This window comes from Xyrauchen texanus, chromosome 28 (assembly GCF_025860055.1).
Source record: "Xyrauchen texanus isolate HMW12.3.18 chromosome 28, RBS_HiC_50CHRs, whole genome shotgun sequence".
Taxonomy (NCBI): Eukaryota; Metazoa; Chordata; class Actinopteri; order Cypriniformes; family Catostomidae; genus Xyrauchen; species Xyrauchen texanus.
The window spans coordinates 18,479,660-18,551,748 of NC_068303.1; the positions used below are offsets into that span (position 1 = coordinate 18,479,660).

A 72,089-nucleotide genomic window follows, 5' to 3' on the forward strand; every position below is an offset into this window, starting at 1 on the left:
TTTTTGCTATTCCCTATTGAGGTTTTCCATGCCCAAGGCTAACCATTTCATCCTGTTACTGGCTATAATATCAGCAGCAGGCTTGTTCACTCTTAGCTCCCGAGTTAGACAAGTGCTTAAAAAGTTTGTCTGAATGTAATGGCTGGCATAACTGCCTTCCTCGTTTCCAAGCAGAATGGACAATGTCAGAAATCTCAATAAGTGACCATGAAAACAGTGGCAGAAGGGAAAAGTGAAATGAGGCTGCCTTGTTCTGTGCAAGCTGGGTGTACTGTGGGAGATATTCTGATTGATGGGGGTTTTAAAGCAAGTTGGAGCAGCTGTTTGCTCTGAGCCTGTTTGTGGAGAAAATGAGCAAAGCTTGGATACATGCTACCACAAAAGGCGGCGGTCTATTGAATGCCATACTTTTAACCTAGGGCAGTTAAACTGGGATCTCATTACTGAATCATAACAGTTTAATTTTTATGCACTCAGCCAAAGACACATCCTCCTTTGCACTTTGGACACCTCATATTCCCCATCTTCTCATTCTCCCCAGAAATTATCCAAAGAGCTTTGACATCAACTAGCTGCTCTGCTGGCTGTCGATTGTTAACCCCTTTTCTCTTTCTCCCCCTTTCTTCTAGGAAATTAAATTGTGATCCGACAGAGCACATGAAAGGGGATTTTGAGGCACATCAATTCTGCACTCAGACACAGATATATTCCTCCTGCGCTATCCCCATCTGACTCATACTTTTTATATAAAAGCCTCCTCTTGTAGTTTTCCATTACATTATGTGCATTGTATAAACAGTTGGAAATAGTCTGGAAATGCTCTTTATTTGGAATTCTCTAAATTAAATGCAGTTTTAAAATATTTCTAAATGGATCCTTATAGTGATATTAGGGGCACTGCACTGGCCATTATTTCTTCAACATTGTATTAAATGATTGTCTCCTTTCTTCGGCTATTCCTTTATGTCACTCCACACTCCTTTCCATGGACACTTCAACAACTGAAAATGAATGAATAAATACTTAGCTGTAATATTGATCATCAACATAGGAGCATCCCTCATAAGAGTACAAATCTATACAGCTACAGATTATAGAACTGATAAAGGGAAAGTTCACACAAAAATGAAAATTCTGTCATAATTTATCTACCCTCACATGTTCTAAACCTGTATGGATTTATTATTTCAGTGTAACACAAAAGTAGATGTTAGGCAGAATTTTAGCGACTGACATTCTCTGTCACTGTCATTGAAAAAATTCAAATGTGTTTTTTTATCGTCTCGCGGAGGAGCGCCGCGTTTTTTAGATGCGATGTCACTTAAAATAAGAACGTCAACTTTTAAAAGCGCGTATCGAGAGACCTGCGTTTATATAGCGCACTTGTTCATATATTTTTTTCTTTTTTTTTTTGCGCAACAACGCGTTTCCACCTAAACCTTTAGTAATATACATTATGGTGTTATATTGTCTAGGAGTGGTAAAATTACATAAGCGCGTACTGTACAAGACACATGGCCATTGGTGTCATGTTTGAGACTTACAACTGAAAGTCTGTCCCGCCCGCCCCTATAACTAAGAGCATCGCAACTTCGTCACGACACTGAGACTGTATTTATTTTTCTCTCAGAGCGAAACACGTTGGTGTGTGACCTGAATGGAATGGGGAGTGCTTCGTTCAGCTTCATACAGTTATCATCTGAGGCGGTTCGACGAATTTACCCAGGTAAAAGACAGATACAAATAATAATAATAATAATAATAATAAAAAACAACTAAATGGTTAGTGCGGAGAAACGGACAAGAAAGTTCTCCAGCATCCTCATGAACGCGGTCCTGCACTTGTGATTCAACGGAAAGTGAAGGGAAATCTGCTCTACCACTCCAAGGAATCTGACTCGCACTGTTAAGGTGCGGTTTACAGCGATTTTAAGATTTTGTGTTACTGGCAGCAATTTCACCTGCTCTTGTTATCAGATAAAGAGTATATTAAGTAAAGTCAGAAATCTATTGCTCAAGATCGACTTCAGAAGCATTGTTTCGATGAACGTGAACACCCCTAGAAATAAAAGGTATTATTTACGGAGTTTACCGGCGCCTCACGGGCTTATGCAATGCAAGACACGGAATCAATTCTCATTTCTGTGGGAAGCCAGTCCATAGCAAATTGTCATTGAATCATATCGAATGAGGACATGATCGTTGATACCGGATACCTGCCGTGTCTCAAGGTAACACACACACACACACACACACACACACACACACACACACACACACACACACACACACACACACACACACACACGTCTGATTATGTGGTTGATATTTTCTCAGAAACGTGTGCCCAACTGAATTCAAACTGCACATTTTAAGACAAATGATCGATGTATGCTACTGTAAATTCTCCGTATCAACGTATTGATAACACCTGTATTAACACTGGCATGAGTGTGTCATAAAGTACAAAACAGTAGCTACAAGGTAGTAAATATTCTTGACTGCATTTTTGTAGTAGGCCTATATATGCACCTTGACAGTTTTACATGGAACTGTTGTTTATAGATAGAAAACATTTATTTATTTATTTTACGTTGCAGAAATGACTGTGTTACTGTACTGCGCACATTATTGGTAGGACAACAGTTCTGCAAGTTCTAAGAATGCAACAATTAAGTGACTGAATCTTCAGTGTGTATAGTCCACTTTACTGTCCAGAACAGTTCACATGGAACATCCAGATGTGCAAGCAAAGCAAGAAACAGTGTCGACAAGATCATATGTAGACTAGATTTATTTACTTAAGTTATATTTTGTAATTGTAGTGGTGCATGTCTGTTTGTGCAATTTATGATTATGGATCAATCATTGAATTTCCTTATAGTCCTATTAGTCTTTCATCTATGTCTGCTCATTTCCTTCTCTCTCTATGTTATGAAGTGTTAGATAAATGATAATGGTGTACTGTAATAGATAATCTATAATTATTCGCTGTTACAAAAGGTGAACTCTAAAAAGTGAATTTTCTCTCATATTCCTGCTCTGATTTTACCCTTCATGGTGCATGAGTGGAGACATTAAAGCCAGGTTTATGACCATTAGTAATACAACACCAACAAACAATATGTAATCTGCAAATTAAATAAATATAAATGTGTACCCCAGAGCACAGCTCTCAAACTTCTGTGTGTTAAAAAAACAATTACTCCATTCTTCTCTGATATATTGCACTCCTCTCTTCAACAAGCTGTGCATGGGGGGAATAAAGTGCATGTACATGTGTAACAAAAGTTTCCATTATACTTTTTATCCAATACATTAACACTGTTAAACTGTTTTCAGCCTCTACCCTTTTAGAATTCAGAAGGGCAGAGCCTCATAAAGCTTAATTGACAAAAACACTGGCAGGGGAATTTGATTGCACATTTGCACAAGGAGCAAGGTGCTGTAATCAATGAGGAATGAAAGCAAGTTGTGCCTCTCTCTTTTTAGAGGGTCTCACAGTCCTTGAGATGGAGAGCACTGTTATTTAAAATTGTTGAGGACGAGAATTCTGATTGACCATTTACTAATTTAAACTCTTCTTTGATTTTTTATTTTATTTATTTATTTAGTTAGTTAGATTCGCTGCAATGAACAGGCTGCATGGTAAGGCAGGATGGTTGAAGAATTTTAGATCTCTATAACACAATAATGTCTACATCCATGAAGTGACTCTTGGATACTTCTACCAAATCACTACTAGTCTGAGCCACTGTATCCATATGCAGTGCTGATATATTTACAATGCAAAAAGATGCATAAGGAATTGTTGTGCATTTATGACTCATTAGGCTACTTGATTACTTTTCTGATCACGTTGAATCATAATAGAGGTGAAAATGGAAGAGATTTGAGAAAACAGTACTTTCTATTGTACTGCACTGTACTGTGTTTCTGTTGGTCAAATATCATTTGTTGACTGACAGCAAACTGATGCAGTGTATCTATGTGGACTGACTGAATAATAGGGTTATTTAACCACAGTCTTTCAGCTTGTAAAGATAAACAGCCTTTCACACTCTTTACATACCAGCGCCTACCTACCTATACAGACCAGACTCTCATTCTCCTCTGACCTTGACAAGGGCTACTGGCACACCTAACAGGTGTTTATAAAGATGTAAATGCACAAATGCACACATCACAGGCATAATGAATGGCTAAATAGTCATGGCCATGATCACCATTTATAAATGAGGTTCTGAGTTTTAATCTCACTCAGAAGGCTTTACTATTTATTTTTTTCAACTTCCTGTGATAAGGTTTTGCACAAAACACTTTCACAGTGCTAAAGAAAGAAGATTAAAAATAAATAAATAAAAAATGAATGTACATGTGTTAAAGCATTTTGTTGATTGTAAATGTATAAAAGGGTCTTTAATTGAATTTGAAGGATGTAGTGTATTATATTGGCTTAAATTCTGTATAAGACAGTAATTTGCCCTTTAGAAAAACTTCTTTATATATTCATAAGCTGAATTGCTTTAGCTGAAATGATTAAATTAATCTTAGACAATATTACTTTTAAAATGTATGAGGCAATTTTGACAAATTACAGCTGCCTACATTCTGTACCTCTCAATTTAAACTAGACATAACTGTGCCATCATCTATAATACTGTCATGTGCAGTCATGTAAATATGCTTTAATTGAAAAAGCTAGCACCCTTTTACAGTACCCTCTAAAACCGAATCTGTGATACAATTTGATCCATTCTGTCCAAAGTGTAATGCAGTTCATTGCTATGTCATCAAAATGTTTTTATTTAATATGACAGGATAATGGTACAAACATTTGTTGGTTATATTGAACAGAGTTCATTAAATACAGTGTAAAATGTAAAAACAAACAAACAAGTGAACACCTTCTTCCCATATCTATTTCTGGAGTAAATCCATCTTTTCTGATTCACAGCAGGATTGCAATCAAAGTGTATGGTACAACCTACACTAAAATCATAGCTATCAAGTCTGTATTATCTATACAGCACAGTAAGCAGCTGACCATTCAGCTTTTAGGGGCAGTCACACTACATTTCCCACTCTATTCAAACATAATCGAACACGGGAGACCGGAAACCCAAGCTCATGTAAAGAAATTTTGTGCGATGCTGTGAACCAAAGTTAAAGCTTGGTGAACTCTGAACCATGAATTCGTATGACGAGAGGATGTGTGACCAAAAGAATATTGAAACATCACACACTGAACTCTTGGCTCAATACAAAGAATACATATTTTAAAGATGCATGTTTTATTGTTGCAGTAAATTGAGTAGACAGTATATATTTTAACAATAATATAATAATATTTGTGTTTTGTGATGTATTATTTACTTACACTAGAAGTCCTGCCGTGTGACATCATAAACTGGTCCGTTGTATGAAAAAAATCGCATGCTTAAAGCCTAGCGTGACAGCCTCTTTAAACAAACAACAACATGCTTGCATGTTTCACAGGCTAAGCCATGTCTCCGTTCTGCAAGCAAAACTTCAAGGCCATATGAAATATCAAATTTCCCAATCTCCCAGTCCTGGGGGATTTTAACTGTCTTCAAACGCATGGGTATATGGTGCAGATTACAAGCATCTAGTAGCAGAAATGGAAATTATGTCTCCTGTGCCATGCAAAATAGCTCACACTTGCACACACTCATAGTCTGGTCAAGTCTAGCATGGCCTCATTTTAATTATGAAAAACGAAAACATTAAATCATTTTATCAGATGTTCCGTAATTAATTTCCGGTAACTACATTTAAATATTAGAAAGCACAGACAAATTTAAATGATGCATAATTCATGCATTTTAAAAAGTTGTCACTTTCAGTCATGTCTTGACGAAACTTAGTTTCTTCAGTTAGGACCATCCTTGCACAACAAGGGACACATTTAGAGTCCATGCACACACTCATCATTTCCTGCCAGAGGTTTCTTTCACTACAAAAATACCTTGTTTAACTTATTGGAGGGTCGAGAAGTGATGACTAAAATGGAAGAGGGAGTCAATCGGAGTGAGGAATGGATCTGAGCAAACACTTAGTAGAAGATGCAGGTCAAAACTGTCAATGCAGCAATGCAGAGAGAGACAGTAAGACATTTAAACAAAGCAAGCTTTGAAGTATGAAAAGAAAATTATCAATTTCCAAAAAGTCAAAATAAAAAAATGTTCTACTGATTTATATGACTGTTCAATCTATTCTTTAGTTCCCTGTCTGTCGCTCACATCGACGTTGTGTCGACGAAGCGACACTAGAAGTCTCTCTTGAGAGCCTTTTGCATCTCTGATCTATAAGAAAAGGCCAATGAGAAATTGGCAGACAGAATTTGCATTTCCCGCCCCTGACATACGGGTATAAAGGGAGGGAAATGCATCTGTTGCATTCAGAAATTTTCTTCGGAGCCGACTGGTTGTGTATGCAGCGAGCTGCAAGTCACACACTGTTCCTCCCATCTCTGAGCGATTGCTGTTGGATCTACGGCACATATCAGCGGCTTTCTCCTTCTCTGCACGGCAGTGCAGCTTTGTCCCTGGGCGCTTCAACAGCGCAGTAAATTAGTTATTTTCTCTAAAAGAGCATATACACAGCTGGCGTTGAACGTATTTTCAGGACGCGTCTTTATAAAGCTGCCCTTCCGCCCCTGTGTAGTTCCTGGATGCGGTAGAGTGCTCTCTGCTCCTGACGGCCACAGGCACTGTCTCGTGTGTCTGGGCAGCGATCACACCGAGGCAGCATTTGTGGATGGCTCATGTTCTCACTGCGAGAACATGACCATGGCAACGTTGCGGTCGCGGCTTTCCTTCCTCAGAAGGAACGCCACTCCAGCCGCCCCCCGCATCGCTCCTTCTTCCCACAGGATTGAGGACGACCCTGCTGGCGATGGAGGCGATTTGGGGTTGGCAGCGGGCGCGGTTTCGCCAGGTACGTCCCCGCGAACCACCCGCCCCCCGAAATGCTCATTGACTTCCATCCGGTCTCGAGGCAACAGCGACTCGCCTCACGGCCAGCCTGCCTATCCTCTTGAGACCCCAGAGCCGGATGAGCTCGCTGCTGCATCAGATGCACCAGTCCGGTGTCTGACGCGGATGACTCGACTGGGCTGCCGCCTTCGGGCCAGCACACCCAGTCTGAGGCTGATGCCCAGATGTCCGAAATGCTTGCCCAGGCTACCGCCAGCGTGGGGCTGGACTGGAACCCTCCATCCTCACCATAGCCTTCACGGCTGGATGATTGGTTCCTCGGGTCTGCACGCCGCTCGCAGCCATGTGCCCCCAGTTCCTTTCTTCCCGGAAGTGAATGATGAGCTGACGAGTTCGTGGAGGACAACCTTGGACGCCCTGTGCTCCCCTCCATGGCCTGTAGGATGACGTCTTCACTGACCCCCAAAGCCTACAGCACCACCGGACAGGCCGCTTCCGTCCTGCAGGCACTCCTGCAAGTCCACCAGGCGAAGGCTCTTAAAGAGCTGCACTTGGATAGTCCAGATCCTGACGTGCTGCAGGAACTGTGCTCAGCAACCGACCTCACCCTCAGGGCCACGAAGGTCACAGCGCGGTCACTCGGGCAGGCGATGGGCACTCTCGTGGTTCAGGAACGTCATCTGTGGCTGAACATAGTTGAGATGTGCGAAGTGGGCAAAACACGCTTCCTCGACGCAACTCTCTCTCAGTTCGGCCTTTTCGACGACACAGTAGAGGACTTTGCCCAGTAGTTCTCAGCAGTGAAAAAACAGATGGAGGCCACGTCTCATATTATGCCCCGCCACACCTCCGGGCGTCCTCCTGCAGCACCTAAGAAACACACAGCTCTGCCTCAACCCGGGCTCAGCTCTCAGCCCCAGCATTGAGCACCCTGCAGGAGGTGCATGCCCCCGTCTCACGAACCCCTTCTAGGACCTGGAAGGCTCCCAAGCGTTCCTGAGTTGGATGACCAAGGGAATAAGATGTTTGCTCCGGAGCTGGTAAGCAGACCACTCCGTCCCCCGGTGGAGGGCCGGGAGGAGAATTTTCAGTTAAGTTTATTTACTTTGCCGCACCCCCTTCGGGCTGCGGTACCCACATTCTCAATAAAAGAGCAACTCCCTTTGTCTCTGGGTCACCTGGCCCGCAAATGCCATTCTCATGGCACTCTGCCGCCACACCTCAACAGTCCCGGCACATTGGACGCAGACCTCTCGCCTCCAGCCCCACGACTGTTGTCCCCCGACCGGCCGGTTCTGACGAGTCTAGAGGACACCTCCGCAGGACCTCCTCCTCAGTCACTAACCCACCCCCCACCGTGTGTGTGGAGCAAGGTAAGTGCTTCGAGTCTTCTCTCAGCACCTGAGCCTCGGGATGCGTTTTTGCCTCCCAACGCTGCATTACCTACTCCGCCCCGCTGCAAGATGTCTCTTACTCAAAAACGCGATAGAGCCTTTCCCTCCAACCGAGATGAAGAAGGGTTTCTACAGCCCTTACTTCATCGCACCCAAGAAAAGGCACCGGCAAACGACCGATATTGGACTTGCGAGTTTTCAACCGGGCTTTGCACAAACTCCTGTTCAAAATGCTCACGCAAAGACAAATTCTAACTTGCGCCCGGCATCTAGATTGGTTTGCAGTGGTAGACCTGAAGGATGCGTACATCCACGTCTCAATATTGCATCGACATTGACCCTTTCTACGGTTCACGTTCGACGGCCAAGCGTACCAGTACAAGGTCCTCCCCTTCGGCATGTCCCTGTCCCCTCGCGTCTTCACGAAGGTCGCAGAGGCAGCCCTTGCCCCACTTCGGGAAGCAGGGTTCCGCATTCTCAACTACCTTGATGACTGGCTCATTCCAGCCCAGTCCTGAGAGTTACTATGCGCTCACAGGGACCAGGTGCTTAGGCGCCTCAGCCATTTAGGGCTTCAAGTCAACTGGAAAAAAGAGCAAGCTCACCCCGGTTCAGAGCATCTCTTTTCTCGGCATGGAGTTAGACTCAGTCTCAATGTTAGCGTGCCTCACCGACGAGCGTAAGTGTTGAAATGCCTCACCGTGGGCACGGCGGTCCCCTTAAAACATTTCCAGAGGCTCCTGGGGCATATGGTGTCCTCCGCGCCAGTCGCGCCGCTGGGTTTGATGCATATGAGACCGATTCAGCACTGGCTCCAGACTGGAGTCCAGAGACAAGCATGGCGCCGCGGCACGCACCGTGTGTTCATCACCCCAGCCTGCCGGCAAATTTTCAAACCTTGGAAAGACCTCTGCTTTCTACGGACAGGAGTCCCCTTGCAGCAGGTGTCCCGACACGCCCTGGTCAACACAGAGGCCTCCAAATTGGGTTGGGGCACCGTGTGCAACGGGCACGCAGCCGCGGGCCGTTGGAAAGAGGCCCCACTGCGCTGACACATCAACTGCCTAGAGTTGTTGACTGTACTTTTTGCCCTGCGGAGGTTTCTCCCACTAATTCAGGGCAAACACGTCTTGATCCGATCAGACAGCACCACCACGGTAGCGTACGCTCCAGTCACATGTCACAACTTGCCCTTCGTCTCCTCCTTTGGAGCCAGCAGCATCTCAAGTCACTGCATGCCACTCACATCCCGGGCAACCTCAACGTGGTAGCGGATGCACTATCACGACAGCGCTTGCCCAGTGGAGAGTGGGGGCTTCACCCCCAGTCGGTCCAGCTGATTTGGGAACGGTTCTGCAAGGCCAAGGTAGTCCTGTTCGCCTCCCGATAAACCTCCAACTGCCCGCTCTCGTACGCCCGAACAGAGGCTCCCCTCGGGGCAGACGCGCTGGCACACAGCTGGCCCGTGGGGTTGTGTAAGTATGCATTTCCCCCAGTGAGCCTGCTTGCACAGGTGCTGTGCCAGTGGCTCCCTATTTGCCCACTCGGACTTGGTTCTCGGATCTCGTTCTCCTCATGACAGCTCCTCCCTGGCAAATCCCCCTGAGGAAGGACCTTCTTTCTCAGGGACGGGGCACGCTCTGGCATCTGCACCAGACCTCTGGAACCTCCACGTCTGGTCCCTGGACGGGATGTGGAAGATCTAGCTGATCTACCACCTGCTGTCATAGACACAATCAACCAAGCCAGAGACCCTTCTACCAGGCAACTTTATGCCCTGAAGTGACCCTTGTTCGCAAATTGGTGTTCTTCCCAGGCTAGCAATTCCTCCCTCCCAATGATGTAGGATCTACCACCGTGCCATTCTCCATGTGACCTAAAAGCCCATGTGATGTATTTCACCACTCTTTACTTCCCCCAATCTGGGCAGGTGTGGTCTCCGCAGGGTCTTTCCCCCTTGAAAGAATAGGGAAACTGGGGAAGATCGCCTTCCCCGATGTGTATGATAGAGTTAAGATGGCCCCAGCCGCTTTAAATCTATGCGAGAAACATAGAGAGAGAGAAGGCGCGGCTGGCTTGGCATGTCGGCTTTTTCCAGATAGATCAGAGATGCAAAAGGCTCTCAAGAGAGACCCCTAGTGTCACTTCTTCGACACAATGTCTCGTTCCCTCCATCAGGGAATGGAGGTTACATCCGTAACCTAGACGTTAGCTCTGTTAGTTTTGTATTATTGCACTGGGAAAATGTGCTCAGTAGATGTTGAAATGTGTAATGATAACTATGGGAGCTCAAACAATCTGTGAACCATGAAGTCAGCATTCCTTGTTGTACAATCCTAAATTTGACAATACATGGAGGCATCAGCACAATCACATCAAAAGCTCTGAAATAATCTGCTTTATATCTGATTGTGTTGTTATTTTAATCACAGATTAATAATGAGGAGGTAAGAGGAGGCATACCAGCAACTGTGGCCACATGCTGTTTTCGCCAATCAAAAAAAAAATGTATGTGCTCAGTTAAAGAGCATCAGCAGGTCTTTTGAATAAACCTGCAAGACAGCTATTATTTAACCTTGTGTCAGTAAAATATTGCAAGATTGCTTCTTTACATTTCCCCCCTCAATTCAATTCTGGGTGGCCAGTTAGGCTTTTGGATGGGTCATTGTGTGTTTGGGATTGCCTTTTTATAAAGATGACTACTTTACCTTCATGGCATACCTGTAGATTTCCAGACATTTGGTTATCAGTGAGTATCATGGGGTGCCAGATTGTCAACGTTAAGTGAAATTTACTTCCACAGTGTATGAATTTTGTGGAGAGGAATGGGATATGGTGATTTTCTTTGTAAGTGTGTGAATTGCTGGAATACCAAAGAGAAAACGGCTCTCTCAGACTGAGATGTAAAATCACTCACAACTCGGCAGCAAAGCTCATCAATCTGCAGTGTTTATGGCATAGTCCCTAATATAAGTCTTCACAGATCAACTATGTCTTAGCAAGTAAGTCACTCTTGGTGCTACAGACATTATTGTGTTAGCTGCTGCCTATCCTGACAGTTGAGTCTTATTAAACTTCTCTCTGCCTGTGCTCAATAGTCCATGTCTTTACCTTGTGCTTCCTCACTTCTCTCTCTCATCTTACTCCTCCTACAGCTCACGGCCTATTGAACACATTAGCACCTGTCCTTTTGGTCCAAGCAAGGTCATCACTGCTTTCTCTCTTACTTAATTTGGCTGTTAAACATTGATTCCCGGTGCTCTCTGCATTCTACAATGGAGAGCCTAAGTGAGCTTCAGAACCCTCTACTGGATAAGAATAGCAAACATATCGTCAAGGCTGACTACGGCTATGGGGGTGACTTCCAAAGCAATCAGTATCAGGAGAACATTATTAATTACTTTGTGACTGGTGGAGGAGGTGGGGGTGGAGGGGTCGGTGGGGTTGGTGTCACAGGAGGAAATGGCAAGGCGAAAGCCCAGCTACTGGACGCCACCTCACTACACCTAGCTGTGGAGGCATTTTACAAGCCTAACTTCATCCTTTACAAGGACGATGGAAGCGGCAAGGGAAAGGATTACAAAAATGAGTGCTGTGAGACCACCTTCATGGAGAAGAAAGAGAATGAAGTAATTGTGGAAACCCCCAGTACAGAGGACCCACAAGAAAAACTCCTAGATGAAAACAATGTGAAAATCCAGACGGTGTCTTACGAGGTAGAGGAAGAGGAATATGTAGAATATGAGGTAAGACACTGAGCCGAACACATGCTGTTTTGTACTGCTGGATTAATTCATTTAGTCCTTGATAGGTGGCCTTAAAGCTTCACAGCTCAATTCTCACAGGGAGCACCAGCTTCTAGTTATAGTCTACACCATAATATGAGACCCTGTCTGGTAAGGCTGCACATTTTTAGCTATTCCTCCAAGGTATCATTTTCCATAATAGCTGTAAAACATGACTTGAAAGTTCCCCCAACATCTGCTGGCTCTGTTGAATCATGTATGAAAACTACCACTAATATTTAATGGTAAGATCTCTAGAGTTAAAGATGATGTAATTTTTTGGTCAAAACACTTTCTCATTTACAAACTTAATAAACAGAGACAAGGGATGTGCAAAACTACCAATTTTCATAATCGACTAGTCCATCGGTTGTTTGAACGACTAGTCAATTTTAAGGATAATAATGTATAATATAGGCTCTGTTCTCAACCAGATGCATTTCAGAGGTATATACAGACTAATTGTAATACCTCAATATGGTTACTAATGGACATTCAACAATTAAAAAGGCTAAATAATTCACAACATCGAACAGTTTAACCTTTCTAACTGCAACTATTTATGTTAGCAGTGTGAGACAGAATCAGCAAAGAGTTTAATCTCTCCACTGCACCTCACAAATATAGAAGTGTTATTCAAAGCAGAGGATTTAACATCCGACTGTGATCGTCTTGTAATGTGTTGTTGATGCAGCGCTATGATGGCTGTAACAGCAGCGGTGCATAAATGGACTAAACTTAAAACATTGAAGAGACATAACTTCTTCACTTTTAAGCACAGCAAGCTATAATCACCCAAAAATGCTCTCCAAGAAGTTATGTCTTTCAACTTTAAACCACCACCACTAAAAATAATGTTAGTAGAAGACCCCACTAATCAACTAGTCAGTTACTGGCAGTGATGTAAAGTAACGAAATATAAATTCTGTACTTAAGTAGCTTTTTTTTTATTTTTTATTTAACTTTCTTGAGTAATGAAATTTGTTGCAACTTTTACTTTGCTAAATGTTTTAGCCAAACAAATAATTTTTACTCTGATACGGACCCTCTCGTTGCTCGTTACCTGGATTACAAAATGTTTGTTTTATTATTTGTGGAAAAGAGCGCAGAGAGCAGCTGATAAACAGAGCGCAGTGTGTTTGATTGACATCAGCCAGCGCGAGCACAGACAATCAGCGCATGTGCTCATGTAGTTTGTCAGACCTGCGAGGCATGCTAAACTAAACACTTCCAAACACACAGATAAGATGTAATTTACCTTAGCTTTGTACAAACATGATGGACTGAATGTATTCATCACTGTATATAAACCACAGAATATTGTTTTAACCACATGATTTTGCTTTATTCATGAATGATGATGAATGGAAAACTGGGTGCCATATCGACTCAATTTTGTACCCTCTTGCTGTTTCTCAGCTGCTTTTAGACTCTCACATGTGTGCGTATATCTGTGTGTGTTTAAAGATCACTTATGTCGAGTTACCACCCATCCATGTTCTCCCAGAGTCGTCCCAGGTTTTGGCCATCTGTCCTGGAAAAATAAATTCCATTCACAAAATGTCCTGGAATTTTAACATTTTCCTGACACGCTGTCGCACATATGACCATTTGTTTATGTGTACACTATTCAAGAAGGCTGATCGAATGTGCTCTCCTAAAAGGGTCTTTCATATGAATCTTTAGAAAGTCTGATTCTTTGCAGTGAATCAGTTCGTTTGGACAATTCATGTATATAAAGCTTTCCTAAACTGCCCACTCCCTTTGACATAAAGCATTGGGGAGTTTGATTCATTTGAGTGAATTGTTCGTTTGGAGGATTCATGTACACAAACCGCATTAAAGGATTTGAGTTTCATGCAGAATACGCTACGCATTAATTAAAGTTATATTTACGATTCTGGACCTTTCAGCATTTCACAATGAACGTGGCTCCATGCTGAGCACCACCGGAGCGCACAGCAGTTATCTCATGATATTAAAGACGATCTCAATGTGGTGATCTGGACTTCTGCAGCCCAAACTATGTGGTCTGCCTTCATGATATGTACTATGATGTATTGTTACAGTACTTTCTAAAACATAAAAAAATGCATGAATTTTAAAATATTGTTGACGAAACCATGTTTATATATATATATATATATATATATATATATATATATATATATATATATATATATATATATATGTGTATTACAATACGCATTAAACTAATGAGTTTGTACGTAATCTATGGGGGAAATCTACTATGCACTTCTCTTTATAATTTGTAGGTAAAGTGTATGTGTTGCGTTCATTTAAATAAGTACATTTCAAATCAAAGTATCTCATCAGAATTGCTAATGATCTGGTTTACACAATTCAAATTGGATACTTAAAGTCTTAGAAATACTGTACATTTGTGCAAGGCATAAATAACATCTCTTTGACATTGAAATTTGTGTATTCTACAGTTTTAAGACCCCTCTTTTCCTCCTCCTTGGAAATGATAAAGTCAACCTCTAGAGACACCTCTGTTACAATTTTTATTCCGTGTTGTGTAATATATCTTGTGTTTTAAAGTAAAGTGTAAACTGTGCCTTAGTTTTCCCCAAAGTTGGAGAAAGCAAATACATTTCTGAGCTACTTGTTTGAGGGGATTGGCGGCAGATCTTGTTTGGCTGATTTATTTTTGTGGGAGAGAGGAATTAACAGTCCTAATGTTTTATTTTGGAAGTCAAAGCATATTATGAAAGGAGTATTGTTATCTCCCTAAACCACAATTGAATGCCTTTTTAAAGACAAATTAGGGCCTTTTTTTTATCAACACTGAGGATCAATCATCCAGACAGGATGAAAAGGGAATGTTGCACTCTAAATGGGAAAGTTTTCTAAATGTCTATATTGTGTTATTTTCAGAGATTGTCATCAGTGAATATTAACTTCAGAATCCTCAATGAGCTTCCTTTTAATGAAATGAACATGATTATGGTCATAATAATTATGTTGATTATCATGCTCATCATCCCCTCCATGCAGAGTAATAAATGTTGTTATTTTTGGAATATGTTGAACTTAAATGGAAGTTTTATATGATTTTTTTAAAAAGTGTGTTTGTGTATATCTTGTGTGTTAAAGTAAAGTGTGAACTGTGTTTTCCCCAATCTTGGAGAAACCATACATTTCACAGATTCTTGTTTGAGAGGATTGTGGCAGATCTTGTTTGACTAACTCTTTTTTTAGTGGAAAAGAGGCATTAATAGTCCTAGTGTTTCATTTTGAAAGTCAAAGGATATTTGAAAGCAGCATTTTTATCTCCATAAACCCCTATTTAATGCCTTTAAAACCAATTTAGGGCCTTTTCCTTGGATCTAATTTTCTATCAGAAAGAATGCACTGAAGATCAATTATCCAGACAGGATGAAAAGGTAATGTTGCACTCTAAATGGGAAAGTGCTCTAAATGTCAAAAATTTGTTATTTTCAGAGATTGTAATTAGTGAATAAAACTTAAGGATCCTCAATGAGCTTCCTTTTAATAATATGGTAATAATAATTATGTTTTTGTTTTATTTTGTGTGTGTGCATGTACAGTATATATAAGCAATAAGGCACATATTATATTGTGGAAATCACAATATAAAGTCAGGGCTTTGTTAGACATGACATGCAGCCTTGAGTGCCTTAATGCTTTTGTACTCTGGCTACTACATAAACCATAAAATTCTTGAACTGAATATTGCAGTGCAACCGCTGTAGGTGCTGCGCAGTGATATGCTGAATAGGTGTTTTATGTCATCGTTGTTTAGATATTGTGTATTTTAGCACTGTGGGAATGCTGTTTTGAATAATCAGCATTCAGGACCGGAACTATCTATTATATCAAAATTCATTTTAGGGTGGGCATTTTGTCCTATGTAGAGCAAACAAATCCTTTGCATAGAGTTACCTTGATAGACAAAACCATGCGCTGTAAACTTTAATGAGAAATATCACTCACCAAAAGTTGAGGAATTACTTAACCTATTATTTTAACCATTAAGAGGTCTATTTTCATCATTGAGTCACAAATTGTATTCCAATTAAGTATATGGTTTCAATTATGGTAATTTGTGCAAGCCCTGAGCCTATCTATAGTGTTGAATTGTACAGCTAAAAAATGCCATAATCTTTTTGCCACTCATATGATAACATCCACCATTACCAAACCATCTGTGTTTCTAAGCTTTCAAATGAATGGTTGTTTGGAGGTTGTGATGGCTATTTGTATATTCATTATATTCAGGAAAAGTTTTAAGAGAATATGAAGCAATATTTTTAGTTTGATTGGCCAAACTTTCTTTTAGAGGAATAATTTAAAGGTTAAGTGTCTGGATTCTGTACATTACCAAACAGAATTGTAAAATTAGGACTATTTTCAATCAGGTTTCTTGAACACTCCACTGTCTTCTATTAGTGAGACAAACAGATAGTCCTGCTCCGAACTCATGCCATTGAATGAGACAATGCTACAATTTTGGGCTGGTTGGGATGCTCAAACAGGCAGAGCAATCTTTCTCAAATTCGATTCCCTGTGGAAAACCGAAAAAAAAAAAAAAAAATTCAAAGTGCTTTTTAGCAAAAGTGGCACAGGGACATACTTCTGTCTTTGCTTTGGGGTTTTTAAACTTTAATTTACTAGGCATAAGAACACTTATGAAATAAGTAAACACTTTTACTAAGATGAAATAACAGAAAAGGCTGCACTGGATTTTCTGTGTACTGTTGAATATGGTCAAACTGTCTAGATTTCTTTCTTCTCTAAACAAACACAAACAGCTGAAATGTAGTGGCCAGGCCGATAATCGGATACGATATTCCTAACTGTTCTAATTATCGGAATCATTATTTTTGTCTGATCAGATTGCTGATAAAAATGCTCTGATGCCACCGCCTCTCTCTGATAGGTTACTGCTGGTAGGCTGGCTCAATGTCACACCCACAGTATTATCGGATTGGATATATGTCACGAGTAAATGGCCAATCAACACTGTAATCCGTGTTCGTGGGGGAGAGGTGGGAAAGAGAAAAGCAGCGAGAGAAATATGCATTACTGAGAGGACAAGTTTTCAAAGCTAAGAATGCAGATACTGAAATTGCAATAAACATCACAATACCCTGGATTTTTTTCCATCCAGACCACGAGACATTATGACAAAGTTCCCCTTCTGTCACTCACTCGGTCTTCCTTGGGAGCATCGCGTACCTCTGAACTTGAGAGAGCGCGTTCTCTCGCTCTGCACGCTGTGCAGTCCACGCCCCTGGGCGCTTCGACAGAGATTTCACTGCCTCAAAGAGTGTTTTCCTCTCCTTTTCAGGATGCGTCTTTTTAAAGATGACCTTCCACCTCTATGTAGTTCCTGGATGCGGTCGATATCTCTCCAAGGCCGATGGCCACAGACGCTGCCTCGTGTGCCTGGGCAGCGATCACAATGAGGCGGCGTTTGTGGATGATTCATGTACTCATTGCGAGAACATGACCATTGCCTCGTGACAAGCCAGCATTCTCCCTTAAGCCTCCGGAATTGACTACATCGCCGCTGCATCGGAGAGCATCCAGGCATCTGATGCAGAGGACTCAACTGGGCTGCTGCCTTCTGGCAAGCCCGCCCAGTCTCAGTCAGCAGGAACTGCCCTCTGCCACCGAGGGCGTTTCCCAGTGGTCTCCCTGTGGCTGCAACTTAGGGCTGGGAGGAGAATCTGGTGTTCTTTTTTTGTTTTCGATGCATACCCAAGGGGCTGCAGTACCCACATGTTCCAAAAAATAGTTTTTTTCTCACTCCCTGGGTCACACAGCCAGTTTTTACAGTTTTCATTATCACGACAGCCGGACACTGAACATTTGAAGCTAGAATGCGGGCCTCCTGCCTTCACGCACCTGGCCGTGGCACACTCACAGCCAGGCGGTTGTGATGACTCACGAGGATGGCCTCCCTTCTCCCCTGTCACTGACTGGTCCTATGGTGGGTATGCAGTGCAAGCTAAGTGCCAAGGTAATTGAGGCACCTTGCCGTGGCATCCCCTGCTTCACCCCGCCACGAGGCCCCACCTGTAGGTACATGATTGATGCATTAGTGCCCCTCTTTCGGAGCTTGGAGGCATGGCTAGCACTCCCCAACCCATTGTGATGACTAGTCAGGACCATCCGACTCGGCTATTCGATTCAGTTTGCCATGCGCCCGCCCAGGTTCAGCGGCATCCGCTTCACCTCGATGAAAGGCGAGAACGCCGCCATCCTATGTGCAGAGATCGCAGTCCTTCTGCAGAAGGGCGCGATAGAGCCTGTGCCTCCAGCCGAGATGAAGAAATAGTTCTACAGCCCTTACTTCATCGTGCCAAAGAAAGGCAGTGGGTTGCAGCCAATCATGGACCTGCGAGTTCTGAAGTGGGCCTTACACAGACTCCTGTTCAAGCTGCTGACACAGAAACACATTTTGGTGTGCATCCGGCATTAAGATTTATTCACGGCGGTAGACCTTAAGGACACATACTTCCACGTCTCGGTTTTACAGGCCCTTTTCTGTGGCCTGTCCCTGTCACCTGGGAACAGCCCTTGCCCCGTTAAGGGAAGTGGGCATTCACATCCTCAATTAACTCGACGATTGGCTGATTCTAGCTCACGCTCGAAACCTGTTGTTTGCAGTCACGGACCTAGTGCTCAAGCACCTCAGCCAGTTGGGCCTTCAGGTCAACTGGGAAAAGAGCAAGCTCTCCCCGGTTCAGAGCATCTATTTTCTCATGATGGAGTAAGACTCAGTCTCTATGATAGCGTGCCACACGAGCAAGCATGCGCAGTGGGTGCTGAACAGCCTGCAGCCATTAAGGCGGAGAAATGTGGTCCCACTGAAACATTTTTAGAGGCTCCTGGGGCATATGGCGTCCTCGGCGGTGGTCACACCGCTTGGGTTGATGCATATGAGATCGCTCCAGCACTGGCTTCAGAATCGAGTCCTGAGATTGGCATGGCGCTGTGGCACACATTGCGATGCCATCAAGCTGATCTGCCGCCACTTGTTCAGCACTTGGACAGACCTTGTATTTCTGCAGGCAGGAGTAACCTTACAGCAAGTGTCCAGGCACGTTGTGGTTATGACAGATGCCTCCAAGCTAGGCTGGGGCGCCGTGTGCACAGGCAGATGCTGGCTCCTGGAGAGGACCTCTAATGCTTTGACAGATCAACTGCCTCGAGTTGCTGGCGGTATTGCTGGCCCTGCGGAGGCTTTTGCCATTGATCTAGGTCAAGCACATTTTGGTCTGTCAACACGGCCGACAACACGGCAACGGTAGCATTCTCCCTTGAGCCCCTGGAATTGGATGACTACATCGCTGCTGCATCGGAGAGCATCCAGGCATCTGACGCAGAGGACTCAACTGGGCTGCTACCCGCAGAAATGCAAGGTCTGTCCAAGTGCTGAACAAGTGGTGGCAGATAAGCTTGATGGCATCGCGATGTGTGCACCATGCAAATCTCAGGACTCGATTCTGAAGCCAGTGCTTCGTAGCCAGGCCCAGCACGTGTGCTAGGATGACCTGTACTGGGGTAGGTGCTCCACATGTGCTTGTTACCTGTGGTAACCCCCTCTGATGTATTTTCCAAGTTACTGTTTCCCTGTCAGTAGATCCGTGTCTCCCTTGGGCAGAGTTCGCTTTGCCACCGGTCGCCATGTTTGTAGAGCTCCTCCCCTTTGGGTAGGACCTACCATGGCACCTCTTCCACGTACGGCTGTTAAGCCCATGTGACGTATCTGCGACATGTTAACCTGTCTTAAAATACCTTCCCTGACGCAAATACATTTGGCCCTAGCCGAAAGATTTTTCACTCTGTGGTGATAAAAAAGTTCCCATAGTATTCCCATAGTAGCTACATATACACCCCCCCTCCCGGGTGTGAGAAACTATGCAATTTTCTTGGGGCGTTGGGGGAGGCTACGTGCTGACCGAGTGCACTTGCTATAAGGCACGCAGCGGCTTGTTGCACCTGCATTGGCAGTTGCTGGTTTGATCCCCACAGCCACCACCATTGTGTCCTTGAGCAAGACACTTAACTCCAGGTTGCTCCGGGGGGATTGTTCCTGTAATAAGTGCACTGTAAGTCGCTTTGGAAAAAGCATCTGCTAAATGCATAAATGTAAATGTAATAGGTTATTATGGTCTGGACATTTGGTGTGATGTTGAGACCTAATTACATTTTGTGTTGGAGTTTGTTTTAGTGTAATTTGTGACACTAACATTTTTATTTTTACTTAAAATGTATATTGGCCCCAAATATCGTTATCAGCCTCCTTGATTATACTAATAATTATCAGTCGATCCCTACTTAAATGTGGCTACTAAAAAATATGCCCCCTTTGAGAGAGAAAAAAAGATGAATAAGTCTTCAACCCCTAAATATACTGAAACTTTGATGCTCTTGCAATTCCCAGGGAATATGGCAAAAAATATATTGCAAAATAAGTTTACCACTTCTAAAAGAACTTTGCAGGGAATCAGTTATGATAAAAATGATCTACAGTCCCAAAAGCATATAATGCAACCCTACATATTTCTCTTAAAAGCATGTAAGGTCCCAGCTGGGTTATTGTGGACTGCAACAGACACAAAATGTTTTGGTTTACTGAAACCAATGTTTTCTGTCTCATTATGTGAAAAATCTGACTTAAAAACTGTCTACTCATGTTACCACAGCATCTCATACGATGCTCTGTAGTCTAAATGAAAAGCTCTGGCAACAGGCAATTAATTATTTAAATTATTAAGACCTACAGAACTCTGTGAACACTTACCCATTCTTAATCTCATTACTGCTGCATTGTGGCCGAGAGGAAATACACTCAGTTCCCAGGTGATCTAAGGCTATTTACACAGGCTGGAGATAAATGAGCTCACTGTGTATTCTGTAGAAAATTAATTTATCATAACTGTTGATGGATGGGTTAGCAAGAGTAAACATTGCAAAAGGAATTAATGTGCTAATGTACCTTTGTTAGGAGGTTTCATATATCAATTACAAGAGGTTTTCCAAGGCCAAGATGAGTGATTTGTGTGGTATTGAATCAAATAGATCCCAAGTACACATAAATTACTACAACTGCCTTGAGCGGTTGAGAAAAATATTTTTTTGCCCTCTATCAACAGGGCAGATTGTACACATTTTAACATATTCAGATAAATCAATAAATCCTGGAATTGAAAAGTATTTAATTTGGAAATATGACTTATGAGAAAATGTATGGTATGGAATCATCTTTCCTTTCACTTTGGCAGTTTACATGCCACCATTTCATGACTATTTGCTTTGTGATTGAGAATCCCACCATAGTCCTTGAACACAGGTCATGTCATGCTCAAGTGTGGTCTCAGGGTCTATAAATCAGCCAAGGTTATTAACAGCTCAGTAAGTCTGTATTTTTTATTTGTCGGGCATGTACTTGCCGTTAATCAAACCACCTAATGAATTATATCCTCATGACCTGCTTCTGAAATACTGCCAGCACCTAACATGACACAACTTAAGTACTCTCTGCAATGAACAGTTAGAACTGTCTATAAACAGTTCTATTAAAAATGCATGCAGCTATTTTCGACATGCTATCATGCCTGCTGGGACAATGACCTCCCAACGACATCACTTATGCAGTTATTTGCCCCTTTGTAGAAATATAATTGCCTCTGAGATCTTTTTACTTGACAGCTCTTTTATTTGATTTTATATTTATTGCCATCAGAGTTCTGTATGGGAAGAAGATATTCAATATACTGTATATCTTAATAAATATAGATTTGCACTGAAATGGCTTTTTTTTTAATCAGTGGAACCATCAGCCAAATCGCTTCAAAATGTTTAAGGTAGTAAATACATACAAATTAATGAAGCCATGTTTTCAACAGTTTTCACTAAATAAACACAAGGGAGAAAATGTTTTATTTATATTCTTACACACTCTCATGGTGAAATTGTAAGGAGTCATATGACTTTTCTAAATGTGGCTAATTCATATGATATCGTACGATGAATCTCGTATTAATTCATATGACTTTCACAACAGCCACTGACGTCGCTGGACATCGTTTCCATCTAATACATGACAATTCTGTCACACACAACAGCTTCCTATCATGTTTACACACTCGACTGATTGGTTAGGCTTAGAAAAGTGGTTTGGGAAAGGGCATAATATTAATAAGCATGTCCTTAATGCCTTATGTGCGAAACTCACGCTTACGCATTTCACATCCGGGCATTTGCATGTGATAAAATTTTACAAATTTATCAGAACGAGTTCATACAAAATAGCCAACTTGTAAAATATGTATGAATTTTAATGAGACTGGGTTGTATATTCACCAATAACAATAGATAATCAGGGTTTTTCTTGGGTCAAAAATTGTCTTCGGTGGTGACTGACCTATATAGTCATACAGATGCTCGAAGTTGGTTTATTGCATAATTGCATTGAATTAATATAAAGGCTTAACCTAAATACTTATTTGCCCTTTTTTCACCATCTAAGTAAATGGAACCTTTTTAAATTTAATGCTGAATTGTTTTTGTTTTTTTTATTTTAAAGGTGTTTTGTGAAATCAAGCTTAAGTTACACCTTATTTCCATCATTTATTTTTTAGAAAGACTAGCTACATTGGCCTAAACACAGAAATGAAGAATCATTCATTTTACCCATGCTTATGGCACTGTACTACTGTAAATATAAGGTCAAGAACATAAAGGGGTTTAAACAGGGGTTTAGCAATCATTTCACATGTGAGGGGGACAGAACAATTAGCGCAAGACGAACATAAGTATCTCAATCGATATTTTATTTGACCAGTGAATTTTAACTTTTGCATTTACACATTTAGGCATTTGCTGTATGAAAGACACAGCTTAAACACATTTTCCTTGTGTAAAAAGTGCAGGGGATGAACTTTTGTTTTATTGTAAGTAAGGGGGACAAGTCCCCTGCATCCCCCATGTATTCTATGCCCATGGGTTTAAAGTCTGAACATTCAAGACTTATCAACAAATTATGGAAAAGTTTTGCTCCCTTCTAATATACTGTATGTTCTGTTCGAATTATGTTTAATATTAGGAAATAAACTGGCCTCGTTTATGTTGTGTTCTGTGTAATTGCACTAGAGGGCACTAGGGAGTGCAAGAGAAGAGGAAGAAAAAAGAGGAATAGGAGAAGTAGTGCAAATAGTGATGGTTGATATGAGTTCGTAAAATAAAGAAGTTAATAATCCTACTTACCTCGTCAAATGCGTTGATGTCCTAGAGTTCACTGTTTGCTTGCATATTAATACCAACATACAACAATTGGCGACGATGGCGAGTCTTCCCACACCTGCTCCGTTCCTGCCATGTGCTTCTGATCCACCGATACCCTTCTGCACGTGGAAAAGAATCTTCGAGAACTACATGCTGGCTATTAATGCATCAGGAGATTCCTGGACGGCTGCTCGAAGACGCGCAGTTCTTTTACATTGCCTGGGGACAGAAGGACAACGTATTTTCTACACTTTGCCGAATACGGTACGACTTATGTTGACGCAATGTCTGCTTTGGAAGCGCACTTCATTCCGAAAGTCAATGTTGTTGTTGCACGTCACCAGTTCAGACAGAGAGCTCAACGTGCGGATGAAACGATTCCGCAATATACTTCAGCGTTACGAGAATTGGCAGTCAATTGTGCTTATGGTACAGTAGAGGATGAAATGATTCGGGATCAGCTCATCGAGAAAGCGTACGCTGCAACAGTGCGCGAGAAACTTTTACTGGACCAGCCCGCTTCGTTGGAGGCTGCTGTTACTGTTGCGAGCAAGCGTTGCACAACGTGAATTTACTTCGAGATACTGCTCCGGTACAGGCGGTGAGTTCAAAGACTTATCATTATCAATCGACTAACGTTACACAAGACAGACCTAAAGCTAAAACGAGTAAGTTTACTGCGTCACAGCGTGCTTGCTACAGATGTGGCTCTAATAAGCACTTGGCAAACTCATCTGATTGTCCAGCATCTAAAGCTAAATGTAATTCATGTGGCAAAACAGGACATTTTGCCAAAGTATGCCGTTCGACAACATCTGTTCGCGCGGTTCTGCCCGAAGTACAAATATGCACTATGAACTGTGCAAATTCTGACGACAGGATTAAGTGTTGTGTGCACATTTCTACTGACACAGGGCAGTCTATGGAGCCCGAGTTTGTTGTGGATACAGGCTCTGTAGTTTTGATTTTGCCAGAGAATTTGTACAGGCATTATTTCAGTACATCTCCACTGTCTGCGCCGAGTGTCCAATTGGTCACGTACATGAGAGGACCTATTCCAATCCTAGGATGTCTCACAGCTAATGTGTCATTGCATGGGGTGTCTGCTACCGTTCCAGTCTACATTGTGAAAAACGGATCTGTCTTATTAGGCATGGATGTACTTAAAGCACTGAAATGTACGATTAACCATGACTGTACTGTTGCTGTTTCTACTACCTCTGCTTCAGTTCACAGTGTTGCGAATACTGAGCCTGTGGGGTGTGTGAAAGGCTTCATGCACAAGGTCAGAGCTCATGATGATGCAGTTCTAGTTCAACAAAAACTCCGTCGACTTCCCTTTTCTGTACGTAATGCAGTCTCAGAGGAACTACAATCTCTTCTGAATCAAGGTATTATCAAGCAAATTGATGCTTCTCCCTGGGTTTCGCCCATAGTAGTCACTACAAAGAAAGGAGGAAAAATTAGACTTTGTGTTGATCTTCGTGAATCGAACAAAGCACTACTAGTTGACAAACACCCATTACCCCATATGGATGAGCTGTTGAGTGAGTTGAGGGGTGCAGCTGTATTTTCGACTATTGATCTAACATGCGCGTACCATCAACTACCCTTACATGCTGACAGCCGTGACTTCACTGCCTTCATCACGCATGAGGGTCTTTTCAGATTCCGTCGTGTTCCTTACGGATTAGCGTCTGTTCCTTCAGCATTCCAGAAAATGATGGAGACGGTGCTAAAAGGTGTTCCGGGTGTACGAAACTATTTGGACGATATAATAGTTTACTCTGCTTCACAGATTGAACATGACAAAACTCTTCACACTGTCATTCAAAAATTGACAGATGCGGGTTTGACACTAAACATGCAGAAGTGCACATTCAACAAGACTCCCCTCAAATTCCTGGGACATGTGATCTCAAAGGAAGGAATCTTACCAGATACTGCTCACATCGAAGCTATAGCCGATGCTCCTACTCCACACGACGTATCTGCTCTTCGTCCATTCCTTGGATTGATCTCGTGGTACAGTAAATTCTTCCCAAACTTTGCCACGGAGGTGGAACCCTTATGTGCTCTTCTGAGAAATGCCCCTGAAACTTTGTTCGAATGGACTGCAGAAGCAGATCGCTGCTTTAACAAAATGAAAGCTGTTCTAGTGGAGAGCCCAGTGCTTGCACGTTTTGACCCTTCTCTTCCTACTATCGTGTCAACTGATGCTTCGGACTATGGGCTTGGTGGAGTACTGACTCAACTCCATGCAGATGGTGTAGAGCGCACTGTCGCTTTTGCGTCACGTACACTAAGCGCAGCCGAGAGAAAATACTCTACAGTGGAAAAAGAGGCTTTAGCTTGCGTGTTCGCGGTAGAGAAATGGCGCCCATACTTATGGGGTCATCACTTTACGTTACGTACTGACCACAAAGCATTAACTACTTTGCTGGCTACAAAAAGAATTGGACGTGCTGGAATGAGAGTAGCCAGATGGTCAGCCCGGTTGCTGTGTTTTTCGTACGACATTGAATACCGCCCTGGCGCTCAAAACCAGGCCGCAGATTGCTTATCAAGAATACCCTTACCAGTGATGAATGAGAACATTGAGGACCCAGAAATGGTTGCCGCAGTCTTTTCAGGGTTACATTCAGTGTCCATGGAGGATTTCACAAAAGCTTCCGAATCTTGTTCTGAGCTGTGTTTACTTAGAACGCAAATACTGAATGGCTGGCCACACAACAAGAAGGATGTAGATCCAGCTCTATCATCATTCTTTTTCATTCGTGATGAACTGTCAGTATACAATGGATTGATCATGCGAGGTGAACATCGTGTTGTTGTTCCTGTTTCTCTTCGTGCAACCTTGGTGAAGCTGGCTCACGAAACACACCAAGGTTTGGTTAGAACCAAACAAAGACTACATGACCTGTACTGGTGGCCGAAAATGGATTTGTTAGTCAACTCAGTGATTTCAACCTGTCTTACTTGTCAACTCAATGATAAATCTGCAAAGACAGCTCCTGCTCCATTACAACCTGTCGATTTGCCGGATGGACCTTGGCAAAAACTGGGTCTTGATATCATCGGCCCTTTCGAACATGCTGCATCAGGTTGTTGTTTCGCAATTTCATTGGTGGACTATTACAGCAAATGGCCAGAAGTTGCTTTTTCTTCACATGTCACTACTGAGGTTGTTTCTTCATTCTTACATTCTGTGTTTGCACGAGAAGGAAACCCTTTGTTTGTTGTTATGGACAATGGACCTCAGTTTCTATCTTCAGCTTTTTCAGATTTCCTTTCGGAACGGGGTATCAAACACCTGCGTACAAGTGTTTATCACCCACAAGGAAACGGTGCAGTTGAACGCTGGAACAGAGTGCTGAAAGAGTGTATCTTATCTGCGGAACAAATGAGAAAAGCTTGGAGACCGTCAGTAGTTGAGTTTCTTCAGAGTTACCGTGCTACTCCTCATGCTACTACCGGTGTATCCCCATCTGAACTTTTGCATAACCGGAAAATGAGAACGAAGATAGACATTTTTCCTGTGGGGGAGAAAAGTGCCAAATGTGCTGGTGTACGAGATGCTGTCAAGGAAAGGCAGGAGAAAAGTAAGAAATACACAGACAGGAGGAGGAGAGCCAAACCTGTTTCTTTCAAGGTCGGGGAACAAGTAAGAATCAGGAAGCCAGATCATGTTCCTAAAGGAAGCCCTAAGTATACCTTACCTTTGTCGATTCGTGAAAAGATCGGACCAAGTTCATTCTTGCTTAGCGATGGAAAGAAATGGAATGGACTGAGACTGACTAAATTTCCAGATCAAACTGAAAAAACTGTTCAGGGATCAAATCTGCCTGCTCAAAACCGCTCAATCACTCTCAGGAGGAGTGAAAGAGTTGTTAAACCACCAGGGTGGATGAAAGACTTCATAAAGTAGTGAAGTCAAAAGACAACATGATTGTGAAAAAAATTTTTTTTGAAAACCACATGTACTTGTTCTATTGTGTTAAGGTACTTGATTTGTATTTAAAATTGCATTTCTAAATAATACTGTCTAGGTTAAGAGACCTGCAGTAACATAATATTCTTGTATGTTAAAAGGTGTTAATGTCATTGTTGTCTTAACACATACTGCCTTACGGGTTAAATACTGACTAAGTCACCTACTGACTTTATGTAAGGGGGGGATGTTGTGTTCTGTGTAATTGCACTAGAGGGCACTAGGGAGTGCAAGTGAAGAGGAAGAAAAAAGAGGAATAGGAGAAGTAGTGCAAATAGTGATGGTTGATATGAGTTCGTAAAATAAAGAAGTTAATAATCCTACTTAACTCGTCAAATGCGTTGATGTCCTAGAGTTCACTGTTTGCTTGCATATTAATACCAACATACAACAGTTTACCTGCAGATATTCCTAAAGAGATAACTTAAATTATTAGGAATCTGATAAAATGAAAACAATGGAATACGAAACAAACATTTTCATGTTATGGAGTAGGAAACAAAAATGTTTACTTTCACAATTCCAGCTCAGTAATGGGCTCTTTTAATGGTAAAAGTCAGAATATTATAGTCTTGCTGAATTTGTTTTTGAAAAGTATTTATGAAATAATTATTTTGCTGAAAATTATTTCTGAAAAATAGTAGCCTAAACACATTTAGAAACTTTAACTACAACTGCCACATTTGAAAAAAAAAAAAGAAAGATTTCACCAAATAGATTAGCATATTTAATATTAAACTGCAACATTTGTGTCAAAATGTCACAGTTACTGTTACTGCTGTAAAACTGTGATCAGTCTTAGTAAAGGTGATGTATATTTGAAAAACCTTTATTTTGTTGCATGTCAAAATAATCCAGCAGAGCAGATCCCTTGCGCTAGAGACCTACACTACCACGGGACCTTGTGCAACAGAGTGCAGTGTGGGACAAGTTTTGACTGCTGAGTGCTGGTGTGGGCGGGAAGACACTGATGTGTGCGCAGGGAGCGGGAGAAAGAAATGACTCGCGGGATTCTCACAAAATACAAATATCTAAAAATACGTTAATACAAATTACAAAAGTTAATAAAATGTATTTTAGGTTTTAAAGGTACAGAATGTTATTCATGTTATTCATCTGTTCAGCAAGAGCAACAAAAACCAAACGGTTTACAAGCATTGATGGCTAAGTCGTACAAATTCTTCCTCATGCTCTATGCAGTGGAAGTACCATTTTGATTTAAAATCTCTGAGCATAAATGCTGATCCGTTAGTGCTATAGACATTAGTTCTTTATTGAAGAAAGGTACATACAAAACTTTGAAACCAACAACAGGTAATACAAATTTTTTTCTTTTGTTAGATTGTTAAACGTGGGGACTGAAAACTCTGAACAAAATATGAAAGTTGCGGGTAGGAGCGGGACAAAATATGATATATTTTTGCAGGAGTGGGACAGAATCTCACGGGAGCTGGCGTGAAAAATCCATCCCATGCAGACCTCTACCTAGTGCTATGATTCTCGTGCGAGTCACGCTGCACTGAGAATATTCATGAAAACCAGGCAGACATGCTGCACAAAAGCACATCTCAGATAAGAAGCATATGTAGCATGTATAAAGTGCTGAATATAACAAATTGTTTTGGCAGGGTTTTTCAATGCAGGAAAAACCCTGATAATAATAAAAAAGCATTATTTACCCATATACATTTTTACTAAAAAAATTTTTTGTAAATTAACAAGATGTGTATAAACAACATCACTCAGAATCGTTATTGTGGGACCTAATCAAGTTATTATAATAAAAATGTGAATTATTATCATTATTTTGAAAATTAGATTAGTTTTACACATTTTGTTATATTTACTACTTCACCTGTAAATACATATTTTACTGTCAGGGCCGGGACTAGAACTTGGGTCTCTGGTGTGAAAGTGAGACTCTCAATCACTGAGCCACTGGAGATGATGAACCCAATAGTGAGACGCACTCAGAAGAAGATGAGATTAACAGAATTCCACAGCTGAGGCAAAAATCATCAAAAGTAATCCTCAAAGCACAAAATCAGTCCAACGGGGCTTTTCTCAAAAAAATACAAAAAAATTTCCCAAAGGAATTAAGCACAAAACATTTTACAGAAGGGAACAATCCACAGGCAAGAGAAATGAAATGTCTCAGAGTTAGAGGACACTTACTTGGGCAACCGGCTTTAGAACAACTAAACACCAAGCAAAGAGGCTATGCAACAGAGTGACTTAAATACACACATCTGAATGACACACATGTGAACACAATAACACTAATTACAAAATAGAATAAGCAGGGCACTATTGCACCATGAGGACCTCTAGAGGCCAAAACCTGATAAAACAGCCAAAACACTGACAGGACCCCCCCCCTCTAGGGACGGCTCCTGACGTTCCTTCCAGGACGATCGGGTTTATGAACATGGAAGTCCCGAATTAACTTGGGGTCCAAGATATCTCTGGCAGGAACCCAGGAGCGCTCTTCTGGGCCATAGCCTTCCCAGTCCACAAGATACTGAAGTGATCCTCACACCTGACGGGAATCCAGTATTCGGTGGACTGTGTAAGCTGGTTGGCCTCCAATGATGCGAGGGGGAGGTTTACCTGCTGGAGCAAAAGGAGAGGACAACACAGGTTTTAGAAGGGAGACATGAAATGTGGGATTCATTATTTAAGGACCTAGGCAAGTATAAACGGTAAGTAACAGGGTTAACTTTCCTTGCCACTTTGAAAGGCCCAATGAATCGCTGGGAGAGCTTGCGGGACTCAACACGTAAGGGAAGGTTCTTTGTGGAGAGCCAAACTCTCTGTCCGGGACGCAGGGTGGGGGCAGGTCTGCGTCTACGGTTAGCCTGTCGCTGGTACTGCTCAGAGACTAAGAAGCTTATGTCGAGCCTTCCTCCATGTCAGACGACAGCGTCGGATGAACTGCAGAGCTGAGGGAACTCCTACTTCAATTTCTTGGTCTGGGAAGAGTGGAGGGACATAACCAAACTGGCATCCGAAGGGAGACATGCCTGTCACAGAGAGTGTTGTGAGTGTATTCTGCCCACATAATGAAAGATGACCAGGAGGATGGGTTTTTGGCAGCCATGCACCTCAGTGTAGTCTCCAGATCCTGGTTTAATCTCTCTGTTTGGCCATTGGACTCAGGGTGGAATCCCGAAGATAGGCTCACAGTTGCCCCCAAAAGTTGACAGAATGCCCGCCAGAATCGAGAGGAAAACTGAGGTCCTCGATCAGAAACAATGTCCTGTGGGATGCCAAAAACTCGAAAAACATGGTAAATGACCAACTCTGCAGTTTCTTTAGCGGTGGGCAATTTTGGCAAGGAAATGAATCTGCCAGCCTTAGAAAATCTGTCAAAAATGACCAAAATGGTGGTGTTACCTTGGGATGGCTGGAGTCCGGTAATAAAATCCATGGAGAGGTGTGACCAGGGTCTTCGAGGTATAGAGAGAGGGTGGAGCAACCCCTGAGGTAAGCGATGAGAGACCTTCCCCTGACTGCATGTGGAACAGGCACTTACAAAGGACTTTGTATCCTCCTTGATGGTCGGCCACCAAAACAGTCTCTGGAGAAATTCAAGGGTGCGAGTAGTGCCTGGATGGCAGGTCAGACGAGAGACATGACCCCACTGGAGAACCTGGGAGCGAACAGCTTTAGGGACAAACAAGCGGTTGGTTGGCCCACCTCCTGGGTCTGGTTCCTGGGCCTGTCTTACTGTATTTTCAAGTTCCCATCTTACGGGGGCCACTATCTTGGAGCTCGGGATAATGGTTGTGACAGAATCTTCTTGGTTGCTACTAGAGTATACTCGAGATAGAGCATCAGGTTTGATATTCTTGGATCCAGGACGGTAGGATAAAATTAATTGAAACCAGTTGAAGAATAGAGACCAGCGTGCCTGACGAGGGTTGAGTCGCTTGGCCTGCTGAATGTACTCTAGATTTTTGTGGTCAGTGAGTACTTGGACTGGGTGTTTGGCCCCCTCAAGCCCATGTCTCCATTCTTCGAGCACCAGTTTAACAGCCAGTAACTCACGGTCTCCCACATGGTAATTGCTTTCTGTAGGTGTAAAAGAATGCATATGGCCGAATTCTGTTATCCTCCCCCCTCTGGGAAAGCACTGCTCCAACACCCACATCCGAAGCGTCGATCTCCACAACGAAGAGTTTGTCTGGGTCTGGGAGAGTGAGGATGGGAGCTGAAGTAAAGCGGCGTTTGAGTTCATTAAAAGCCAGCGCGGCTTCAGGACTCCAGCAAAACCTAGCATTATTCCCTTTAGTGAGAGCAGAAAGGGGAGCCACCACGGAGCTGAATTTCAATATAAATTTGCGGTAAAAGTTGGCAAAGCCAAGAAACCACTGCACCTCCTTCACAGACCCAGAAGTGGGCCAATCCGTGACTGCTTGGACCTTCTGAGGATCCATTTGAATATAGCCGGGTTTAATGATGAATCCCAGAAATTGCACTTGGGTCACATGGAATTCACATTTCTCAGGTTTAACATAAAGGTGATTATCAAGGAGGCATCTGAGAACCTTCATAACATGCTCCACGTGTTCATTGAGGGAACTTGAAAAAATTAGAATATCGTCCAGGTAGACAAATACAAACTGATTGAGCATATCTCGAAGGACATCATTTATCAGGGCCTGGAAAACTGCAGGAGCATTGGTGAGGCCGAAATGCATAACTAGGTACTCATAGTGCCCGGTGGGAGTGTTGAATGTGGTCTTCCACTCATCCCCTTGTCTAATGTGCACAAGATGGTAAGCATTGTGCAAGTTGAGTTTGGTGAATATGGAAGCTCCCTGCAGTATCTCAAAAGCTGTGGCCATAAGCGGCAATGGGTAACGGTTCCGGATAGTGATTTTATTGAGGCCTCGATAATCGATGCAGGGTCGAAGGCCCCCATCCTTCTTACCCACAAAGAAAAAAACAGCACCAGCAGGGGAAGTGGACCAACGGATAATTCCTGCAGCGAGGGACTCAATGTAATTGTTCATAGCTGCACGCTCGGGAGAAGACAAGGAGAAGATGTGGCCTCTGGGGGGACAGGTACCTAGAAGCAGGTCAATGGCACAGTCATAAGGACGGTGTGGAGGTAAAGAGGTGGCTTTCCTTTTACTGAAAACTGCCTTGAGGTGGTGGTACTGAGTGGGGATCTGAGATAGGTCTAGGGATTCTTGAGTCTCGAGAGTAGGGTCAGGGGAACTCGGGGTCAAACAGGTGACAGAACAAGTGGGACCCCAACTGAGAATAGCGCCAGTGGACCAGTCAAGATGGGGGTTATGGTGAAGAAGCCAGGGGTGACCGAGAATCACAGGGAACTCTGGAGACTGTATCAGATGAAAATAGAGCTCCTCCTGGTGTTGACAGATAGATAGGTGAAGAGGAACGGTAAAAAGGGTTACCTTCCCGGGACCCAGGGGTCTTCCATCCAGTGCGGTAACTGTAAGAGGGGTTTCGAGTGAGTCAGAGGGGATCTGGAGACTCCTAGCAAGAGATAAGTCCATAAAGTTCCCGGCTGCACCTGAATCCACCAAGGCTTTAAGTTGATGCTTCTGATTTCCCCAAGAAAGTGTGATGGAGAGAATCAATCCTGAATTGGAAGGTGGGGCTATGCGAGTAATTCCCGTTACAGTCCTTCCTTGCCTGTACGGGAATGAGCATTTCCCGAGAGCTCTGGGCAGGAAGAAAATGTCCAGGCAGTCCACAATACAGGCAACACCGCTCCCTCATGCGGCGGTCACGTTCTGATGGGGAGACCCGAGTACCACCCAATTGCATTGGTTCAGGGAATCCTTGGGACGGAGGTGACCTCTCTGTGGGAACTAAACTGTGGGAACTAAACTGACAGGAGGTGTGAAATCAAACTGGCGACTCAAATTCCTCTCCCTCAGACGATTATCCAGTCGGATCGCCAGATCAATGAGGGTCTCGAGGTCACGGGTAGGCTCTCGTGTTGCAAGGTCATCTTTGAGTGCCTCAGAAAGACCGTTCTGGAAGCACACCATGAGAGACTCATCGTTCCAACCACTCCCTGCTGTAATAGTGCGAAAATGGATGGCATACTCTGCAGCAGTGCGACTACCTTGCTGGAGGGTCTGCAGTCGTTTAGAAAAAGTTTTAATACAATTAACAGAAATCCACAGCTGAGGCAAAAATCATCAAAAGTAATCCTCAAAGCACAAAATCAGTCCAACGGGGCTTTTCTCAAAAAAATACAAAAAAATTTCCCAAAGGAATTAAGCACAAAAAATTTTACAGAAGGGAACAATCCACAGGCAAGAAAAATTAAATGTCTCAGAGTTAGAGGACACTTACTTGGGCAACCGGCTTTAGAACAACTAAACACCAAGCAAAGAGGCTATGCAACAGAGTGACTTAAATATACACATCTGAATGACACACATGTGAACCCAATAACACTAATTACAAAATAGAATAAGCAGGGCACTATCGCACCATGAGGTCCTCTAGAGGCCAAAACCTGATAAAACAGCCAAAACACTGACATTTTACATTTTACAATGTTCTTCATTACAAATCTGGTGAAACACTGCCATCTCCATCTTATCTGTGATGCTGTGTTCAGTATTTATAATTGTATAATAAATTGTAGCAGTTACAAAACGTTTGGAAAATGTTTCCTTTTTAGAAAACATAGCGGCAAAAAGACATGCACATTAACATTTTTATATTTATGATATTCCTTATTTTTATATCACCAGCAAAATCATCCTATTATACTGTGTGAATTTTCAATATATCGCCCAGCCCTAAAACTCAACATAGTGATAAACAGCAACTTTCACCTACAAATTAAGTAAAGAATAATTGATGATGGACCATAAATCATTGAAAATGTATGCACATCCAGAGATGGTAATGCGGCCACAATGCGCAGTGGAGTGTGGGGTGTGGGTGAGAGCAAAAGAGGGAGTGCAAGGGTTCTTTTTAACAGAAATTGAAATTAATTTGGGATATTTTAGACATTGTTTGTCATTCTTATCTGATTTAATTAACCAATGTGTTTGTTTTATAGTATATGATTATTTTGCTGTGGTAGCCTATAAATGATTTGGCAAAGTGATATGGAACCGTTATTCGATCATTTCAGTTTGCTATGAAACAATTATACTAATTTCCTCCTATTGCATTGCGATGAAAACATGTCAGCCAGCGTAACGGAAAGATATTTGATCAATCAGCTACTTACAAATATATATGGAATCAATTTTCTCAGCAAAGGAGGGCACTCAGCCAGAGTCCTCATATATGACACGTACATAATAAGGTTGAAAGTGTAGGCATCAATCACCTAGAAAATGAAGTTCTATTTGCTGGATCGTAAGAGAAGAGGGAAAAAAATAAGGACATGCTAGGCTTTCTCATGCTGGGGGAGGCATTTTGGTAACATAAATTACACGCTTCCTTTCCTGTGCCTCCTGCCACCCTGAAAAGATAAAACCATCCATTAATCTGTCATTACCTGTCAGGAGGCTGGAAGGCAGTGGCAGCATCTGCCGTCACAACCACCCTTAGAGGTAGCGGCGAGGGTGGAGGTAGGTTTATCAGGCCAGGCTATGAGATTCAGGCTTCGGGGCTTAACCATTCATTCATTGCAGATTACACACACACATCTTTTATCAGTAATAACATTATGCAGAAATATCCTGCTTTTCAGCTGAATGGGAAGATAATGAGATTGTTTTGGGCTTATCTGTCTTTATTTATTTTTTTATAATTTGTGGATAGCTGAAATGCTTTAGATATCTGAAGCCATGAAGGATAATGTTTGTAAATTCCTTTGTATGAAATGCTTCTTCTAAGTGGTTCTATGTAGGCAAAGAATGCCATAAAATTAATATAATTTCAAGGCATGGGCAGCTATGAGTGTAACTCTTATCAAAATACTGCTATGCTGTGCTATCTTTCTGTTGGTAAAATATTATAGAAAGTCACACAGTTTTTCAGTTTAAAGCACCTAAACCGCTAGTATATCACACAGCAGACTTGCTAACGCATTCCCACTGAAATATTTATATCCTCTTATATAACAGCAGGTGTTTGGAAATAAGCAAATACTGAGTGTAGGAGTGACAATTTGCTACATGGACTGAAATTTGCCAGCATTTCTTTAGCATTAATACAGATCTTGACACCTAAACTGAACAGTATTTTGGCTATGGCCAAAAGATGTACTGGACAATGTCACATACAACGTGACAATATCTGTGTGCAAAAGCCACTTCGCCCCTCCTTACAGAGAAATCCAATCTAATATCCCATGTTATTTTATAGAGAGGTAGGCCTATTGTTTTCACAGATAAAACCCTGGTGACAGAGCTTTTCTTCACAGCGATGATTGCAGCTTATTGCTGTGAATCAATCCAGAAATATTCTCCCAACAGCTCTCTTCTCTGCACACTCTCCACCTGGCCGTGTTATTTTTAGTTACTCAAAGAGTATCACTGGAATCAAGGCAAAGAATTGACAAAATTATGCAAAATGTGCACAACATTGTTGTGATCTGGAATCACTGCAATGGTTGAAGATCAGGCATAGATTATTAGACCTACAGTATGTGACAACCTGGCAGGCTTATATTTCAAAGGATGTCCAGTGGTCCTTATAAGCATTTGGACACTGAAAATATATAAACTTCACTGCGTAGATAACAAAAGATCAAAATAAGTGGAATTTTCAAACAAATGACACTAGACATTTCCATTTTTCAAATAATTTTTATCATCTGGTCTCAAGGTGATTTTTAGTGTCAGGACATGGTTGGGCTTTTGTCCAGAGAGGGAGAGAGTGGTAAAGGTACATACCTGAGTGTTATGATGTCTAAAACCTGTTTCTGATTGCAGTAAGCCCTGGGGAGAATGATAAAAAGAGAGACCACGGCAGAGACGAGGAGAGAGAGAGATGCATAGTAGTGTGACGTGGTCGGGTTTATTAGGAGCTGAAAAGCCACTAGTCATATTACAGTGGTGCCAAAACCTGTGATTGGACAAAGACAACACTGCTGTGGAGTCCTCACTGCTGGCTCAGGATTGCGATGAAGATATTTTATCTGGTGGTACTAGAGCAGTTCGTCAGCAGGCTACCGAAAGGGATGGCTGAGTGGTCCAGTGGTCCTCCCCCTATCCTTCCCCAAGACCTGTTCCTGTTCCACCGGAGGAGGGGAAACCATCTGGAATCGGGTCAGCCAAAAGAGGAGCATTTCCTATCCAGAATGGGGGGAGTAAGGCACAAGCCAGGGAGCCTGAGTTGGGTGATGGGGTATGTGGCGAGCAGGGCATGGCTGAGCGACGATGGAACAGAGGGAGGTTGGGCACCTGGGGTGAATTACCGCTCGCACCTGTTGCCGACTGCGGTGTTGACGGGTGAGGGATAAAGCCGTAGCCAGAGCCACACAGAGAGAGGGAGCAGAGCCACACACAGAGAGAGAGAGAGACACACACACACAGCCAGTTAGAAGTGTGAATTCTGCATTGGGCTGAAAAGTCAACATTGAGAGAGACACACGGATCTGTATGTGTGCGTCGATGTTGGTGATGCTGAAAACAGTGTTTGTGAACATTATTGTGTGTGTCACACTGAAAAGTGTTGTCAATAAATGTGATGTGTGGATTGTTTACACGGCTATAGCTTCCTCCGTTCCAAGAGAGCTAAGAACCTTTCACAGTGTTCTATCAGAGATTAAACATTAGTGTAAGTCATTGCATGAACTATGGACACATCCACTCACATTTGACATCTCTTAATTTCAAATAATATCTTTTGTTTTACAATTTGAAACCAAGCAAACTACTTCATGCAATTCTTTATTTATTTATTTTTTGCCTAAATGTGTGTTCGTGCTATATATATTTCAAATAAATTCCACTTGGTTTGACATTTTGTTATTTAATGGAAAGACAGTCATACATTATATGGCCAAATACTTTTTGGGGCACTGAAAGTTACTTTTATTTTGAGAATTGCCTCTAGTTGCCTTTAGCATGCAGTAGCCTGCTTGCACCTGTCTCGGCAGTTCACGTAACACGGTCAGTGCGTGGCATTTTTATATGGGACCCCTTGTGTCACTTCATTCGACACAACGTCGAGTGAGTGACACAAGGGGAACGTCATGGTCCCTCCTGCCACAGCACTAGACCTACCACTGTAAATGGCCGTATCTTATTTGCAGCTCCTCAGAGCAAAAACCTGAGTGGCACTCCCTGCCCCGCTTCCTTTATACCCGTATGTCTGGGTCGGGGCATGCAAATTCTGTCTGCCAACTTGACATTGGCCTATTCTCAGGTTCAGAGGTACGTTGGCATCCCAGGAAGCCCCCTTGTGTCACTTCATTCGACATAACGTCTTGTTCCTTCCCTCGGGGAACGATGTTACAACAGTAACCATGACGTTCTACAAATCAAAGTAAATACTTTGATAAATACAAATTATGCATGTAAATAATAACTTTGTAACAATATACAATTGTGGCCAAAAATATTGGCACCCTTGGTAAATATGTTCAAAGAAGGCAGTGAAATTTGTCTTTATTGGTTACCCTTTTGATATTTCATTCACAATATTCACAAAAATCTATTCTCTAATGGCTATTACACAATAGCAAACACAACACAAGTTTTAGCAAAAAACTAATATATTTGTCAAATATATGTGTTTCTCGAAAGACAAATTATTGGCACATTTTTATTCAATAATTTGTGCAACTTCCCTTTGCCAATATAACAAAGGTGGGTCTTCTCCTATTATGCCTGATAAGGTTGGAGAACGCATGGTGAATCTCTCCAGATCCTTCAAATTCCAAGGTCCACACTGGTGACTCTCCTCTTCAGTTCACCCCTCAGGTTTTGTATTGGGTTCAGGTCAGGGGACTGTGATGGCTTGATTTTGTGGTCAGTGAACCATTTTTGTGTTGATTTTGTTGTGTGTTTTGGATCATTGTCCTGCTGAAAGAGCCAACCAGGGCCCATTTTAGCTTTTTGGCAGAGTCAGATTTTGATTTTTTTTATATGTTGGTCCATCATGCCATGTATCCGAACAAGATGTTCAGGACCTCTGGCATAAAAACAGCCCCACGACATTAAAGATCACCACCACCATATTTAACCGTGGGCATAAGTTACTTTTCCATATGGCTACCCATGGCTGGTGTTTGCTGCCAAAAAGCTCTATTTTATTTTTATCTGACCATAGAACCTTGTCCAGTAGGGTCAAACTGAAGACACTTAAGTTTGCTGTTGGATGAGAGCACAGGCTTTTTTTCTTAAAACCATCAAACAACTTGTTGTGATGTAGGTGATGTTTGATTGTAGTTTTGGAGACGTTATGACCCCAAGACCCAACTAATTTTGGCAATTCTCCAGCTGTGATCCTTGGAGAATTTTTGGCCACTTGAACCATCCTCCTCACGATGCTTGGAGACCATATAGACACACGTTTTCTTCCAGTCCGATTCTTAACAACTCCAGTTGATTGGAAATTCTTAATTGTTGCCCTGATGTTGGAAATGGTTATTTTCATTTTTTTAATATATTTTCTTATAGCCACTTCCCATTTTGTGAAACTCAACAACCCTTTGCCGCACATCATAAATGTATTCTTTGGTCTTACCTATTGTAATGGATGACTAAGGGAATTTGGAACAGGAAGTTATAGCTGAACATTTTCATGTTCCTAGTCACCCAGGTGTACCAAAAACTGTAAAATATGAATGGGAATATACTTCAGATATATTTTACTTACAAGAATTTCTAGGGGTGCCAATAATTATGGCAAATGTGTTTTAGGGGAAAATATTTATTTAATTATGAGATAAGAATTCATTAGAAGGTCCCCTGTATAATTAACATATTTCATATGTAAGTAAAATGGACATTATAACTGAAATATAACCATATAAATCGGAATCTAATCAGAATCAAATTGCAACGGGAAATCTGTTTCAATACCATGCCCTATTGTACATTAATCCAAATGATACATTCCTCAACTAGGATCAGGTGACAAAATTCTAAGTGATTTTAATTAATGTTCTCTCTCCCTATAGACAGATTGCTCCAGCGACAGTGAGAGTGAAGATAACTTCATTGTCATCCCTCCTCGTGATCACCTGGGCCTTGCTATCTTCTCTATGCTCTGCTGCTTCTGGCCTCTGGGCATTGCCGCTTTCTACTTTTCTCAGGGGGTAAGTGCAGAACTCACTGTCCCAAACCATAGCCTAATGACGATTAAGTCTGCAAAACATTTCACTCCCTATGACATGTGAGTCAGAGGAGACACATCTATAAACAGCCACCCAAGATGTTCTTACACACGTTTTCACAAGAAAACAATACGCCTTCAGCCTCCTGAGAGAGGAGAGTTTGTGATCTTTATCAGCTCAGAATATGTGCCTCATTATAATACCCATTATCCGAGCAAACAGATTTGCTTTTGGAACTGCACAGTTATCATGCACCCCTCTAATATAAATTGTGTAAACATATTTAAATGAATATACTGTTCAGATGGGCATAACAAGTGTGATGCCGCTGGTGCTGCATGTTTTGAGCTTCATTTGCACATGCAGTAGGGTTGTCACGATACCAAAATTCCAATGATCGATACTAATACAAGTTAAATTTTGCCATTCTTGATACCTATTTTGATAGCACAACAAAAACTAATATGCTATTGAACACAAACCATTATTTAAAAAGTAAAATGCTACAATAAATAGGTTGTCTTCAATTAGTTTCCCATTGCTTCAAAGTTTTTCAATTGCCTATTGAAATAACAGTCAGTAATAAAAAAAAACTGAGAAATAAGTGAGTGCTATTCACTTTTGTTTATTAATTGTGTTGACTAATATTAGTAGCATAATAGACAGTGGTAGGTCTATTAGGCTGTATTTACTGTGCATTGAAAGGACTAATGCACAGATGCTACAATTCTTATCTTTTGACAGGAATAAAAAAAATGTGTCCCGCTTGTTTACATTTACTCAAGACAAACCGATGGTGTTTACATTAATGTCTTGTCAAGACATTTTGACGAAGAAGTGCATTATACTGCTCATTAGGGCTGAGCTGCTAGAAGCATATATTGATATATTGTGATACTTTTTTAATGTTTTATTTGTTAGAGCTATTTAAGTTTTAAATGTATTTATTTGTTCAGTTTAATTAATTGCTGGGTTGATTATGAATTGTGAAAAGTTGAATTGTTGAATTGAAGATTTACAGTAGATTTAGTATGTTTTGGATTTTGAATTCATGGATTGATGACTTTTATTTTGGTATCACCCCTGTTTATGAGAAGGAAGTTGGGAGGGAAAAGACGTGAACATGGAGAACATACAGCTTTTCGACCATGCAGCCTTTGTTTGGAGATCATTATTGGATTTATGTGCATTGTAAAATCCCTCAACCTTCTGCTCTGGAAGAGTGGCTTAATTTTGAACTGAAGTTTGGACCAAGAAAGCTCATACAGTTTTTATATTTTAGAGCTTTGTGTCAATATTTTCACTCATCAGTTTGTGTGTTCGTAGTATGTTCAAAAGATAAAAAGATTAAAAAACGGGTCATTTCTACAAGCATAACATTTTTCATTGTGGTCTATGATGCCCAAGAGCGAAACTAAACCACTCTTTCTTTCACTGATTCTTGCACTGGGAGCAGTTTCTGTCACAATCCAATAATGATATTGTGATGTATGATGGTGTATTGCATCATGACATATATTGCAATATGTATTGTAAGGTGGTTGGCAATACCTAGCCCTATTGCACTAAGCCACACTCACAGAGCATTTGTGCAAATTCTTTAAAAGGATTGACTTGGTTTGCCACAACGACTTGGCAAATTTTAGACATTTTCGTAATCGACAATCATTATTGTTAATTAAACAAAATCCATTAACAATGAATAAACTGTAAGTAATGAACAGCTTAAAAAATACAAGACGCGTATTTTTATTCAATCAAATCTTTTTTTATACAATGTTTGATTTGTATGTGCAATGCATGTAGCCAACTGTTTAAAGGGGTCAAAATTCCTCTCCAGTCCGAAAAGAGCATTTATTGTTTCTACTTTGCAAAAATCTATGTTTAGAAATTTACTACATTGTGACGTCATATTGCATTGTCATTTGAGTAGCCCCGCCTCCACAACATATGTACTCATTGTGGTGAACTGATAGAGCAGCTGAGGTACTTTGAGGTACTCTGAAGGTGGTACTATTGTTACTGTAGTTTGCTTTTAACCAACAAAAAGATTAAGATGTCAAGTTAGGTTCCTAAACTTGTGTTCCTGGTTGTCGAAAAATTGCATCTCTGCATAGCATTCTGAAGGATTCAAAAATAAGAAATGAATGGCTTATTTAAATGAAGTTCCTGAACTGTTGAATGTGGGATTATGTTTTGTTTGGCACATTTCTATAGGTTCTTTTGAGAACTATTATGATTCAGAATTTGCAAAGAAACTTATATTGAAAGATGGAGCAGTGCCATCTATATTGGACACAAAATGAATGCCTGTGAATAACAAATCTAATAGTACTGTTTCTGTCAGTGTTTGTTTGATTTATAAGGAATTGTATAGTCAGCCATTTTTAATCGCAAAATAAACCATGATCAGTGCCTATTACTTACCAGGTTACTTACCAAATAAATACATAATTGCATACCTCTACTCATGCTCTCCCAGCTAGAATTGACATGATTATCTGTGTGGATAATGCGGGGAGACCGACAGATCAACACTGCTTGTTATCATGTTCTATTTTAACACACTATCACGGTTTATACTGTTCTTCTTTTTCCACCTTTGAATGAGCATTTTTTATTATCTATTTATTAACTATCTTTTAGTCTGTGACAGAGTGAATTATCTTGTCAGGGGCCAAATTAATTCTCCCAGAATAATTATGATGATGGTGGTGTTGTTCAGGGAAAGTGGATGATTTCACCGTTGTCTAGAAAGCAACTGCAGTGTGTGTGAGGAGGATGGAAATTAGAAAATCTGATAAAAATGTGAATGTTTTTGCCCCATCTCCTGGCTGGCTATATTCCTCAGAGAACATCCTGAATTTATTCTCTCACCTTCCCCTCGGCACAGGGTTGAATGTTCATGAGGAGTGTCACCCACCCTTTGCCTCTAACTCCTCCCTCTCAAATCCATCTCTGTCTCACTCCTACTGTTCTTGGAAAGAGAGAGAAAATAACTTAATGGAACTAATGAAGCACTCTGATCCTGCTTGCACCTTGTATTAAAGGGACAGTTCAGTAACAATGAAAACTCACCATCATGGATTTCCAAACCTATATAATCTTTTGGAACACCAAATTAGATTTTTCGCAAAATGTCTGAGCTGATCTTTTCATTGTAATGAAAGTGGATGGGTTCCAGGGGCTAACAAGCTTCCAAAAAGGACAAAAAAAGAACACCATATATACTTTATAAAAGTATTCCCAATGACTCATGCACTATAGTACAAGATTTCTAAATTAATATTATATCTTTGTGTATTGTGTAAAAGAACCAGGGTGAGTAAATGATGACAGATTTTTTTTATTTTTGTGAGAACCATTCCATTAGCACCTCTGTCTAGGTTAATCTGATAATCAAAGAGCTTAGCACTAAATGCAAGTGTAAATGGTGCCCAAGAAATATTGTAACTGCTGATTAGTCCTAATTTGTCCCTGACGATTATCGATTGCACTAAAACAAGGTTTAAAACCTAAAAGACCCTTTTAAACAATCTTTCAATCAGAAAAAAATGGAAAAACACTTACATAGTCATGCACAAGACTTCACAGAACATTAATAACATTAATATTAATTAATGAGTCTTAGATCTACATAGGACATTACACATACAATAGTTCCTAGTAGGTTAGAATTTGTAAATATTTGTGGCAGTGAATCTTTGAGCAAGACAGTGCCTCTTGTAATTTAAAGATAATAAATAACATTTGCTAAAACAAGTTAAAGGGTTAGTTCACCCAAAAATGAAATGTATCCCATAATTTACTCACCCTCAAGCTATCCTGGTTTTATATGACTTTCTTTTTTCAGTCAAACACAATCAGAGTTATATTAAAAAATATCCTGGCTCTTCCAAGCTTTATAATCGTAATGAATGGTACCTTAGATTTTCAAGCCCAAAAAAGCACATCCATCAATCAAAAAAGTAATCCATACAGCTCCAGGGGGTTAATAAAGGCCTTCTGAAGCGAAGCAATGATTGTGTTTGGCTGAAAGTAGAAAGTCATATACAGTACACCTTGGATGGCTTGAGGGTGAGTAAATTATGGAATAATTTAAAATATAATAAATTTTTGGGTGACCTAACCCTTTAAGACACCAACTCAGCTGGTGTACAAGCACTGGCATTTCCAAACAACCCATTATTGACTGTCACCAAGCGTAGGAGTAAAAATCAATAGTGTTTTCCCTGGACTAGAGGGTCAGATGCAGTGACAAAGAGAGCAAGACACCTCCCACAGCTGGAGCCATGTGTGACTGGTAAATCTTTCCATTTTCTGCAGAATAGACTAAAATGGACACCAGACTCTAAAGAATTACAACACACACACAAATCAACTTTTTACTGCATGTGTGCTTGTTTACACTTGAAAGACATCATCCTGTGGGGAAATAGAATATTGTACATAATAGTGGCAGCTTACTATTCACCCAGTTAGATTCGCTCAGCCCTTGAGCCATGTTCTCAGTAAATGAGCATCATACTATGACTTAATTATTCATTTGAACTGAGGAAATGGATTGATTAAATAATTACATGGGGCTTCATAGGCATTGGTATTAAAGAAATTAAGGAAGTGTGATTTTTCCCTTTTTAGGTCTAATAGCTCTCAGCACAGCTTACTTTCAGCATGTGGTTTTATGGAAACTGCAAACATTAGATAAGGCATTTAATTGTTATTTCAAGTCACATGTCTTTTCTTTAAAACCCCCAGGTGGTAATAGTACAAGATTGAGTGTTTCTAAAGGGATAGTTCACCCAAAAATTAAAATTCTGTCATTGACTCACCCTCTTTGATAACTTGTAGAAATGTCTTTCTTCCATTGTTACACAAAAGGAGATATTAGGCTGAATGGTAGGGACTGACAGCCGTATAGAAAAAAGATACAATGAAAGTGAATGGTGACTGAGGCTAACATTCAACCTTATATCCCCCTTTGGTATTGCACAGAAGAAAGGAAGTCTTAGAGGTTGAATAATGACAAAATCTTCATTTTTGGATTAACTTTCCCTTTAAATCTACAAAGCATTCATACCACCAATATACCGAGGGAATTGCAACAGCTGCATCAAAAACTCTTAAAAGTATTTTCTTCTGATCTTGTTTTCTAGCTGTCATTTTTGGCTCATCCCTCCTGCCATTGTTCCTCATTACAAGAAAGAAAAAGAAACAATAAGTGTTAGATGTTGACAAAAAGAAAGTCTGTACAAATCCGGCAGCTGTATTTCCTCATGTCTGCTGCAACATTGATCATGACTGAAACCTCAAGGGTGTTTCTTTTAAAGGTTTAAAAGGGGAAACCAGCAGGGACAGAGAGCATTCAATGACCAGAACAAAGGAGAAGACAATTTAAAAAAATAAAATAAAAACAAATGTTCCCAAAGGAATGGCTTGGATCTTTAAAAAATAAAAATAAATGACTGACTGACTTTTGCTGGCAAGTTTATATACAGTAGTAGTAAAAAAAGTCAAGTATCTTGTTACATTAGTAACAGTAACATTATTAGGTAGGCTAATGTAAACTTTTAACTGCATTTTGGTTCATGTTAATTTAATATTATAAAAATACATTTTGACTTATCCCTCCTTTATATATATATATATATATAAGCAAAAATCTGGGTTAGTGTTAGGCTCTTACAATGGAATTAAATGGGGCTTTTTGTAAACGTTAAAAAACTCACTGCTTAAAAATTATAGCCTCAAGACATATTCAATATGCATATTAACATAATTTTAGAGTGATAAATCGCATTCTACCCTTTTTTATAAAATGTTATATCCACTTTAACAACATCATTGCCATGTCGACGTAACTCTGTAAACCAGTGCTTGAACAACACTCAATAGCACATGCAACAGCATCAGTGGAGCGTGTGTTTAAGCATGTCTGGGCTTCATTCAGTTACACTGCTCTTTAAAAAATTACCCAGCAAGTTTTAGGTGAGCACATTTTATCATGTCTCATTCAATCAAATGTATGTATGTATGTATGCAAATTGCTTTGCAGTCAAAACTACAGACTTATAAAATACTTCACTGTTGTTACAGAAGTGATGTCAGCTCATATGCACAACCTTTTTTAACAAAAGATAAATGGATGACGAAAACCTTTAAAGAAAATACACATAAGCATTTGGTTTTATTTTCCATTCATCAAGTGTTAAACGGGTGTGTCTAATCTGTTCAGGGTCAGTCATGCTCTTTAAAAGTGATAACATGAAGTGTCATTAAACCTGCATATATGCATATATCCTGATTGTGTTTGGTTCTATAATCAGTCGTGTGTCAGAGTTCTCAATCCCAAACATCATCAAATCAGTTTGTTTTCTGCTTACCAATGATTATCTCCACAAATTCATCATACAATATGTGCAGGTCAAGGAAAGGCTAGAGAAAAAGGAAAAACAGGCATTACTTTTGTTTTTCATAATTGTATCTAAAAAGACAAGTTCTATGTTAGATTGCCATTATTTTCTTATATTGTCAAAGATATACATACTTTAGCAGATCTAAATATTTGGGCCTCTATTTTCATAAACAATAATCCTACATTGTATGTTTTTATATTCAAAGTAAAGTTAATCGAAACCTATTGGTTATTTGAGGATGTGAGGTCAATTTTGTTCTTTAGCCAGATCTTAAAAATTAATTTATGGCCAGATCTTAAAAAATATTAAATACCCTGACTATTTTAATGTAAACAAACACCCACTACTGACAGTGTTTTGTTTTTCATGTTAACATGTTAGTAACAATATAAGTGTCAGGTAAGAATAATATGGAAAAATTTTGGCCCCATTGAGTTTTCATCTGGATAATCTAGCTCTCAAAAAAAGTAGTTAAAGAGACCTGCCATATAGTAACCCCCAAATGTATTTATACGGTATATTTTTAAATAAACATATGTTGTGAACAAAAGCAGTCTCCGAGTATCATTTACCAAAACAAATTTTTTTATACTAACATGGAGAGTTTACGGCTCAAATATTATACAAGTATTAACAGAATAATTAACATAAGGGCTTTTATAATATTATTGGCTTCACATTTCTGCCTTTAAACCCTCCCAAAATTGGCTCCATTTACTTCCATTGTAAGTGCCTTACTGTAACCGCAATTTCTTTTTCTTTTCTTTTTTTTATTAAGAAAATGAGGAATGAGTCAAAATCAAAATGTTCTGGTAAACAATGTTATGCAATAAAAATTTTCAGAAATTAACATTAACCAATATTAATACTGTGCATACTTTAAAGGTATTGTTCAAATTTGTTAGTTAAATTAACTCTTGCATTAATTAATGTTAACATATAGAACATCATTGTGAAGTGTTTCTGATATATTTCTTTTCATTGGAAAATTGGGCAAATAAAATGTAATTGTTAAATTAATCAGTGCGTCCTTTGATTTTGCTGCTTTCTTACAATCCCTCTCTTTCTTTGTTCTAGACCAGCAAAGCCGTGACTAAGGGAAACTTCCCACTGGCTAGCATTGCCTCAAGACGAGCCCTATTCCTGGCTGCTCTCTCCATCACCATTGGGACTGGGGTGTATGTGGGCGTGGTGGTGGCCCTCATTGCATATCTGTCCAAACCAGGCCAAATATAGCAGGGCCAGCAAGGGGACTACAGGACTCCATGATAATACACTACCGCCTGAACGTCTTTTTCTAAATGTCACTCTCATTCTCATCCCTCCCCCTGGACTGCCTGTCCATCCAAATTAGAGAAAGGGATGAAGCAGAAGACAATGAACCAGAAGAACTGTGGACTTTATCACCTCAGTGATTATATTTAAATGTCACCACGTGTCACACCACAGCAGTTGCCCCACTGGATAAAACTTTATCTTAAGTTTAGCTTAAGACTCAGAGCTTTTCGGGTGAAGAATACAAATTAGAGAGACAAATAAGCAATCCAATTAACCAAACCTAAAGGGAAGCTATTCCAAAGGACACCCATACGGATCAAAAGAGACTAACTGCCCTTGGATTTATTTTTCCCTTTCCAACTGTGCTTCATTCAAACCCTGAAAGAGAAGCCGTCTCTGTTCCTTTCTCATTATTTACTTAGTCTGTTAAACTCAGTCAGTGTGTGTGGCTCAATTAAACCAGTGCTGCTGGATAGACCAACAGCTGTGGTCTCTACGAAAGAGCTCTGTTAAAACGGATAGTATACAGTAGGTGACTGCTATGTTTCTGTTTGGAACAAATTACACTACTTTGTATGTTATAGCAATCAAAGGTGGAGGTCACTCTCAAAGCCTAAGTTCTTATGGTCACAATACAGAACTACAAAAATAAGAATCAAAGACAATGTAGTCCAGCAGTTTGAACTGAATTTCATCTGTGAAATTCAGCTTCACTTACACACAACCTATGCTGATCTTTGTGTGATTTTCTCTTGTTTAGGGCTCTATGCTTTGTGTTGTAAATTCTAGTCTTTTGTTTTGTCCAAAGTCCAACTCTGTCTTTTCCCAACACAGGCTCTGAGGTTTATGTCATGTAGAAGAAAAGCCTATAAGTAAACACATGTGCTGAGAATTCTGAACAGTAGTATGACATCAAGAACAAGAAGCATTTCTTTTATATCTGTAAGGACATAAGGTTTGAATTTACCAGTATCTGATGGTGTGATTTCAAACCCAAAAATCTGAACTAAATATGAATGCAAAAGTACTGAATATGAAACAACCTTATACAAGACTTTTATAACAATGTGTCCTCTTAGTCTCCAAACGCATTACCTAATGTCTCTTATGATATGAAGATTATTTTAGACTTGAACATGACTGAGAAGAACTGGCAAAACTCAAAACAGATGTTGAGAAAAATTACTTTTCTCAAATTCTTAGATGGATGTTTGAACAAACAGGCAGGTTTTGGGCCTCAGGTTGAATTGATTAATAATGCATTGCTTGTCTGTGGGCTTGCGGGCTATGGCGCATGAGAATAGACTCACAGGGAATATAGTGTTGGGGTTGACTGGTCCATTGCAACACCAATGGAGCTTGAATTTGGTGTAGTCATCCACATAATAACTTCAAAACACAAAAAAAATAGGGCTCAAGTGGCTGGGTGGTTTAACATTTGGTGCCTGGTTTGAATCACTGTGATACAAGCCTTTGGAAGTTGGTATAAATTAAATTATAACCTCCTAATTGCTTCAGCCCTCCCATTCGGATTTCTCACTTGCAGATGACAGGATCTTGAAAAGCCTACAAAGTGTGTATGACTGACATCATGGTAATTACAGGATAGAGATGACTTGCTTTAACATACCAAGATGCTTTTGAATTCTGCTGGGACTAAGTTACAGGGACTTAAATGTGTGTGGAAAATTGTTAATTGAGAACTGAGTGCAAAATGGTATGCAAACTGTCAGTGGATATAATTGATTGACATTTTTTTTCTATCTCAAATCAATTACAAGTGAACAGAGAAAAATTGCTTAGTAATTCTTTAAGTTTTTGCCAGTTGTGGAATAAATGGAAATAATATGTTGGTGAGAATGTAACCATTGAATAACTGAGCTTTTATTAGACAGGAGTGAGAAGTGTACTATTGCGGATTCTATCGCTTATTAATAATTCTAATTACTAATAAATAATTACCCTTAATACTCTGTATATGACATCAAAAGGAGAGCCTTAGTATTACTGAAAAATGAAGAATAAACAAACTGTTATAAAATATGGCCATAATTATGCTTGTCCAGAATAATTATGTAGGTTTTTATGCAAACTCCCCACCCTGACCCTATATTTGAATATTTAAAAGTGATCTCACCAAATGCAATGGAACTGTTTAAAATACCCTCTAAATATGTATCTGAATGTACAAGATGGTTTACAAAAATATCAATGTTCCAACAAATAGACTTACATGTATGTGGAGCGAGATGCATGGAACGAAACACCACCCTCCCTTCAGAGCTTGTGATTTACAGCACACATTAGACCCAATGTTTTTGTTGTGGTTCTTAGCAAATGCATTTCCTTTTCATCCACTGGAGCGTTTAAAGGCAACATGGGACACTTGCAGTCTCTCTGCCCAGGTCATGCATTAGTCATACCTGACATTTATGGTTCACAATTAGCTTCCCATAATGTTTTTTTCTGAGCAAGTATCTAGTCTCTAGAGCAAAGCTGGAGCTAGCGAAACAGAAAATAATTTTAACGAATAAGACTACTTTTAATTCTTTTAAGCTATTGAAGCTGGAGCGTATTCAACAAAGCATAATAAAATAATCTAATTAATATGTTGGTTACAAACTACAAATTGGCTGTCATGAATTGGCTTTCAATGTCTCAACTAACCTCTTTTATCAGTAACATGGTACCAATAATTGTAAGAGACAGTTATAAGATAAGCCTGAATCCATGTTTTTCCTTATGTGTTCACGTCATTTAATTCTAAATGAACAGTGTCAGTGTCTGCCCTCCCTTGATTGTGTATCAGCCTGGCCCTTTTATCCCCCGTTTTACGTTTCCATAGTGACTAGTCTTTCACAGAGATCCATTTTATGCTAGTGCGTGCACTTAATATGACCTACACTGTAACAATGGTGAGAGTAAATGTGCATTTTACCTTTGATAGTTTTAATTGCAATCAGTTCTTTTGTTTTGTTATTGTCCCTTAATGTAGGGCTGTATGGTTGGTATCAATCAACAAATTGAAGAAATCAGCTTCAATTAAAACAAAATGAGTGTGTTTATACAAAATGTCAGTGTTTTCTTAGTATTGTGATACTTTGCGTTTTTCTCATTCATCAATTAGAATATGCTTGTAAGACATTGACAACAATGTAAATACTGCAAATAAAAGACAAGACACAGCAGTATGAAATAAAAGACATTTGAGATTTAAAAAATTACTTGTATTTATGAATGCATTGGTTTGGTATGTTGTATAAACCACGGTCCTCACATACGTGTGTAAATCTCTCTTATTCTTGAAAAGAACACAAGTTATATAGGTAAATAATGCAAGGAAATAGACAGCGGAGTCATATACTGGAGCATAACAGAGGAGAGGTGGAAGAATTCAGCTTCTTGGAAATACATTTTTATCTTAATTTCCATTTATCAACATCCACAAAATCCTTTAGAGGAAATATACTGAATAAGGAATGTTGATATGCTATATTGCAACATAATCAGCAATATTAACTTGATATACTGTGTGTATTAGTTTACTTATGTTAAGTAGTAAAAAACTAAAAGTGATTGTTTATATGGAGAAGCCTCACCATCACTCTCACAGTTATTCAAAGAGAAAGGAAAAAAGCTTTACACTTTACGCTACACTCTGACACAAACACAACTTCTTTTTTTTATAATTTGTGTATTTGTAGGCAATACAAAAACATTCATTTACAAAGTGGAATGAATTGATTATTAAATAAGATCGCTGGCCTACCAGACTACCAGTATTTTATGACACATTGTACTGTATGATAACACTTGCAAAGACACAACAAGATCACACAGAAACTCGACATGTCTTTACTGAATGTTCTGGTACCCTGGCATCAACCCCATTTTGGCAAGTTATTGACAAGCACCATCTCCCACCAGACATTTTTGCATCAATTCAAGTGTGTTTACCATTTACTGGGCCGCTAAGATTACATTTTTACTCCACTGACAGGTAAATTTAGGATTAGGGTTTGGGCATACAGTTAACAAAATAATATGCATTCCTGTTGACCGTATTGCATCATTTACAGCTAAAAACAACTCACTTTACAAGTTGCTTTAGGCACCACTCTGTGGACCAGTGTTGGGGAGTAATTAAATAAAAGCAGCTATCTTGCTAACCTAAAGGGTTAGTTCACCAAGAAAATGGAAATACTCATATCATGTACTCAACCTCATGCCATCTCATATGTGTATGACTTTTTTTTACAGCAGAACACAAATTCAGATGTTTAAAATAATATTTCAGCTCTGTAGGTCCATATAATGCAAGTGAATGGTGGCCAGAAATTTGAAGCTCCAAAAAGCACATAAAGGCAACATAAAAGTAATCCATATGAGTCCAGTGTTTAATGTTGTGTCTTCGGAAGTTATATAATATGTGTGGGTGAGAAATTAATTTTTAAGTACTTATGTTTTACCATAAATCTCAACTTTCACTCTCACACCTGTAAATCACATCTGTCATCTGTTTAGTTTCACTTTCAGATCTGAGAGTGAAAGTGGAGATTTATAGTAAAAAAAAAAACTAAAAAAGCCAAGGACTTAAATATTGATCTGTCTCTCATCCACAGAGCTTTTTCTATATAATCATAATTTGTCTTCAGCAGAAGAAAGAAAGGTATACACATCTGGGATGGCATGAAGGTGAGTAAATGATGAGAACATTTTTAGGTGAACTATCCCATTAACTAACATTCAAACATACTTACTATAAAAATGTTAACTTATAATATATACACTGGTGGCCAAAAGTTTGGAATAATGTACTGATTTGATCTGAATTAACCAACGTGGCATTCAACTGATCACAAAGTATAGTCAGGACATTACTGATCTAAAAACAATACTATCACTATTTTAAAAATGTCCTTTTTGATCAAATGTAGACAGGCTCCATTTCAAGCAGCCATCACTCCAACACCTTATCCTCGAGTAATCATGCTAAATTGCTAATTTGGTACTAGAAAATCACTTGCCATTGTATCTAACACAGCTTAAAGCTATTTGGTTTGTTAAACGAAACTTAACATTGTCTTTGTTTTTGAGTTGCCACATTATGCAACAGACTGCCATGTCTTAAGGTCAATATTAGTCATAAATGGCAAAAAAAAAACTCATCTCTAGAAACTCATCAGTCAATCATTGTTTTGAGGAATGAAGGCTATACAATGCTTGAAATTGCCAAAACACTGAAGATTTCATACAAAGGAGTACACTACAGTCTTCAAAGACAAAGGACAACTGGCTCTAACAGGACAGAAAGAGATGTGGAAGTCCAGATGTACTACTAAACATGAGGATAATTACATCAGAGTTTCTAGTTTGAGATATAGATGCCTCACATGTGCATACAAGCGTAGGTGTTGCTATGCTGTTAGATATATTTATTAGGGCTGTCAAAATTAACATAGTAACACTTGATTAAATATGTTTTCTGGTTCCTGGTCAACAGAGAATGCATGTTAACTGAAAGTGAAGTATGTAGTCTGGCATGTGTTCGCGAAACCAGAGACCCCCCTCTCAACAAAACAATCATAAAGAAGATGCAATTGAGAAGCATATTTATTACAAGTGTAAATGGCCATAGTCCCTTAGGTCAGGTCACTCTGCAACCATATTTGTAACACCTCAAGGTTGCTATCTTCTAGTCACACAGTACAGGAAAGCTCCTGTCTATTTGAATGGGGAAAGACTGTTTTAGATCATCCACTCATGCAAACGAATGTTAAATCCAGTCTCCCACTAGACCTCTCTCTCCTTCAGAAGATATCCAAAACCAGTCAACATCAACAGCTTTTTGTTAACCGTTCTACCAGTCCAAGAGCTAGGCATAGGCAGCAGGGAAATATACCAGAAGGCAGGAGAAGAAGTGATGGTAAAAAATTTGCTCACTGAATAATCTTATTTGGGTCTTTCTCAACACTCAGTCTGACTTCGACTGACTATCACAAATTCAACAAGTGTTATAATGCAAAGCAAATACAATGAAAAATCACTGCTTCACAACATCGTCCTGTGACTTTGATAACATTGAAATGGAGACAGCTCTCTATCGGTAACTTGAGAAAACAATACAGCACACAAAATAAGATTAAATGGAAAGAATTATGCATAACAAGAAACAATATAAAAGTAAAAAAAAAATAATAATTTTAAATATAAAATCAATATAAAACAATTTGTAAATATAAAGTACAACACAGATGTATGTTTGCTCTCTTGAAGCCACACACACACACACACACACACTCAGATTGCCATTAAAAACTACAATTAGATCTTTAGATCATTCAACTGAAATCTCCAAAACTGCTGGTCAAGATTGCATCATATCAGCAACACTAGCTTAATAAATTGTGCTTCTTTTATTTTCTTTTTAGCTCAAATAAAATTTGTATTAAATTACAAATTCTATTTTTCAGGCTGGGCCATCTAATGCCCCTGAACATTCTCGAGTACACAGACCAAGGAGTTCTAATATACCCGACATGCAATGTCTCTATCAAAAAAGTCAATTTTCTCTTTTAAATTAAATGTAGCCATTTTTCCCTACAGCCACCATATCCAGTATCACAATTTCTACCAGTATGCAAGTGATCGTCTCATCCTAATATCTTTGGCCAAACACACATGATTCAACTCATTAGTAAAATGCTTTATGAATTGGGTGTATTAAATAAGGGAGACATCCAAAATCCAGCTGGGGCCAATAGCCTCTTATCTCGAGCCATTGGACTAAAATCGATTTTCATTCCCACCATCAAGCCAACCCACCCTTTGTTGCCAAAGTCACACACTCCGCCCATTTCACAAGCAAGAGGGAAGCTCAATCTAAAATTTCAGACTCCAGAGCTAGCTAGCTAGCCTTTGAAATTAACATGGTGAAAATTGAAACTGCCGTTTGTTGCTTATTTTGGTCTTTGCTTGATCTCAGTGATACTCCCCCTTTGACATTGTCCCTGCCTCAATCCCAAATTGGCCTTCTTTGACCCAAGGGTAATCCGTGGGGTGACAATCCAGAAGTGACAGTGGGGATGTAACTGGCCCTAGCATGGCCTCATTTGTCCAAAAAGTGGAAACGTGGCTAATGATGCTTTCAGACTTCAGGAAACAAAACAGGTTTTTTTTTTGCATTTGTACATCAGCTCTTTGTGCAGATTAGCACATAGTCTAACATCTGTCTAATTATGCTCATACCCATGTATCAATTTGGTTCCCCATTGTTTGGTAATTTTAGCTCACTGCAGCGGGAGGCTGTCTGATATTAAGTTAATTGTGCCAAGAGAATATTGGGCAGAGGTATTTGGCAGATGGTTTTCAAAACAGATCCTCCTCTTGACAAGCATTTTCTGAGACACCTTTAGGGCTCCTCCCAGCAATCTCGCAGAGCTGCTAAAGTTGATGAGAAAATCTGAAGCATGAGGAGTGTGGTTGCAGGAAAGCATCTTTACCACTCCCACTCAGGTCAATCTACTGCACAGTTCATATCTGCTTGCTATGAAACTATGCAAATCGCTGTGCATATTTCCCCAAAGCACTGGTTTCTGTGTATTACCTATTCTGATTATGTGCACATATTGGAATTGTTTAATTTCTTTGTACCAACATTTGTTTTTCAATATACCCTTTTAAGGTTTTACTGCTGGATAACTGCAAGTTTGGTTTCATGCTTGAGGCAGTAAGTGCAGGATCTTTTAGGTAGAACTGCACACATGGTATTCTGAATAGGTTTTTGAATTGCAATTCCTCATGGAATTATCAAATTCCATTTCCATGGCTGCAATATTAACTGGTCAGGTACAACAATACCCTGAGTTTTGAGACACGCAAGTCCCATGGGATTGTGAAAAGAATTTGCTTACCCCTTTGTTGTTTTAATGCAAAGGCCCAGACACAAATAGCAGGGTCAATTCACAGAGAGTGAGATATCTGCCAGTGACAGCTCTGCCTGGCTTGCTGTTCTTGGTGGATGTACTTAAATAGACTGTCACTGAAACCCTAGAGATTGGCCAAAGTGTTGTCAGTTCCCAGAGTACTTTGATGATGAGAGAGGCCCCTTGGGCTCTCTTGCTCTGGAACAGCCTTCACCCCTCAAGGCAATGGGACCACTAAGCTAACGTTATGAAAAGCATTATAATGTGTCTAACGATAAAAAATGCAGAAGCTGAATTTACTGAAAGAATTCAAAAGGTTCACTAAATTTTTCCTTTTTTTGTTTTTTATTGTTGTTGCTAATTGCTACACTTTTAAGCAGAAAGAAATAGCAACAGTAGAATTGTTTTTCTGAAATATGTCTAAACTCATGTACGCTCACATGAGATGAAGACTCTAGTCAGATAGGTCTGCTTTATTCTACATATGGTGCTCAACACATATTCATAAGCACCAGGGTTGGGAAGTAACGAAATACATGTAACGGGAATACGTATTTAAAATACAAAATATTAGTAACTGTATTCAACTACAGTTGCAATTTAAATCATTGGTATTTAGAATAGTTACATTCAAAGAGATTTAGATTACTGAACAAATTACTTTGCATTTTATTGTAATTTGTTTCATTTAATTTAGTCCTTTCAGATGGAAAACATATTTTCATATAAATGATGCTAAATTGCATTTGAACAATGTTGAAACACATTCTTATAATGTGTTACATTCATACGAGCAGACAGAGAAGTATGTTTGAAGTAAGTTTGGAGCAGTCGAAACAGAAATATACCTTGTGTAAATTGTAAGCTAAAATGCTATTTCTAGCCATTTTACATACACATGTTACCAGCCACGATCACATTTGTTTATCAAGAAAATTCACGTTTGATCATAATTTCTTTTTTCTAGTAAGACCTTTGATTTTAGGGCAAAAATCATATTCATGATAATTATTTTTTTTATTGTTTTCCTGTAAAAATATCTAAAAAGCCTTAAAACAAGATCAATTTGATTAAACTTTTTTTTAGAAACAACACTGCATAAAATATTTAGGTTTTTCAGAGAATGTATTTTTAACATGTATTTAACACTGTACTGGCAGAGATTTTATAGAACAAGTGAAAAATCTACCAGTGCTGAAGAAGTATTCCAAAGTATTTAGAATACGTTACTGACCTTAAATAATCTAATGGAATATGTTACAAATTACATTTTACAGCATGTATTCTGTAATCTGTGGTGAAATACATTCCAAAAATAACCCTCTCAACCCTGATAAGCACCGCTATGTTGTGATCATAACACCAGTCGAATATTCAACAATTAACATTTGCATTACATAACTGTGGCAGGGCGGAGTGCGGGCCCAGGTTGTGATTATACACACCCGGTCCTCTATCAGGCTAATTAAACCTCTGAGAGGGATAAAGGCAGACGGTGGTGCGGGACAGAGAGATAGTTTACGGACATGTGTGTGTTTCTTTTATTTAAGTTAAGCAATAAAATATTATTTATATTGTTGACAAGCCGGTTCTCACCTCCTCCTTTCTATTGACTACATTACAATAACCAATTACATTTACAAGCTTGTTCATGTGCAAACAAACGGCATGGTAGCTTAACTTAAATCCAGGACCTGGATACGAGCACAAAAGTCAACACATTAGCTGAAAATGTCATAGTAGCACCACAAAATGACGTGAGTTTTTCATGTCCCGTTTGCTTTTTTATGACACTATCAATTTAGTTTTAGGGTACTGAGGTAGATTTTGTTTATTTAAAACTCCATAGGTCATTAACCTTAAAAACCTCATCTGTTTGGGGAATAATTTAACTTGCTTTTTGCACCAAGTTAGCACAAAGTTGACATTTTACCTTGGAATTGCTGCACAACATGTAAGGAACAGCAGAATTTAATTTTGCCCAAATGGCAACAAGGTAATGTAATTTTCATGAGATTAGGCTATGAATAATGGTCACTTTTGAACTCAACCTGTAATTACTCAAGTCCTGTATTTGGACGCTTTCACTTGTGGAATTAATAAAACATGGCGGACTGTGAATACTGCATTTTTCCCAATGACACTGATAACTAAGAACTTTGTTTTTGTGTGATGCTGCATTTACAACGCAAGGTGTCAACCAAGTTCTTATACATTAATATTACACTTTTAAATTTTAATTAAAAAAATTTTCATTATAATCTCTGAATTTGTCATAATATTGTAACATTCTCATACAGACATTTGAATCAACCTTATATGTATTAAATCAAATGCAAAATTACAATCTGCTGTTAAAGTCCTTTTAAACATTATTTCATAAGGTTTTATAATTACTGTTTAGATAGTTTAAGATGACAGTCTTTAAGATTGTAAATAAAACCTCCTACACGTTTACATTTATTTAAAAAGGTTATTTAATTACCACACAATGCTGAGGAAATAAAAGTAATGCACAGGGCAGTGCAGAAAAGCAGCATATTTTCATCTCTCGCTAAGCTTTAGTGAAAAGCTGTCCTTGTCTCATTGTTTACACAGAAAGAGGCAAAAAATAAAGTAGCGGCACTAGAAACGTTTCTCACACTTATTCGTTAGCCTTCCTCTCACACTGGTATGCACATTTCCTGGGAGAGACATCCATGAAAGACCTAGATCTAAAGACATCTAAAGATTTCCAAAAGCCTCGACTGTGGCTCTACAGTATCTTTGAGGATTTTGTGTTGACTTTAAATCTTATGAAAAGGGCAAAGAAAAACTGGAAGAAAGGCAAACATAACATGGTAAATGAGAACATTTATAAGCTGAATGGAAAGCAAATGTACCCTGTATGCAATTGTATGGCTATTATCAATATGGCACCTGGAGGAAAATTAACAATGGATCTGGTAATTTTCAGCATGAAATACGAGTTCAGGTATACTGACCTGAGGACATTACTTCCTCAGGTCAGTATATGTAATGCGGTATATGTAATAGACTATCATTACTTGTCAATTAAGCAGAAATTAAAATGACTTGTAGTGGGAAGTAACATTTTATTGATTTGAAAAAATATGAAGAGAAGCTGAACCTGCATTGTTGGGAATAATAAAAAAAAAACAACAACATCCAAGAAACAGCTTTAAAAATCAATGTCACCAAAGCATTTTGTATTTTGTACAAGCATACCAATCAATAAGTATCAACGTATGCACACCCTTCTAATTTTACCCTGGAGTAAGCAAGCTTATGACTCTAATGCAAAACAAAACAGTGAGTCATCATCTAGCTGATACAGACCAGCAAACACAATGTGTTATCATCTAGCTGATACAGACTACTAGCTGATACACTTCTATTAACAATGTTACAGACAGCCTCTCAGGTTTGTTCTTTCAATAATAGGGCTAAAAATATATTGATATATATATATTTATGATTAATCATGATCATTTCAACAAACCTGATACGATTCTTAAAATGTGCAACCCTTTGCAATGTGAGTAAATCACTTGCATATGTGACCAAATTGCATTCTATGTGACAGAACATGTCTGTGAAAAGCCACTGGGGGTATATTTTCAGATTTCACTCACCAGTGATTTAGCAGTATATTGTAGTGGTGAAGTTGTTCAGTTCCCAGATCCTTTCACTGCGTGTTGAGAGTAAATGTTTGGTTTGAATTATTCCATGAAATGGGTGTCCAAAGACGAGGCCCACTCAATTTGTTTGTCATCAAATAATGTATCTTATTATACCTATACTTTCAGTCAGTTGTCGTTGTCCAAAAAAAAAACAAAGACATGTAAGTCTTATCGCACATAGCTCAGACACGGTACTCGTTAATTGCCTTGTTAATATGTGCTCAACCAAAACAATCTTGTGAAACACTCACTGAACTGCCTGAATTTCACCTGAGTATTTGGACAACTGGACAGCTAGAATGCCAAGGATCTGCAAAGCTGTCATTGCTGCACATGGAGGATTTTTGATGAGAATTCTTTGATGTTCTGAAATTTTTTTACAAGTTGTAATAGTAATTTTTCATGTTATTAATGTCATGACTATACATTGTGATCAGTTGAATGCCACTTTGGTGAATAAAAGTACCAATATCTTTCCATAAGAGCAAAATCTGTACATTATTCCAAACTTCTGGCCGGCAGTGTATATAAAAATTAAATTAAAACATTTGCAATGAAGAAGCACCTGCCACACTCTGGCAATATCATGTCTACATATATGAACAGAAGTTGGAGCAAAAGTGTAGTAAATAGATTAGGCTTTTCTTACATTTGAGCATAATTTGAATGGTAATTATTTGATTAATGCGGGAAACCAAACTAATATGTGCTATTTTTTAAAACCTAGTTTCTGGAACTACTGTTGTTGCTGTAAGGCTACTATGTTTGTAATAAATGCTAAATAAAATTATTAAATTAAATCTTTAAACCAAAACAAATAATTAAAATATGGCAAGATATAAAAAAAACAGGATTATTATTATTGCACACTAATTCTATCTATCTATATATCTATCTATCTGTCCGTCCGTCCGTCCTGTCTGTCTGTCTATCTATCTATCTATCTATCTATCTATCTATCTATCTATTCTGATGAACATGAAATAAGCATGTAATGGGGTGGTTCTGAGTTCGGTATTCTTACGTTAATCATTTATTCTCTATAATTTACCAATTATTTTTATATTCTATATTTATAGGGGTGTATTGCCTGGTTTTGTTTTGAAGATTTCTGTCGTGAGTGCTGACTGCTATACAGAGGTTTTAATATTGTTTCAGGACAGCCTCATTGACTCTGCTTTTTCCTCCTCCTCATCTTAAGGGCCAATGGCTGTTCTGATCCCATGGTTGCTATTGGATCTCCTCCATAGGTGTGACCGCCACTGGTGAGGTGGTAGGGATTTTGGTGTGGTTGTTGTGCACTTTACCCATTTATAACTTTCAGATAGCAGTGAAACTTTTGTGATTAGTGGATTCAGTGTGGATCCAGATTATTTGCTGTGTTTGCACTTGTCGTCTTTCACCCACACATTTACAGTTGCACTGTGCTGGGGTCCTGTGGATTGCCATGGCCTGTCAGTTCTTTCTCTCTGTCCTGTCTCCCTCCATGGAAATTATTGATCTTAAATGATGATTTTATTGAATGTGACATTTTAATTGCTTAAGTATAATAAAACTGTTTGTAACAGTGATCAACCCGCATTACAGTGTGTTGCCATTTATTTTCTCACCCGCTGTGGGCGAGTTGCAAACACTTGTAGGTTTCAGAAAGAGAAGCTAACAAATCGTGTATTTCCTCACAGTTCTCAACCAATTAGCTCTCTCAAGGCCCAGCTCTCATCTACAGGTAACATCACAGACTATGGTCATTAAAAGAAACACTCTAACCCGTGATCTTTTCAGGGTAACAAAATCATAAGGCAGCGTTAAGGGGTTAGATGGTGCCCCCCTATGGAGTTGGTGCCCTATGCCGACTGCATATTATGCGTGTAGGGAGCGGCGGTACTGTGCACCACTACGAGGACCTACTAAGTAGTGGGAATTGGGCATTCCAAATTGGGTAGAAAAGGGTATATTAAAAAAAATTGGCTTTACGTTTTTACTGAGTTGGTTTATTTTCTTTTTGTTTCTGAAATATCATGTGAGCATAAATGTAGGTGATGACTGGCACATGTAAGAAATATGTTCTAACAGGATTATCCAGTAAATCTGGCACAATTCTTGATTAAGGAGGCTGCTTAATTGCCATAATACACATAATTAACCTTAGAGTTTGAACCAAACAACTAGCATTAATTCAAGCAAAGAGAAATCATTTCAGGTATGACATTTTGCCACCAAAATTGACTGGATTTGCAAGGGGACAGAGTCAGATTTGTCATCTACCCCAAAACTTGTAGTGTATTTGAGTTTACAATTGATATTCAATTATTACTGTGACTGCAAAGTCCAACTGCATAGTGAGCCTTTTGAAAGCTGTGAAGGAACCAGGTGACATGTCTACCAGCAACAAATCAATCTCATCTGTCACTTCTCTTTCAAATGATCCAAAAAGGAAACTGGTTAAGAACACTATGAAAGAATACCCTCAACTCAAATATGGACAATTAGGGTGACAAAAAGAGGACAGGTCCATGATTGTGACTCACTAGCTATGCTCAATAGCAGCAGTCCAAAGCCAAAAGATAGAGATAAGTTGTTTATTTATGAATATTGTCCATGTAGTTGTTGAGCTTGTGGTCTTTCTTCTATATCTATCTCATCGTTCCTGTGGTTTCATCCTATCGTCCTCAATTTTCTGCCTGCTCTGTGTGTATCAACGGAAAAGCAAAATGTCTCAAGTGGGGATCCAAAAGGGCTCTGTGAGGTAATCACAGCCTGATCAATTCTTAATGAGACTGCACCAGCTAGCTGGTCAGAAGGTGACAGTGTGACAAGAAGGGATTCTCACTGATTGAGCTGCAACAAAAGAAGAAAAATTAAGTGGTTTGCACAGCTGACAATGAGATGAGTTTCATGGTCTTGTGCTTGTAAGCTCATATTGAGTGTATAAGCTGATAACTGTCAAAACCAGCTCATTCTAAAAACCAGACAACACAAGAAAACTGTGTGTTACATGACATTTAAATTCATCAGGTTTTTTCAACCAGACATTAGCCGCCAGACAGCCTGTAAAGGTGTTTCCATGCAATACGAAATTGGGGCAATAGGCAAAAATGTAGGGGTGCCGATCAGTTTTTGCTTGAACCATTTAATGCATCCATCATAAAGTGATAGTTCACCAAAAAATAAAAATATTCATTATTTACTCACATTTGTGTTGTTCCAAAACCTGACTTTCATGACGTATGCTGGCCGATAATGTGACCTTGGTTCTTTGAAGAGGAAGAAAGCCAATGTAGTAATGTGATGTGGAGTGAAAGTCGTGCTGATTTTTTTTCAAAAGCAGATGTATGACAAGGATATGATATAAAACAACTTGTAACAGACCAAATCAACCTTCACAGGCAGCGCATTACATAAAGCCATTCTCATGTTTGAGTCTCTGTGCTATGTGTTAGAATATTGTAATTGGCTTTTAGTTGTTCATTGCCTTATCATATTCTTACTTTCATGGAAAACTTCAAACTAATTAATCAGGGCACGAGAGTGATGGAAACGGCATTATACACTTTTCCCCATGTAATTTTCTCCTTGAACGTCACTTAAAGTGCTGACATAGGCCTTTTGAAAAATACTCTGTTGTGAGTAGATCAATTATTGAAAAAAACTAAAAAGAATTTTCAATAAATATTCCCTAGATAAATTTTGTGCATTGGCTCATGTACTCATTGCTAGAACATGACCATAGCAGTGTTGCGGTCCGGCTCTCCATTCTTAAGGAGAACAACACTTCAGCCAACATTCCAACGGGATTGAGGAAGATCTGGCTGGCAATGAAGGCGACTTGGGGATGACAATGGGCTCGGTTTCGCCGAGTAAATCCCCACGATGCACCCGCCCCCTGGCACGCTCGCTTGCTTCCATCCGGGCTCGGGATGAGTGGAACGATTGGTACATCGGATCAGGGCGCCGCTCCCAGTCAGGTCTGTATATAACACTTTTTCTGGGGTGTTGGGGAGGGTTACATGTGGCCGATACACGCCCACTTCCCTTTATACCCGTATGTCCGGGACATGCAAATTCTGTCTGCCAATTTCTCATTGGCCTTTTCTCAAGTTCAGAGGAACGCAAGGCTCCCAAGGAAGACCCCCTGTGTCACTTCATTCAACAGAACGTCTCGTTCCATCCCTCAGGGAACGGAGATTACAACAGTAACCGTGACGTTTTTCTAAACTTGAATTTAGAAGACTCAATCATCCTAAATTTAAGATTTCCAATCAAATAAGTGCATCTGCAATAAAAGCACCTCAAGAAATGAGATTTGCTCTGTTTACTCTACCACTCAGATTGTAAATGAAGCAAAGGTCAATTTTTATATGCATGTTTGATTGAAATATAATTTGCGAGGCATGTGTGCTCATGTTTTGTATGTAGAATTAGCACAATCATTATGCTACTAAAATAAGATTTTGATTTACTATATCTGTAGTATTTCATCATGCTTGAAACATATACAGTATATTTGTATGCTACAATTGGTTTATGCTGTAACTAACATAAAGAATGGTTGACTTCACAGACAACACGCACACACACAAATAAATAAATTACAAAGAAATCTTCTGGAAATGCACCAATATTTTAAATGTCACAACAAGTAACACTACAATTAAAAAAATACAATAAAAATGTAAGCTCCAAGCACTACAAAAGATATTTTGATCTGTGGTTTGTGTGTGGTGGTCTCTCAAATGAGGACTTCCTGTTTGCTGCCAGACTCTTTAAGTGGATCTATGTGGGCTTACGATTTAAAAAAACAGACATAAGTTGTTATTATCACAGCATAAATCTCTCATTTGATGCAGGCAGCAGGCTCAGAGACACAATGGATGCTGCTAGATTTACAGGCACTGCATGCTGCCACTGTAAAGTGGCTTAACTGCTGGCTGCTTTTATAGCCCCAGTGGTTTATTTTAGCTAGATGTTAAGGTAGCAGAGAAGGTGCACAGGTCTAAAGCAATAACTCCAAGTTTATAGCAGTGGACCATGACCACCAAACTCAAGGCTTTGACAAGTGTTCCACAGATACATTACAAAGATTTTTCATACATTTCATCATGTCCACTGTTTAACAAAGCAGGGATGCTCACAAAATAGAATAGCAGATGATCATAGAACTAATACAATGATAAACAAAAACATATTTGTGCTTCAAAGACTGCAGTACAATACAAAAATCACAAGAATAGCAGAATCTCTGCAATGTCTCTGAAACTAGGACAACAGGTCAAGTGTCTTCATCTGTAAAATATTCTCTGCTAACTCTCTGAGAAAGCAGCTGTGAGAATACAGCTATTTGTTATGCTGTTTAAAATAACTAGATGCAGTAATCTATAACACTGCCTGTGAAACCAGGCTCCTCTGATTTCCTCCAAGTTTCTCTTCAGTAAGCAAAACATTTGTCCATTTTTTTTTTTTTTTTACATAAGGTTGGCGTTCAGTTCAGGGCTAAGAGTACCAATGCTCGCAAGGCATTACATTTTTTTAATTTGTGCTGGGTGTCAGTTGTCTGGCACAAAACCAGCAAAAAATCAGCAAAATGGCTAGGTTTCTTGCTAGAAGTGGTAGTATTCAATGTCAGACGGCACAGTGTGTGCTGTGTAAGCATTACAAATTGTTCAGTGTGATGATTGGTAGGGAGAACTATTCAGAAAGGTCCATCTTGCACAAGAATTTAGATTTTACTTCTGGAACTGTTCTTACATCTAAACTAGGACTGTCACGATTATGAAATTTGGCTGACGATTAATTGTCAAACAAACAATTGCCATTATGATGATTAATGTCTGTTTTAGGGCTTTCAGGATTATGATTATTAATTGTCATACAAATTGGTTTATGTGTGCATCATAAACCTTAAGAAGTCATGTATTAATTTACATGATTTCCATGATTTGGAAATTTTAAGATTTACATGATTTCCTTTACCCGTGACCTTACATAGGACAAGCAGGAGTTTGGCATGAACCCAAGCAGGTGTGTGCATCACAGCTTCAAGTACGGTTCAGAATCAGTTACTGTTCCCACTCACTGTCGTGGTGCAGCTCAATGAGTTCTATTGAATGAGACACTAATATGCACCATTCATTCTCTTATTTGGACATTAAAATGTGATTTGAATTTAAAGTGCACAATTATCAAAAATCAGTCAATTATTTAATAATCGCAACAGGCCGACTCTAAACTGCTGCTGGTTCCATTGTTTAAGACCCCTTTTACTCCCGTTATTTTTCCACTCTTTTCTTCTTTTACTTTTTTGTGTGTTATTATCATGCAGTAATACACTTTTGTAATGTAATGTTGTCATGAAATCAGACAAAAGAGATTCATATTACAACCAGCTGTAAACGGCAATGTCTGAGCTGTCCACTTGTGATCAGATGGCCTAAATGCATCTGAATACCAGATGTTGACACAGATACAGCAAAAAGAGATATTCCCAAGAAAAATATACCCATTTCAGCTGTTGAAGTCACTTTTATTGATATGGGCCAGGAATAGAGGAAGCATCATGTATTCACCTTCTTTCAGGAGGCTAGAGCATCTGGTGTTCAAGACAGAAATGTCTAAGTAAGCTATATTTTAAGGAATACTTTCTCTACAGGGAGAATGATCCCATGGGTCTCGTTAGTTTGGGTTTATCCAGAGTGAAGCATATCTGGGAAGGCCTATGCTTTAGCCCACTTATCTTTGAGGTTGGAGCCTGTGAGAGAGAGAGGAAATAATTTTTGCTGCGCTGCACAAAAATGCTTGCCAACAAAAGAAGATCAAATCTGTCTAAATTTTAAAATGCCAAATCCTAATATTTTGATGTATGTCTAAGGATGTTTGTATTGGATTAATTTTATGCAACATTCTCCTCTCCTTTCAGTCTCTTCTGTCCATCAGTGATTCCTGTGGCAAAACCTCAGTGGACAATTAGTGCGAGTCTAACATTAAAATGTAATTATCTTGGCAATAAATTATGATTAACTGCAGGGCTGTCATATTCTCAATGGACCCACTGCCATCTCAGAGCTGTGCTGGTGGTATATAATGGTCCCTCAGGCACTGCTATCAGCAATGCAGAGGGCACAAAAAGCTCTGAAAAACATTCAGCCAAAATTGGCCAATCACTTCCTGCCTCCTAAACTTAGTGCTGTAACTTCATTATTTGTGAAAAGCATTGCAAATTTGTCCATTGGGAGATTGCTAATTGCAGCATGCCGAGAAACCAAAAGCAGAATATTTAAAATTGTCTTTGTCACATTCACCAATGAACGTGTACTGACACTCTCCCAGACAAGTAGGTGTGCCTGATAGCTACCACATCCACAATGGCTTTTCCCCAAATGTGTTGTCCACCCTACCTTCCTCCCAACAGAAATGACCCCTGCTGAAATGTGCCATTCATACACAAGAATCAGATGCTGTGTTGCTTACCAGTGCTGCCAGCCATTTTGGGGGGCAAGTGCTCAAGCGGAAAAAAAGAGCACCCCTCTCATAATTATTTATCAAAAATAATGTTACATACAGAAACACATCATTTACTTATTTACATATTTATTTAATTCAATACCCATACATTCGTGCAGATGTTTAATACTTAACAGATTAACCAGATAACCAGAGCCGCTGGTAATACGTTAAAATTAGATAAATAGCTAACGTTAGCTACCTAGATATAACGTTATATACGTTATACTTTGTGTTTCATGACAAGCAGCCGGATATGCCAGTCGAAATAAGCAAAGAGACGGACAGCTAATGTCGTTGCTAACATTACCTAACGTTACCTAATTTAGCTAATGTTAGATTAATGTTAATTATCAATGATAAATTCTGCAGTAATGATCTGTTTGCTGTCGTCGATTGATAATGATTAAACTTTGTTTGGGCTGGTGGATAACGGCGGTGGATAACGGCAGTGGACACTGTAACGTTAGATAACGCCACCTACACACTACACGACTTTCAAAGACATCGGATCATGCTACCGTTCATATTACACAACTGTTTGTCTTGTCTTGTCTTGGAAGTCTTAACGTTTTCAAATTACACAAGGAATCGTCGATAGGGGTGAACACATTACAAAACATTTCACTATTGATGAATCCCCGATGACTCTGTCTGGACTCCAAATTACGTACACGCGAGAAATGATACGAAATACGAAAACTTCTGCATGATCTTATGTTATGCATTTCAAAATATGACGTGTATGTTTTTAATTGCCTAAAGGCATCATATATTTTACTGGTTAAAATATGAAAAAGTACCTCTTACAGAAAAATCTACCTATTTGCTTACCTGATTGTCCAAGTGAATTGTCAATTTCTCTCCAACTCTTCTCTTTCTCCACCCGGTTGTGGCACAGTTCAGATGAAACATCAAATAGGCACTGGTGCTCCTGCCAATGTTCCACTAATTTTTTTCTCCATACCGCAGACATGCTATTTGATGTTCTCTTGCAGGTACATTAGGACTCCTCCCACTGAAACTTCCCGTGCCCCGTTTCTTGCTCTCTCATTTGCTGTTGGTCAATGCTGCAGTCGTATTCAGTCAAAACGTATTTCACATTGCGAGATTTGGAATCCCAGACAGGTACATATATTTAACATTGTAGATATCTCACTAACATCGGTGACGCATCGGCGCTTCTCTCAAATTACATCTTTGTAATTCATACATTGCGATCATCGCTCGAGGGGGTGAGCTCCGATTTGCCTATGATTTCAGGCTTTTTTTGGCTATCTCCACAAAACGAGCAAAAATCGGGCTTTAAATTGTGTAGTGTAAACTCAGCATTACGTTACTTACCTTCAAACATTGTTTAGTCCTCAAAATGCCTTGGTGTCTCGGATGCAGCCAGGTGGTTCAAGTTCATGCGTGTGTGAATGCGGGCCACCACAGTTTTGGTAATTAATAGGAAACACTATTTCTACATTTATCAAAAGAACAGGCAACAATGCCACATTGTGCATGATTTAGTGGTCTATAAAATAAATAACCATTCAAAATAATAATACATTTTAACAACAAATCTTAACACAAAATGTAAAGATGAAGTCTGTTCTCTGAATAAATAAAATAATAAACCAACCAATCTACCCTCCAAACTACAAAGTAGGCCTATGTTCAGTTGCAACAATTAGGCTAAGTGCGTTCTGTGTACTGAGGTGAAGGGAGCAGGAGCATTCTCCTGCTTTTAAAATTAAAATTAGATGAACAGTTAAACTTTCAAATCTCATTTTGTAAAGTCCCTGGACTATTGTATTGAAATGACGATCAGTTGGCTTGGCTACAATTGCCAGTAAATGTTGTGTCACAGGAGTAAGAATCGATAATTTACTAGCTATGTCTTAAAGCTTTTGCTAATTAGTATAAGCATGTAAACAGTGGACGAATCATATATTTGCACATTTTCTTGTGACGGGTGACAGGTCGGCTAATGTTTCTGATATCCAGATTACTATTAACAATCTAATTTATTTATTTGTTTCAGTTGCCTGACAAAGGAACTAGCCTACCGGAGTTCACTTGTTTTTCATTGACGATGTCATCACAAAGTATTTTAAGCCAACACCAGACTAGCTTGCTTGTTGTTAAACGTAATGGTGTTGCCTAAGTTAGTCTGGCTGTATTGAGATGTTTTAATAGTGGTTTAATTTCATAACAGTGACAAACAATGCCAAAGCTTAGGACAAACACTATTGTTACCTGGCTGTCACCAATGATGGCAGGTCAGGGAGATATGGATTCTGCTCTGCAGGGTGCTCGATTTACGTGTGTTAACTGTGGTGTCTCTGACAAGGGAATTCGAAGAGGGAGGGCAGGAGCTTCAGAATTAGAACTCAAATGCAGTTGTCGGGTATTACAAAATGCTTTTAATTGAGAATTGATGCAATTGGCTAAATTTAAAAACTAAAATATTAAATTAGGAAAAGATATTGGGAAAAAGATTTCTTGCAAAAATGGCACTAATCTAGTCAGAGTCCTGGGGTTTACCTATGCAGGTGTGTGAGCAGGAGAAGGAAGATTTTTTTTTTTATCTCCGCATGGCTGATTCAGAGCCCTGCTGCTTTCTGGGCACAGGAAGTGGAGAGAAATGGCCTCACTGGGAGGATGAGGCAAACAATTGTAGAGGCACATTTTTTGTTTTACCTTCAATACACATTCAAAATCCAGTGAGGACAAAAAAAACAGCATTGACACTGAACTGTGAGGAATCCATTATATTTTGTTTCCCCTAAGAGACCACCTTGTTGGGAATCATACTAAAAGATAAACAATGCATAGTTTTAGAGAGTATACTTGGTTGCGCTCTCTTAAGCATGCATAAATGCCTTTGCTGTTTCCAATATGAATGATGAATTTATGCTACCTTAAGGGTGGTTCCTGACCTAACTCTTCACAGCAACTATCAAAGAAATGCAGAGGAAAAACCCCAAGGCTGGGACAATAAATACAGGTAGTTTATTTTTCACTCCAAGTTTCGAAAATACATAACTTTCCTCCAAGAGATGACTGGATGCGGACACATGCACAGCCATCATCAGTGCGTAGCAATAAATCTTCAGTTCACTCCCCAGGGTAAAAAGCATCTTACCCTGGTGATAGATGTGTTGCTGAATAAAATGGTAAAACGAGAGGTAAACAGCCAACATGTGAGTGCCATATTAGAGACGGACGATCAAGGTCCCTTGCTGCAGGGCAGTTTGTCCACCATCAGAATCTGTTGATCAAGCCATGAGCATTCTGTTCACATGCTTTAGAATACAATTTAAAAACTATTTATCACCACATGACCAGGGCCGGTAGTATTTGTTTCTGTGACTCTCTTGTGATGATGCCATAAAATGGTGTCATGAACTTTATGACAGGGACAGTCGCCCTCAAGAGCTTGAGGACTCATGGCCAAATAAGAGTGGGAATTGAACAATCAGCCTTACAATTAAAAGCCCTGAGCCTTAAGCACTCACTGTAAAGATGAAAATATACTTGAGGCACCATTTGGGGTTCCTCAGCTGCAACAGGTGTGAACACTGTGGAGATCCTCCAGACACAGGGCTCCAGACTAAAAATAAAATTACTATGGTGCCATTTGCTCTTAAACTAAAACTTTTAGGAACCAAATGACTTTTCTAGTTGCCAAATTACAGAATGGCTCGATTAAGGTGGTTCAGAAGCAAGATAGAAACTAAAGAAAAGAAAAACAGCTGATAACAGATTAATCGGCTGATAGTTAAAAAAAGACATCTATTTTATATTTACAGATTATATATACAGTATATACAGTATTGTGCAAAAGTTTTAGACATGTACAAACTGTTGCATAGTGAGGTTGTCTTCTACACTAACAACATAAATACTAATCATTTATCAATTAACATCATAAAAAGTCCAGTAACCATAAAAAAATAAAGCTAAATCACTATTTGGTGTGACCACCTTTGCCTACAAAACAGCTCAAATTCTCCTAGGTACACCTGGACACATGGTTGTTGGCAGATAGGATGTTTCAAGATTCTGGGAGAATTCGCCACAGTTCTTATAACTATTTAGTCTCAATTGCTTCGGTCTCTTCATGTAATCACTGACTGACTCAATGTTCTGTGGGGGGCTCTTTGGGGGCCTGCCATCTGTCACAGGGCTCCCTGTTCTTCTATTCTATACTATTCTATTCTATTTGCAAAAGGAATGTTTAGGAGTCTAAAATGTATATTTCTTATTGACACACTTAAGCTGAAGATATAAATAAGACAAAAGTTTTTGTGAAACATCTTATGTGCCTAAGACTTTTGCACAGTCCTGTATATATATACAGATTTTATTCCCCAATAATTATAATGGGAAAAGAATGTAAAAATGCTACAGTAAACTACTGTTGATTGGTTAACTGGTAGTTACCTAACCATGTATTGTGAGAAATTACATTTTATTTAATGAGACAGTGTTAACTATTGTTAAAATTATGGTGAAAAACTTTATGCATTTCCACAAGTTTATTTGTGGCCCCTCACATTTTGTTATATTCTGTTGAATTATATTCAAGTTATGTCTTATTTTTATTGTGTTTATTATTAATTTCTCTTTTTTTACGATTAATTCTGGAAACCAGAGCTAACAGTTTTTAGACATAAATTTAACAGGTTATATATTTACAATGGCAGCCAAAAGTTTGGAATAATGTACAGATTTTGCTCTTCAAGTCCAACCCCATGCTGACGGTGTGGGCCATCTGGCATGTCGGCCATCTGGGCGTCAGCCTCAGACTGGGTGTGCCGACCCAAAGGTGGCAGTCCAGTCGAGTCTTCCGAGTCAGATGCCGGAACGCTCTTCGCAGCGGCGAATTTGTCATCCAGCTCGGAGGGCTCGAGGGAGTAAACAGACTGGCCGTGAGGCGAGCCACTCTCACTTCGAGCACAGACGGCAGTAAATGAACGTGCCGGGGGGTGGTGGTTTGTGGGGATCTACTCGGTGAAATCGAGCCCGCTGCCATCCCCAAATCACTTCCGGAAAGAAGGGGGCGGCTGGAGGAGGCATTCCTCTTTAAGAAGGAAAGCCACAATTGCAATGTTGCAGTGGCTCAGTTCTCGCAGTGAGAACATGAACCATCCACAAACGCTGCCTCAGTGTGATCGTGGCCCAGACACAAGAGGCAGCGTCTATGACCGTCAGGAGCGGAGAGAAATCGACCGCATCCAAGAACTACACAGGGGCGGAAGGACATCTTTACAAAGACGTGTCCTGAAAAGGACGTTGAACGCCTGCTTTGTGTTTGCTCTTTTAGAGAAATAAACTCTTTTAAGAAAAATTCTCACTTTTTAGAAGTGCTGTAGAACCGCCCAGCGGCAAAGCTGCACTGCTGTGCAGAGAAGGAGAAAGCCGCTGATATGCGCCATAGATCCAACAGCAGACGCTCTACAGAGGTGAGAGGAACAGTAGTGATCTCGGCTCGCTGATCGCACAACCAGGCGGCTCCAAAGAAAAAATCTGAATGAACAGATGCACGATTCCCTCCTTTTATACACGTATGTCTGGGGGAGGGACATAAAAATTCTGGCTGCCAAATTCTCATTGGCCTTTCTTAAGTTCAGAGGTAACCGA

General features: G+C 39.7%; 1 protein-coding gene across 3 annotated transcripts; it reads left to right on the plus strand.

Moving 5' to 3' along the window:
- Positions 1-1,639: 1,639 nt before the first annotated feature.
- Positions 1,640-50,546, plus strand: LOC127622202 (synapse differentiation-inducing gene protein 1-like). 3 transcript variants are annotated; one of them, XM_052096210.1, is made up of 4 exons: positions 1,640-1,726; positions 11,509-12,099; positions 39,501-39,638; positions 47,150-50,546. In XM_052096210.1, the coding sequence occupies exons 2-4, from the start codon at positions 11,629-11,631 to the stop codon at positions 47,306-47,308; spliced, it is 768 nt and encodes a 255-aa protein (XP_051952170.1). In that variant the 5' UTR covers positions 1,640-1,726; positions 11,509-11,628; the 3' UTR covers positions 47,309-50,546. The 3 variants fall into 3 exon arrangements, with proteins under 3 accessions (XP_051952170.1, XP_051952168.1, XP_051952169.1); XM_052096208.1 differs by having other exon boundaries at positions 1,671-1,911; XM_052096209.1 differs by lacking the exon at positions 1,640-1,726 and adding an exon at positions 2,153-2,231.
- Positions 50,547-72,089: the final 21,543 nt, after the last annotated feature.

Coding starts and splice junctions, on each gene's coding strand:
- LOC127622202 (XM_052096210.1), top strand. CDS start 11,629: ATGGAGAGCCTAAGTGAGCTTCAGAACCCTCTACTGGATAAGAATAGC. Junction 12,100..39,500: donor AGGAATATGTAGAATATGAG/GTAAGACACTGA, acceptor CTCTCCCTATAG/ACAGATTGCTCCAGCGACAG. Junction 39,639..47,149: donor CTTTCTACTTTTCTCAGGGG/GTAAGTGCAGAA, acceptor TCTTTGTTCTAG/ACCAGCAAAGCCGTGACTAA.